Source organism: Monodelphis domestica, chromosome 1, assembly GCF_027887165.1.
Source record: "Monodelphis domestica isolate mMonDom1 chromosome 1, mMonDom1.pri, whole genome shotgun sequence".
NCBI classification, from domain to species: Eukaryota; Metazoa; Chordata; class Mammalia; order Didelphimorphia; family Didelphidae; genus Monodelphis; species Monodelphis domestica.
In genome coordinates this window covers 136,376,859-136,448,947 of record NC_077227.1, presented here as the reverse complement: position 1 = coordinate 136,448,947, position 72,089 = coordinate 136,376,859, and the positions used below count along the sequence as shown (strand labels likewise).

The window sequence follows — 72,089 nt, the reverse complement described above, 5'->3', positions numbered from 1 at the left end:
AATCTTAGTCTTCTCCTGTGGGAATTAAAATGGATAATGAAGCCAGGCTCTGGTAAATTACTAAGCAGGGAGATGGGACTGCATAGCTTATGCCTGCCATGAGGTCTTCAAAATGTATTAAGGTCAATATTTCTATTTTAGCCACAGGAAATGACGAGGTCAAATCTTAGTGGTAACCAACTGTGAAAAGGGATAATACAGTATATAGTTGACTGAGCTTTATATCTTCCAGATGTATAAAGGAAGAACAAAATCCACTATCTGATAGAGGAAAGAAAAGACTGTCAAGGTTTTATCAGGGAATAGAGCCTATTCCCATTTGTAGAATGTATAAGAAAAAGAAACTGAGAGGTTGAAATGGACAATCTATTCATTGGACCACCAGGAGGTCCTAGTGTAACATTTAAAAGAGTTGTTTGCCATAAACTGTGGCAGTTAAAATAGTTGAAGGTCATAAACTGTAGTGAGTAAAATAGAGGAAGATATAAATTGTAGTAGATATAAGAGTGGGTGAGTAAATTGTGACCGCAGAAAATATGTTTTCACTAGAGTGTCTTGTTTAAAATCAAATATAAGGTGGTCGCCAGGGAAATATTCCCAATTAGGAATATACCCAAGTCAACTGGGTTTTATAGAGACTTTAATTAATAATACAACGAGGAATTAAAGAAAAGAGAGAGAGAGAGAGAGAGAGAGAGAGAGAGAGAGAGAGAGAAAGGAAATAAGTATGAAGGGCCTTAAGCCAACATGGCCTAGACCTGAGTCTTAAGAGAGAGAGATCAGTCAGTCAGTCTTTTATCACTCACCACAAGGTCTGTCTAAGCAAGGATTCTAGTGACAGAGTCTCCACAGAGAGAGTTCCAGCCAAAGTCCTCCTCAAAGAGCCTTCCAGCCAGAGACTGTTTCAAAGGGTCTCTCTCAAGAGCCTCCAGAGGGACAGAGTCCCCTCAGAGGAGCTCCAGCGAGACCTCCTTAGAGATTGTCCTCCAAAAGCTTTCCTTCTCAAGAGCCTCTCCTCAAGAGCTTGTCCAAAAGGATTGTCCTCAAGCGATCCTCATAAGAGATCTCCCAAAAGGATCCTCCTTCAAGAGATTCTGCTTTTTCTTATATAGGGGGTTTTCTCCTATGTCATCCTCCCCTAAGTTCTTCCATCTACCAATCACAGTAGACATTTTCCAAGGGACAGACCATTCTGAATTCACTGCTGGGTCGACTAATCCCTTTAGTAATTTTGAATCAGAAAAAACACTGCTGGGTCGACTAATCCCTTTAGTAAGTTTGAACCAGAAAAACTTCTGAATAAGTTTTCACCTCTTTGCTCCTGGCAAGTTTACAAGTTGCCTGACCTTTAATAGGTACTTAGCACCCCATTGTATAAATTCTAAAAATAGGCATGGTTTAAAGAACTTTTTGCCTCATTATAAGTATGGGTTAAAGTACTTTCATTGTTTAGCAAGGAGTTCTCTCCTCCAAAGCAGTCCCAAGTACGGGTGGAGCAGAGGTCCTCCCATATTTGATCTAAGTAGAGTTCTCACTGTCAAAATGGGGAATGTTCCCAGTAGGAAATTGTTCCAATGGGGAATTCCCCAATGTGGAAATTTTTAACATTCACAAGTCTAAGAAATTTCAAGATTTACACTAGCCACACCATTCAAGGTAGAATAGCAGCAACAAGATCCATATTATAGAAGGAACAGAGTAAAGTAAAATTTACCTCCCCAATACAAGAGTTCAGGCAGGAGAGGAACCTGTCCCAGATACAAAGTCCCAGTCTAGGAGTACAAGAAATTTCCAAATACAGTAAATAAATACTATTGGTATTTATATAAATACTATATTATAATAATATAATAAATATAAACAAATACTATAGGTATATAGAATGTCAATGAATAAATCCAAAAAAGCAGAGTAATTCCATAATAAGTAAAGGTTTCAGAGAAAAGAATAGCTCAGAGATCAGTACTCTGAATGGACAAAAGAAATGAAGTACAGGATGATAAATGAAGTTAGAACTTTTGGGAAAAATTAGGAAGAAAATGAATAACCTAAAACAAGAAGTGGAAAACCTTACCCAAGTAGTGGACACCTGAAAACAAGATAGAAGAGAAAGGAAGTTGATGATGCAATATGGCAATAAGCAATACTGGAACAAAGTGAAAAGACTGAATTAGAAATGCATATAAGGGAAAACTAGGTGACTCATTAGATAGAGAGCCAAGCCTGGAGATGGGAGATCATGGGCTAAAATCTCGCCTCACACACTTACTAGTTGTGTGAGCCTGGATAAGTCATTTAACCCTAATTGCATAGACCTTACCACTCTTTTGCTTTGTAACTGATACTTAGTATTGATTCTAAGACAGAAGGTAAGGGTCTAAAAAAGGCACTTCAGTTATCCATTATTAAGAGCAACTAAGCATTCTTCTAGGGGAATAGCCAAAATGGCAGAATAGAGGAAGCACAATAGCCAGATTCTCCCAAAATTCCATCACAAGCAACTTTAAAATAATGCTTCAAATTGAATTCTGGAAGAGTAGAGGCAACAAAAGGTCAAAGTGAGACATTATTCTAGCCCAAGACATCTAAGGAGATCAAAAGGAAAAATGTGTGACATGAAGATTGAAACTGGCACAGTACCCATATAGATGCTACATCAGTAGTGGGACTTGATGGTACTGATAAGAGCAAAAGCAGTTTTAGGAGCTCTTAAGCCAGAGACTTAAGGGAATAAGACAACTAGTCAGAATGGAATTACAGGGGACCACTTTACTAATACTTGGCATAGGATCAGATACTGTTTGGCAACTCTGCTGCCTATACCCTCTTCCAGGTAACAATTTAAGGCTGAAGAGAAACCCTTGTGTTCATGAGGGAGCAAGACCCCTGAGAAAGAGTAAGTATTGCTTACTCTCCCAAGGGATCAGGGACCCTGAGTAGCAATATTGAAAGAGGTCAGACAACACATTTCAATAAATTATCCAGGAAAACTGCCTTGATCTCCTAAAACTAGAGGTTCAAATGAAAATTAAAAGAATAGTGATTATCAATTGCCATGGGAAAGAGATCTCAAAATGAAAATTCCCAGGAATTCTATGGCCAAATTCTAGGAGAAAATACTTCTAGCAGTAAGAAAGGAAGCATATAAATATAGTGGAGTCTAGGTCACACATATTTAGCAGCTACCATGTTAAAGGAGTAGAGGGACTTGGAATATGATATTCCAGAAGGTAAAAGAGCAAGTATTGCAACCAAAAATAATCATCAAACAAAACCAAGTAAATTCCTTTTAAGGAAAAAAATGGATATTTAGTGAAAGAAAACTTTCAAGCATTCCTAATGAAAAGACAAGAGTTGAATAGAAAATCTGAATTTCAAATACAATCCTTAAAAGAAGTTTTAAAGGTAAAAACTAAAGAGAAATCATAAGAGACTCAATAAGGTTAAAATGTTTGTATTTCTATTTGGGAAGAAGATAAATACAACTTTTCAGAACTTTATCATTTTTAGGCAACTAGAAGGGTTCTACAGAGACTGAAGATATAGAAGTGAGTCAATTACATTAGGATGGATGAGAAAGAGGAATACGTTGGGAGAGGGGAAAAAGGAGGGGAAGAATAAGGAAAACTATCTCACAAAAAAAATATTAACAGGGAGGGTGGATAAAGGATAGCAATGGTCAAAGCAAATAAAATGTTGGTAAAGGGACAGGATTTAAAAATGGGAAAATGGGGAACAGAAGAAAATGAAATGGAAGGAATATATGATTAGTAATCATAACTGTGAATGTGAATTGGATGAATTCACCAATAAATTAGAAGCATCTAGCAGAGTGGATTAGGAACCAGAATTCAATAAGAAGCTTTTTATGAGAAAAAAACTTGAAAGAGAGACATACAGATTTAAAGTAATGGAGTGGAGCAGAATCTATTTTTCTTCAGCTGAAGTGAAAAAAGCAGCATAGATTAGGGTTCTGTAAATATATCATCATATCACCTGCAAAGAATGATAGTTTTGTCTTCTTGTTGTCTATTTTTATGCCTTTAATTTATTTTTTTGTATTATTGCTAAAGCTAACATTTTTTTTAAACCCTTACCTTCCGTCTTGGAGTCAATACTGTGTATTGGCTCCAAGGCAGAAGAGTGGTAAGGGCTAGGCAATGGGGGTCAAGTGACTTGCCCAGGGTCACACAGCTGGGAAGTGTCTGAGGCCAGATTTGAACCTAGGACCTCCCTTCTCTAGGGCTAGCTCTCAATCCACTGAGCTACCCAGCTGCCCCCTAAAGCTAACATTTCTAATACAATATTAAATAATAGTGATGATAATGAACCTCCTTGTTTTATTCCTGATCTTATTGTGAAGTTTATCCTTGTTCAAATAATACTTGCTCTTGGTTTTAGATACTAATCATTTTAAGAAAGGTTACATTGATTCATATGCTCTATAGTGTTTTAAATAGGAACAAATACTTGTTTTTTATTGTATTTTGTCAAAAGCTTTTTCTACATCTATTGATATAATCATATGATTTATGTTGTTTTTGTTATTGATGTGGTCAATTATGCTTATAATTTTGATAATATTGAACAAGCCCTGCATAACTGGTATAAATCCCACCCAGTCATAGTACATAATAATTTGTGATATATTTCCATAATATATTTGCTAGTGTTTTATATTTAAAATTTTGCCTTGATATTAATTAAGAAAATTGATCTCGTTTTATTTCTATGTTTTTGCTCTCCTTGGTTTTGCTATCGACACTATATCTGTGTCATGAAAGGAATTTCTTAGGATTCCTTCTTTACCTATTTTTTTCAGAAGGTTTTTAAAGTATTAAGAGTTATTGTTACTTAAGTATAAATTTGTTAGAATTCACTTGTAAATTCTTCTAGTCCTGGGTATTTTTTTCTAAAGTAACTCATTTATGGCTTGTTCAATTTTCATTTCTGATAGGTCTATTTAGGTATTTCCCTCTGTTATTTGGGAAGTTTATATTTTTGTAAATATTCATCTATGCCACTTAAAATGTCAGTTTTAAAGGCATATATAATTGTTTTCATCTTCATTGGTGGTGCACTCACCCTTTTCATTTTTGGTAGTAGTAATTTGGTTTTCTTGTTTTAGTGTTTTTTAGTGATTCTCACTCTGAACATAATCTAATATAATACTTCAGATGTTGTCTGAATGATGACCTGTCCTGTACATCATGCCTTTTATTGATGTAGTCTTGACTTGTATTTTTTCTTTTGGAAGCTGCTAAATGGTATAATTACTAGTTTTGGACCCAAAACCAGAAATACTTGAATTAAAATTTAACTTTAGAGAATGAGTAACTATGTAAATCTGGGTAAATAATTAAATTTCTGAATGGCTCAGTTTTCTCATTTGTAAATATTTATTTGTAAATTTGTAAATTTACATTTGTAAATAATTTGTAATTTGTAAATTTGTAAAAAAAAATTTGTAAATAATAACATCAGATTCACAGGGTTACTGTAAGAATATAGTGCTATAAAAATGCTAGTAATGATAATGATCATACCATATAATGTTTCTGGTTCATATTGAGCTTGTAGTCAACTAAATTATTTAGATGTTTTTTTAACCTAATAAACAGCTTAATTTATTTAAAGAGCTTTTTTCATCCATTTTTATATCATCAATTGGTTTTCTAACCCAAGTGCAATATTTTATACTTATTGAAAACATTTTATACATTTTACTTAATTAATCAATTATAAATTCTTTTTTCACTTTTATAAGAGTAATTAGTTATTTCAATATGAAGTGTTTTGGAATGATGAGTCCATAGCTTCTGGGTACATTGAAAAGATATAATATAAAATACATTGAAGAGAATTATTTATTATTTGTAGGTAAAAGCCAACAAGCTGATTTGCCTATTGCCTTACAGTGATAGTTTGTTTTTGACTGGACATAATTGCTTATTTTAAAATTAGATTTATGTGATGTCTGTCCTCCAAAGAACCCAAGACTTCCTAATTTCTTACTTTGATCTGTTAGGTTGCCCTACTTAGAATTCTACATCAAAAATCTGATGATGCCTCCTAATCAAAATATAATGAATCACATTCAGATATATTATTCAAGGATTCTAATCATGCCTCAGCCACAGCAATTCATGAACACCATCTTCTGAGGCACAGAAGGACCAAAATGTGTACCAGTGGAGGGAATGCCAACATAAATGAATAATTTTATAAATGAAATTAGACTGTTAACATGTTGAAGAAAATATGAATAGTTACTAGTTTTTTTTATTTTATACATTGAGTTGGTTTTTCATCTTTTGTGAGCTTTCAAAGAATATTTTTATACTCATATTTCTTCTGAGAAATTCAAAGTAATTCATAAATGTTTGTAAATCATTCAGTTGCCCAAAAGGTGTGAGGATCCATTTTGAAAAGGTAAGGAAAAATGACAAAGGATAATAAAAGATAGATACTCTTTTGTGATCCATACTAAAGAATCCCTGATTATTTTATTCAGTCTCACATCTTCTCTGAGAGGTGGGTAAGTGATAAGTATTATTTCCATTTTTGTAGAATGGAAAATTATGACACAAGGATAGCAAGTAACCAGATGAAGATGTATGTGAGATACATTTTTAGACTTTGAGAAAACTAAAGAAAACACTTCTGCATGAGATAAGAAGGCTTTCATTATATTGGATATGTTGTCCAGCCCTTTTCATAAGGAAGATATTTGGATATGAAGGATCACAACCCGTAAAGGAAACAAAAACTTACTTAATATCTTAATATCTCTGAAACTTCCTAGTTCTATTTTGGATAATAGATTAAGGAATGAAAGATATTATCACTTGTAACGAACAGCTCTTCTCCCTGGCCTTAAATTAATGAGAATGATTTGCTTATTGAACTAGGCTCCCTACTTGTATCATTTTGTCAATGAAAGAAGAGAAATCCAATATCCAATAACACATGTACTAGATTATTTTATCTTTAAAAAAATTTTTTTGGTGCTTTCAGTAGAGCTGTCATCAATTTTTGATTCATAACTAGAGAGTTGAATAAACATCTATAAAAGATTTAAACATCCTGAAAATTAAGTGAATGCAAGAAATAGTAGAAAAAAATTACTTTCATAGAGTGAAAGCTCCTAAAATGAAGTACTAAAATTATATTCAGAAAATCAGATTATGCTTAATAATGATGCTATCTGTTTTAAAATTGGGGTGTATCCGGTATTGCTATCTTTAATATCAAAGGAACTAGATCTGTGTTTACATGGCACAAAGTAAAGTAAGGAGTGGTCTTTATGTGATTAATTTGACCAATATATGCAATTATGGAGTGAGGTAATGGTAGGTTGGAGACCAATAATGTCTAGTATGGTGCATAACTTGATTGAGTAATTAGATAATTGATAAGTCTCCATTTTTAACTGTGAAGTGTTATGTGCAGGAATGTTATCTTTGGTTCCAGAAATATCCATTGGGTACACCAATGTCACCACTGGCTGAGCTGTCAAAGCAGCTGTCAGGTCTGCTAATTATTTTAATTGGTTGTTAGACAATTACTGACTGGCCTAACACTGATTGACAGCTAAGTCAGCCAGTAAAAGGAAAGAGACTGTAGAAACCCTTCAGGATGATGGACATCTCTTCCTCCTTATAATAGTCACTAATGTAATTCAATTAGAAGATACTGAAAAGGAATAGGGTGATAAACATATACAATGCTCTTCCAGAATAAAAATAGACACTGCATCTTCATACTGCTACTTCTAAGCAACTGAGGGGTTGAGGACCAATTTTCAGCTGGACACTTGAGTGTCTCTAAATAAGGTCATGCCCATCAACCATGTTTGTCCTCTACTGGTTTGTTGGAACTAGCTGGTACTGGCCCAGAAGAGTCTCTTATTAACTTTTCCAAACAAACAGTTACGCTATGGAAATCAGCAAATGCTCCAAATCACGTTCAATTCCTTGCTGTGTTGGTTGTATAGACTTTTAAAAGTGATAGGAAATGTGCTAATAATGCGACTACATTTAAATGTGTGTCATGAGTACATTTTCCCCCTGAAGACTGTTGTTAAACACTAGCACTCTCCTGGATTATCATCCAAGACCATTCTGTGCTCTTTCCTCTTCTTCCTATATACTATCTTTCTTGTTGATATCAGCTCTCTTGAGTTCTATGATTTCTGTGTAGAAAATTTCCTAATCTATATATACACAACCCTAACATCTCTTCTGAGCTCTAGAATGAATTTAACAAGAGCCTTTATTGGCATCTTGAATTGTAGCCACAGATATTTCAAAATCACTATGACCAAAGAATTCACTCTTTTCCCCCAAAATCTCCCTTCTTCCCAACTTTATCACCACTGTCAAGAGCACCACAATCCTCCTAGACATGTAAGTTTTCATCTTGAGCTGTTATTCTTATTTCCTCAATCACACTGACCCCCGTATCCAATCTGCTGCCAAGACTTAATATTTCTACCTTTACAATCTTTATCACATATATTTTTACTCTACTCATACAGCCTTTTGGTGAAGATACTTTTCACCTCATTCCTAGACTATTACAAAAACCTTTTTGTGGATTTCCCTGCCTGAAGGCTTTCTCTACTTTAATACAACCTCTATGTAATTGCCAAGACATACAAGGAAGACTAGTACCTCTGTGAAGAGGGCTTTCCAAGTTCTTTTTAGGACTGCTTTCCTTCTTTGGTATCCATCTGCTGCCCAGCTCTCATCTGTGGCTCCAAGAAGCTAGCTATAAACACAGTGATGGTGAACCTATTAGAGTCAGAGTTTTGGGTGCTTCCCCCACCCCAGCCCCCAGAATGAGCACCACACCTGCCCCCTTGAGTCCCAGGTGCACCCTGCCCCCTTTACTTCATTCAGGTGAAGGAGGAACACTTCTCATTGAGCTACTAAGTGGAGGGGTGAATGAAATTAGGAATGTCCTCAGCAAGAATAGAGAGGGGGAGGAGAGTGGCCCAAGCATTCCACTCCCCTCCAGCTCTGCCACCTGTGAGTTGCCCACCTTATTCCTTGCATGATCCCATTGCGGCTGCTGGGCAAAAAGGTGGATGAAGTGAAAAAATGTCATCAGCTTCAGTGGAGAGGGGGAAAGTAGCAGCTATGCTTAAATCTCTCTACCTTTCTATTAATGAACTTTTAGGTAGGGGAGGCTGGCTGTGTGTCCACAGAGAGTGCTCTGTGTGCCATGTTTGGCACCTGTGCCATAGGTTCACCATCATTGCTAAAGGATGTTCAGCAGTTTAACCCCAGAGAACAGTCTTGGAAGGTGATCTAAGCTAGGCTGAGGGTTACTGACAGTCCTCAAACCCACCCATGGTTTAGCAGATTGTCTACCCAGACATAAGCAGACTTCTTCTGGTGTAAGAGGCAAAGTAGAACAATTTGTTCCAATGGTCATGAAGGGGCTAAAAAAAAGGTGCCCTAAAGATGACTGTTGATTAGGGAATGGCTGACCAAATTGTGGTATATGATGGTGATGGAATACTATTGTGCTATAAGGAATGATGAGCAGGAAGATTTCAGAAAGATCTATATGAATGTATGGAGAAATGAGCAGAACCAGGACCAGGAGAACATTATACACAGTAAAATGATCAACTGGGAAAGACTTAGTCTTAACAATACAATGTTCCAGGACAATTCTGAGATACTTATGACAAAGAATTTTATCCACCTCTAGAGAAAAAACAAACTGTTAGAGGGGGAATGTAAATAAACACATGCAAGTTTTCACGTTAGTTTATTTGGATTTTTGTTTGGGGGGTTTGATTTTATATGATTATTCTCTTACAAAAATGATCAATGTGGAAATATGTTTTACATGATAATACATATATAACCCAGATCAAATTGCTTACCAGTTCTGGGAGAAGGTAAAGAAGAGTAGGAAGGAGACAATTTGGATCATATAACTTTGGGAAACTTTTGTGGAAATTTGTTATTACATTTGGTAAAATAAAATATCTTTATGATTTAAAAACAATTTTAAAGGTTCCCTAAAAACTGTTTGCTTGAAGCTGTTGACTTCATCTAACCCTAGCTTGCTTACTCAGCAGGTGGGGATCCTACCTTGAGGTCAAAACACAAAATAACTACAAAAATATTTGCAAAGGTTATCCCATTCATCAATGGTACATAGAATGTGCATACACTAATAAACACAAAATCCAGTAGATCTGAAAGATAAACAATTCTTATTTCAAGAGAACTCAATAAGTATCCATCCAAATGACAGCCCTGAGTGAAACAAGGCTGGAAAATGAAGGCCAAAATACTGAAGTTGGAGCTTAATGCATGTTTTCTGGAGTGGTCAATGAGATGAGGAGTGCCAAAGCTCACATAAGTTGATGATCAAATCTCATCTAGCCAATAAGTTGGCCTCCCCAAAGGAGTGAACAATAATCTCATGACAATGAAATTGCCACTTGCATTTTTATGAAGATGAGACCCTCATCAACAATGTTCCAAAAGAAGACAAGCTTATAATTCCGAATTACTTTAATGCCACCGTGGGCACTAACTATCAGACATGGAAGGAAGTCCTTGGGAGGAATGGAATGAAACAGCAACCAAAGTGGTCAATTACTCCTCAAGACTTGAGCATCTCAAAAACCTTCTTAGCACCAACATAGTCTTCTATTTACCTAAATTCAAATAACTTTGTGGATGCACCTCAAAGCAAACACTGTCATTTAATAAATTGCCATTGTAAGGAGAAGAGACAGCTAGGATGTGAGCACTGGTGATATCTGGTACAGGGTACTGTATAGATCATAGACCTATTCTTTCCAAGCTAAAAATTTACATTCGACTCAAGCAGAGGCTCTAAGGCAAGAAGATTACCAAAAGACAATATCAATAGATTTGTGTTTCTTAATGTCAGAAGAGTTTGTTGCTGAGTTGCAGGAAAAGTTGAGCTAACATATATTTGGCAATAGTGGAATGAAGAACTTTCAGAGATTTGGTGTACATCACTGCATTTCAGCATCTAGGCCAAAATACTTGCAAACATCAAGTTTAGTTTGATGAAAATGATGGAGAAATTCAGAAGCTACCAAATGAAAAAGCAAAAACTCCCAGGGTTTACCATCATGATCATTCATCCATCTCTAAAAAGGTAACTTTTTACTCCATCAAAAGTAAAGTAGAAGTTTAGAGAGATGTAGGATTCTTGGTTCAGTAAGAAGGAATAAAAAAATCAGTTTTACACTGACAGTAACAACCCAAAGTGCTTCTATGATGCCCTGAGGGCTATTTATGGGCCAAAGATATACGTTGCATATCAACTACTCATAACTGATGGAGCCACACTGATCAGTGATAAGGACATGATTCTGGTGGGAAGGACCAAACACTTCCATAGTGTTCTTAACAGACTGTTATCAGGCAATGCTAAAGTCACTGACCATATGCCTCAGGTTTAAGTTAATCCCTCTCTATATGTATTTCTAACTGAAGAAGAGAGTTTGGATATCCTTAGGTGCCTTTCCTGTGCCTGGTGCCAATTCTATTATTGCAGAGATTTATAAGGCAGGGAGTCCACTGCTCATTCAAAAGCCAATGGAAGTCTCCTGGCTTAAATAGCAAGAAAAGGTTATGCTTCAAGGCTTCCAAGGTTCATATCTATAAAGGAAAAGGAAATAGGTTATCCTGTAATAATCACAGGGGGGTCTCACTCAACCATTTTGAGGAAGCTTCTTGTCAGAGTTTTCCTTAATAGGAGAATAGTGAGAACTTCACTTGGAAGATGATCACCTTTCCAAAAGCAAGTGTGGCTTTGTAAGGGGCCAAGAAATGATCACCATAGAATTTGCTGCCTGATAACTCCAGGAGAAATTCTAGGAGCAAAATAGAATATGTTACACAACACTCATGAATCTGACTTTGGTACAGTCAGTCATGAGGGTGTGTGGAAGATCATGACAAAGTTTGATTGCTGGGAGTTCATCAGTATTGTACACCAGCACTATGATGGCATGCTGGTACAGATTCTCGATAATGAATGATGTCTCCAGTTTTCCCAGTCACCAACGAAGTTAAGCAGGGCTATCTGCTTGCTCCAATGCATTTAGCATGATGCTTTCAAAAATGTTGCCAGTCATCTTCAATGAGGTTGAAAATGGGATCAAGGTCAGCAACCACACTGATGGTAAATTGTTTAACTTGAAAAGACTAAAAGCCAAGAATAAAGTAGATGGAGAATTGATGCATGAATTTCTATTCACATATCATTGTGCAGTCTCTGAGACTGTGCATGGATCAATTCTCTGCCACTTATACTAATTGTGTCCTGACAATTAACATCAAGAAAACAGAGATTCTCCATTAGTTGGCAACATACTATTCACACATGAAGCCACTAATTACAGTAAGTGGAGAAATTTTGAATGCTGGGGATAAGTTCACTTTCCTTGGTAATATACAAGTATCCCTTGCACATAGTTGGGGTTACAGATGCAACATTCCTGCAATCTGGAAAATATCTCTTTGTATCAGGGAAGAAGTCTAATTTTTTCCCTTTTCTTTTATGGATTATTTACATTATCTTACTGTAAAATTTGAGTTAAGAATTTGATGATAGGCTTTATGGTTTCTAAACTATTGGGGGTCATCTGCTGGCTTTCAAGTATTAACTGCAGCTTCCACAGAACTCCCCCATAATTACCATTTAATTTATTATGCTGATCCACAATATATCTAAAATATGATGTGGAAAGGATACTTGTACTATCCAGTAATGTATACTTTGATAAGAAGATAGAATTGCCAGAGCTAGCTCAGTGTTTAGAAGTGTACAGATCAAAATTAATATTCAAAACTCCAAGTATTATTTAATACTATTTATTAAAACCAAATTAGAGCAAGAGGCATGTGACATAAGAGAAAGAAAAGGCTGCTCCCTTCCTCCACACCAGTCTAAGCCAGAGACCAAGAGAGCATGTGCAGGCAGAAATGATGTAATAATGTACATCCAGGAAAGGGACAAGGGAATTGTGGGGATTGTAGTCCCCGGTGTTCAAGATTCCAATCAATGCAACCCCTCTGTGATCCTTTGGGAGACCACTCTCCCCAATGGATCATGAAAACATAATTAACTTATAAATTGAACTAGAGATATATACAAATAGTACAGTTTTTAAAGGGAAATTACAATAATTTGGTGATTAGAGGAAAATAACAAGAAAAAGGAACAAAACCAATAATAGGTGCATTGAAAAAAGTCAATTGGGGGCAGTGCTCTTGGCATAAGAGTGTGCTTTCAAAACAAAAGTATTTCAAACCCCCCAAAGTTCAAATTTGCCATATCTCAACATTCACTCTGGATCTTCTGGTGCAGCAGGTAGTCTCTGCAGGCAACTTCACAGCGCCTTCTAGATTGAAGGAAGTAGTCTCTTATTCTAAATTAGGCTCAAATTCAAGTCAAAGTTCATAACAATAACATAGTCCTCCCTGAGGAAAATAATAATACACTCCCCCCTAAGTAGGATAGAGAGACACATGGTCAAGTCATAAGACATATGAATCAAGTATCAAAAACATCAAAGAAGTCAAAGAAATTTTTTAAATGACCTCTGAGTGAAATATAAAATATAAAAAGAAAACCTAAAAAAATTCTGAGAAGAAAGAAAAAGAAAAAGAGGAAAAAAAAGAAAAAGAAAAAATTCACAAATCATAATGGGTTCTTGTAGCGAACCATGTCCCAAAAGTGTACAACAGCAATCATTCACTAACCCAGTTTAGCAGTCTGGACTATGGTAAGTTGTCACATCATGAAAGAAAATGGAAAAAGAGACTAGATCTCAAGGCAAATGGGAAATAGAATTCCCTGGTTCAACCCTTTTCTTCACCTTTTTGGGATAATGGAGCTAGAACAATTGATATTATATGCTTGATATAGAGTGTGATACAAGGAAGTCCTACATTTAACACATGTTAAATAGCCACAACCTCAAGTCTCACACATAATCAAGTCATTGTGCTTTTTGTGCAGAATGTCATCAATCCCTGCAGGATTGGATTGGTTTCTTTTATTTCTTTGTGACTATTTGGCACTTTGCAGGTCAAGTTCTATGCTCCTTTGTGGTCAGTTTCTCCTTGATTAGACATAGTCATCAAGCAGAAGTCTCAGAATATTTAAATAACTAGTGGCAGATTGCCATAGTCCAAAGCCTTTTGTGTATGCTATTATATGTTAGGTAAATGGACATCTTAGTTATTCTATTACAAAAGTAAAACAATTAAAAAAAAACTTTTTTCAATACAAGTAACATGTGTTTCAAAGGCAAAAGAAAATGAGAAAAGAATAGAGAAATCAAATAATGTATGACACATGTAGTAAGAAAACAAAATATTAAAATGTGTATATTTCATAATACAGAGATAAAGTATAGATACTAGTTTTCAAAAAAAATAAGATTCATTTCCTCTTTGATTTACCATGATCCACAGTATGAGTTTAAATACAGTAGATAAAAAATGTGAGTGCAAATGAGGTAGCTAAAGCAATACATTCAAGGAAAAAAAATTAGTAAAGGCACAAAATGTTACAAAAGGCACATCAGATCAATATAGGTCACTAATACAGATTTTCTTCTTTGAAGTAGTATATATGTTGCCCTACAAGGCAATTTGTGCAAATACAAGGATCAAACAAATAAAGTGCAACAAAATAGTAAAAATCCAGCAATAAATAAGTCTTATCACATTCAATGGTGAAATACAATCAGTACAAGCAATTATTCAGGATCAACAGAATCATGGAGTTCTCACAATTTTATTTGTAATTGTCTGATACATGTAGCAATGGTTGTCCCTCTCCTAACAATGAGGTATAGGCAGGGGTAAATGGTTGTACTTGAATAGGTGGATGTCCAAATAGCATCTCAAATGGTGAGATGTTCAATCACCTCTGGGTCTTCTTCTGAGATAAAATAAGGCCAGAGATAGAATTTCAGGCCATTTTTAATGAGTCTCTGTGTACAATTTGCCAATCATGGTTTTAAGTTCTTTATTCATTTGCTCAACTTGGCTAGCTATGGAGATGATATGGTGTGTGAAATTTAGGAGTCATCCCCAAACATGAATAAATTTGAGATAAGACCGAATCAGTAAAATTTGTTCCTTTATCTAAATTAATACATTCTGGCAGGTCAAAATGAGGAATAATTTCTTCCAAAAGGATTTTAGCAACAAAAACCACTGTGGCATGAGCAGTAGGAAATGCTTCAGGCCACCTGTCAGTTGATCAACTATAACCAGACAAAATTTATACTGTCCAGCTTTTGGAATAAAGATAAAGTCAATTTGCAGATGCTAAAATGGTGTATAAGCAAGAGAACATCCACCAAAGGCTTTCCCTTGAAAGGTATGCTGATTAATGGCCTGACAGGTAGGACAAGCTGTACATACTCTGGAAGTTTATAGTTATTTCAGGTGCTGTCCATACTCTTTTAACAAAGTCTACAATGTCTTGGGTGCCAAAATGACCATGTTTATGAATGGAGTGACAAATCTGGTTATAGAAAACTCTAGGGAGTAGAGGTTTGCCATCTGATAATACCCATACTCCATTTATCTATTTCTCTTTAAATTTCTACTTCCATTTTTCCACTTCCTTGTCATTATAAGAAATGGATAGATCCAAATTATCAGTAATTGTCAATAGGCATAATTTATTCAGGGCCTTCTAAGGCTGCTGGTTTGGATGTGATATCTGCTTGGCTATTTCCCCTGGAGACACGGTCAGTGCCACCTGTGTGTGCAGAGCAGTGAATAACCACTATATCTTTGGGGAGCTAGATGGCAGAAAGAAGTTCAGTAAGAAGGTCTTCATTGGCAATTCATTTTCCAGCTGATGTTAAGAATCACCTGTGAAGCCATATAATGCCAACGGTATGACATATGCCAAAGGCATAGCAAGACTTTGTGTAAATTGTGACTCTTTTATCCTTTGCAATGATATAGACATGTTTCAAATCTGTGAGTTCAGCAGCCTGTGCACTTACATTTGAGGGTTGTGACAAGGAAATCACTTTAAAAGACTGATATATATTAATTTAAGGTCGCCAAGGAATTCAGCTATGTAATTCCTTAATGAAAACTCAAGTCAGCAGTCAACCTTTTATAGAGTTTAATTACAAACAGGAGGAAGAAAGGAATTAGAGATAGAGAGAGAGAGGGAGAGAGAAAGGGGAGAGAAGGGAATAGGGCTTAAATATCCCTTCTGTTTAGGCTGGGCCAAAAGGCCCAAGCCCTTAGATAGCTGAGGCAAAGAAAGGAGATCAGTCCCTATTACTCACGTGACCAAAATGAAGAAACAGTCTCAGGGGCCTCCACCTCCAGCTTCCTTCAGAGCCAACTCTCAAAGCACCAACTCTCAGACCAAAAACTCTCCAACCAACCCCCCTCAGTCCTCAGACCCCTCTATCTTTAAGGAAACCATCCAAGTTCCCTCCCCTCAGTTCTCACATCTACCAATCACTGTCCATGTCTTCCCTGTTCCAATGGTGGCTCTAGCTTAACCCAGGAACACCCAGAGGTCTGTGGCTTTGCACATGTCTGTTGAAGGTCATATTCTCAATAATTAAATCTTGATCCTTTGCTGCAGCCCTTCCTAAATCCTGTTAGGACTGAGTGGGGTGGAAATTGTATTTTCCAAGACCTGGTTCTGTCATTCCAAGTATCTCTATTGTATCAATTCTAAAATCAATCATGACTCAAAGAAATTCCTGTTCTATGCTTAAGCATAGGTCAGAGCCCTTTCCATTGTTCAGCAAAAGGTTTCTGTCCTAAAGTAATCTTAAGAAGGGAGGAGGAGGAACCTCCCATGCCAATGGGGTTCACATTCCAATAGAGTTCCCACTATCAATAGGGAATTTTTCAAGTATGAAATTTCCCAATGGTGAAATTTCCAACATTTATAAGTCTAAGAAATTTTAAGGTTTACAGGGTAAGGAAGCTGACCACAGGGTATCAAATTTGGTAACTACTATAGCTCCGGTATAGTGCACACCAACCCTCATAAATGAAGAACCATGTGTAAATAATACTAAATCTGAATTATCCAGAGGGGTGTCTAGTAAATGATTACAAGGTTTATCAACAATGGACACTAAAGATGTACAATTGTGTAAAAGTTCTCTGGAAGTTGGCAAATCGGGGAGCAAGTTTGCAGAATTAATAAATACACAGCATTTTAATGTGATATGTTCATTGTTCAATAGGGTTACCTCATACATAGTAATCCTTTGATCAGTAAATGACTGTGTCCTATGTCTTAATAACAATGCATTGGCGTCATTTGGGCATATTATGGTCAGAGGGCATCCCAATACCAAATTGGCAGATTTAGTTACCAATAAGACTGTGGTAGTCACTCCTCTAAGGCATGGTTCTGCTCCAGTAGTTACTGTATCAAGCTGGGTTAAATAATGGGCTACCAGGCATTGAGCAGGAACCAAAAGTTGAGTTATAATACCTGAAGCTATCCCTTTCTGCTTATGAACATATAAGGTAAATGGTTTATCATAACTTGGGATGCCTAGAATAGGGGCAGACAAGATGGCTTGTTTTAAATTTGAAAGAGCTTTCAAGTGTTCTGTTTCCAATTTAAGTGGTTCAGGGACTGAGTTTTCTGTGAGTGCTAAAAGGGGCTTAGTGATTTCCCCACAGCAAGGGGTCTACTGCCAACAAAATCCTGTTGCTCCAATAATTTCCCTCAATTACTTTTTAGTGGTAGGAGAACTTAACTTTTCGATATTTTCAATATGCTTGGCAGTAATTAAATGATACCGAACAGTTAGAATGAAGCCTAAATATTGTACTTTGGAGAGACACCACTGAACTTTGTCTTTGGAGACCTTGTGGCCTCTCTTATGTAGCTCTAAAGGAAGGTGCTTGCCATCCTCTTGGCATGCTTCAGCATTTGGTTAAACCAAGAGGAAATCATCCATATACTGAATTAAACAGTTGTATTTAAATTTTATCGTCATCTTTATCTGTTGTCAAGAATTGTGTGAACAAGGTGGGACTGACCACAAACCCTTGGGGCAAATGAGCCCAGGTCCTCTTGGAGCCCTTCCAGGTGAAAGCAAAGACATGCCTGAAGTTCTCATGTATATGTATAGAAAAGAAAGCTGAGCACAATTCTACTACTGTAAAATATATAGCTGTGCTAGGAATAGAAGAAATAATAGTACTTATGTTTGAAACTACAGGGTATTTCTTTATAATGTGATTGTTTACAGCTCTCAGATCCTGGACAAATTGATAGAGATACTTGCCATTGGGCCCCACTTTTGATTTTTTACAGGCAGGATGGGCGTATTGTATTCACATTTACAGGGAATCATGATGCCTTGGTCAATTCGGGAATTTATTACTGGCACAATGCCATCAATTGCCTCCTTTGAAAGAGGATACTGAGGAATGGAAGGAGGTGAGCTAGATTTTGTTTGAATTTGCACAGGGACATCTGATTTAAGTAGACCAACATTAGTAGATGATGTTGGCCCTGAGAGACTCAGGTATGTCATTTGGGATCTCAAAAATAGGAGTCTCCTTCATTTCATGAGCATCTGAAAGAAGTACAGGCAGTAAAGTTAAGGATTTTTCAGGCAGTTCCAGTGTTATAGAGACATCTGGAGAATAAATTATTGTGGCCCTAAGCTTGCATAAAAGATCTCTCCCCAGGAAATTTATGGAGGAGCCATGCATTAAGAAGAAAGAGTATACCACCTTTAGGGATCCTATGGATATTATTCTACGGGAAACCTTAGGAACCTTTAGGGTGTCCTTGATACCCCCACAACATTTCTTGAGCCAATGGAACTGCAATCTGTGTCAGGTGTATTCTTCAATACAGACCGGTAAGCTCCATTGTCCAAAAGAGAATCATAATAGGTGTTCTCAATCTTTAATGTTACATAGGGCTCATCAGTATGGGGGGACAGTGGATTGGGACAATGGGAAGTAAAATGTCAGGGCATGGAAAATAAAAGGTTGTATCCTCTTATTCCTACGCCCCACTCCCCCATACACCTTAATAATCTTTGGGTAGTACCTTGGGCTTCCCCGAGGGGCAGTAGTACCCTGTGTGGTTAGGGGATGAGGTCCACTTAAAATACACTTCTGTAGGGTCATTTGGTATAAGTTTTCAGGTGCCTGATATATGTCCCTAGAATTATTATTATCAGTCCTTAAAATTATAATTCCTGAAATTACCATTGTAATTATTGTTCCTATAATGGTTTCTTTGAGAATTTCCCTAGTGCTTATTATTTCTTATTGTCTGGAGTAAATTCCTGTAATTCATCATTATGTGGCCCTTCCTCAGACAGAAGTGGCAGGTAAGGGACTGATAGGTTCTTGGAGAGAGGCTAGCGCCATTGGTTGAGCATCATGCCCTTTGTCTTGGTTATCAAACTTATCCTTTAAAGATTTGATTTCTTTTTTCAAGGTGTCTATGACATTATTAGCCTCTTCCTGTTGTCCTTTTGGGCCTTTAAAGACATAAGTAGCAGTTTTCCTCAACTCCTCAAGGTCCATCTGAGGCTGCCGTGGGCAATTAGTCTTAAAATAATCGCAGAGCACCCTGCAAGAGTTGTTGACAAAATGTTTCTTTATTTGCTTAATATCTTTGTTTTTAGAAATATCAAGGTCTAGGTACCAACCCCTAAACTCAATGAGCTTATCCATGAATTGTGAAGATGTCTCATCATCGAATTATCTAAGGCTTTCAAATTTTGACCATACTTACTTTTCCTTGGAGCATTCTCGCATGGCTGTTATAACAGCCTCCAGACAACACTTTAATTACAACTGGTCCTCGGAACTGTTATAATCCCATTCAGGATCCTGAGCTTGTCAGTGTGCTGCACCATGCCCCTAGACCTTGTTAACATGAGAGGTGATCTTATTTTTCTCACATTCTTGGAAAAGCATTGAGCAAATAATCAACATCCTTATAGGATGGGTCATATTGATAAAAAAAAATATCAGCCATCTTCTTGGTCATGACCAGAGGTTCACATTCAAAATGAGGGATTTTATATTCCAGTTCTCTAATTTCTTGAGGAGTGAAAGGTCTATGGTGTCTTAGGGTCACCACATCCCCATTGCATCCTATTTCAGGCACTTCCCTTAAGAGGAAAAGAAATTCATAGGAATCATTTGATGACTGTTGTCCCTTAGAAGTTGACTGTGGGGATACTGAGGCAACATAAGTAGGAACAGGTATTGTAACAGGAAAATATTTCTGTGGGGCTAGGGCTAGTCGTGCAGTGGGAGAAGGGACAGGAGAGGATGGGGAACTAGAAGAAGGATCAGGGGAAGTAAGATCACCCAGGAGTTGCAGAGCATGAAAGAGATGATGCAAAGTACGAGAGAGAAGGGTTTATACCTGATGTATACGAGAGGAGTATCTTGTCTCCATTTCTGGAGAAATAGGATTTTCCTCTCTTAGTGGTTCAGGAACAGGCTTGCAAAATTCAGACTTGTTTTGGATGGGATCAGTATTTTTCATTAGATTGTGTAAATAATGTTTGAAATTTTCCAATTGAATTTGCCTGTCGGCCTACAGTTCTGCTTTAATCTCTCTTATAGTAGCATTTTTGTCTTAATATTGAAGATCAGAAAAATAAAATTTCCTAAGAGTACAAGGAGAAGGAGACAATTTGGAATCGTAATTGCCTCTAATTGGGCAAAAAGCAGAAGACTTTCATGCATAGTAGCATTTATGCTGCTTAGCATTTTGTTTTTAAAAAAGAAAAAAATAATGTATATTCATTTATTTTTTAATTATTATTACCATAAGGGGTGGGGTAGAGTAAGGTGAGGGTATTTAGCTTATTTTATTTTATTTTTAAGATTAAATTATTTAAGTAATAATTTTTGCTACCCTCTGGTGGCAGAAAATAGTCAGTGAAGCTAAGCTGGAAAAGAAAAAAAAATAGTGCTCAATATTGACCTCTAGTGGCAAAGAAGCAGCACTACAATAGGGAGGGGTTAAGGGCATGGTTAGGGGTGGGTTTGGGGGTAAGGGGTGTGGTTAGGGACTGCCAGAAACCAAAATGGAGGATATGACTACAAAATTACACAGCATCTGAAAGAGATGGAATAAGGTAGGTTTCATAAAGCAGGTAGTTAGGCTAGGGTGGTTAAAAGAGGTAGGATAGGACATACACAGCTGCCCAGTAAGGTAAAGGACTTCCCTTCCTCTCTGGGCTGGGGTTGTGGGGGACTTATACTTACCAGCAAACAGCACTGAGGTAATACAGTAACAGCGTCAGTAGAGACATCAGAAATCATGGGAGTTGCTTCAGCAGCCCTTTGGGTAGTGAAGAAGGAGTGACCCTGCAAGTTAGCCAGGGTTTTGGCCAAGCTATGGGCAAGAATGGTTGATCAGGCTACTCTCCAGACTATGGGCAGGGAGCAGCTTCTCTGCCAAATTCCCCAAACTAAAGGAGCTGGGCCAGTAGGAAAGGGACTGGCAGGCCAGGGTGGAAAATACTCACAGTTACTGGAGGCAGTAGTTCCTCAGCAGTGAGGGAGGAAATGAGCCTCAGCTGGGCAGCTGGAGTAGGGGTTTGAAAACTCCCAGTAGAAGAGTCCTTAAAAAGTTCTCAGTTCATATCCAAATATCATATCCATAAGTCACCAAATGTAAAAATTTAAATTAATATTCAATACTACAAGTATTATTTTAATACTATTTACTAAAATCAACTTAGTATAAAGGGAAAATGATTCCAGGGAAAGAAAAGGCTGCTCCTTTCCTCCATGCTGGTCTAAGCCAGCGAGAGAGCATGTGTGGGCAGAAATGACATAAGGATGTACATCCAGGAAAGGAAACAGGGAACTGTGGGGATTATAGTCCCCAGTGTTTAAGATTCCAATCAATACAGAAGGTTCCAAAGGAAAATGTAGGAGAATCTGATGCAATAGGTGGTAGGGGCAGGGGAGGTCAGCCAGATCTTCTCTGCATGCATTTTTGCTTCTGGTTACCCCATATGAAAATCAACTCTGTCTGCCTACCTTTCAAGTTGTACTCAGCAGGAGAGTCCCTTCCATATTGCTATTGGTTTTTGACTGCTGTCATTTTGAGGTACTTTTTAAAGATTGGCTTGGAAGGATCCTCAGAGTGGTTTCAGCTTTTCATGCTACTAAGTCTCCATCTTGGCTTCATCCTCCCAAAAGCAAGTGTGGAAGAAAAGGATTAGACAGTCTATCAAACTGAAAGTCCACAGAGCCATTGTGCCAATCCAATTATATACTTGTGAAACATGAACAATATACCAGTTGTCATGCCAGGAAACTCAATCACTTCTATTTGGATTGTCTTAGGAAGATTCTGAAGATCATCTGACAAGATAAGATACTGGACACTGAGATCCTTTCTTTCTTTCTTTTTAAAATTTTTATTTTATTTTATTTTATTTTTTTGGTTACAATACTCTCCTTATTTCCCTCCCTCCCTTCCACCCACCCTTCCTGCACCAGACACACAATTTCATTGGGTATTATTTCTGTCCTTGATCAGAACCTATTTCAATGATGTTGTTTGCACTAGGATGTTCATTTAGCGTCTACATCCCCAACCATATCCCTTCAACCCATGTATTCAAGCAGTTGTTTTTCTTTGGTGTTTTTACTCCCACAGTGTTTCCTCTGGATGTGGATAGTGGTTTTTCTCATAGATTACTCCAAGTTGTTCAGGATCACTGCATTGCCACTAATGAAGTCCATTATATTCGGTTGTACCACAGTGTATCAGTCTCTGTGTACAATGTTCTCCTGGTTCTGCTACTCTCACTCTGCATCAATTCCTGGAGGTTGTTCTGATCCCCATGGAATTCCTCCACTTTATTATTCCTTTGAGCACAATAGTATTCCATCAACAACATATACCACAATTTGTTCAGCCATTCCCCAATTGAAGGGCATCCCCTCATTTTCCAATTTTTTGTCACCACAAAGAGCATGGCTATGAATATTTTTGTACATGTCTTTTTCCTTATTATCTCTTTGGGGGACTAACCCAGGAGTGCTATGGCTGGATCAAAGGGCAGTCTTTTATCACCCTTTGGGCCTAGTTCCAAATTGCCCTCCAGAATAGTTGGAACAATTCACAAATCCACCAGCAATGTATTAATGTCCCAATTTTGCCATGCCACCTCCAGCATTCATTATTTTCCTTTGCTGTCATGTTAGCCAATCTGCTAGATGTGAGGTGATTCCTCAGAGTTGTTTTGATTTGCATTTCTCTGATTACAAGAGATTTAGAAGACTTTTTCATGTGCTTATTAATATTTTGATTTCTTTAACTGAAAATTGCTTATTCATGGCCCATGCCCATTTATCAATTGGAAATGGCTTGATTTTTTGTACAATTGGTTTAGTTCTTTATAAATTTGAGTAATTAGACCTGTCAGAGGTTTTTGTAATGAATATTGTTTCCCAATTTGTTGCTTCCCTTCTAGTTTTGGATGCATTGATTTTGTTTCTACAAAAACTTTTTAATTTGATGTAATCAAAATTATTGATTTTACATTTTGTGATTTTTTTTCTAGCTCTTGCTTCATTTAAAAGTCTTTCCTTTCCCAAAGATCTGACTAGTACACTATTCTGAGTTCACCTAATTTGCTTATAGTTTCCTTCTTTATATTCAGGTCATTCACCCATTCTGAGTTTATCTTGGTGTACGGTGTGAGATGTTGATCCAAACCTACTTTCTCCCAAACTCTCTTCCCAGAAGTTTTTATCAAATAGTGGTTTTTGGTCCCCCAAACTGGGATCTTTGGCCTTATCATAGACAGTCTAGCTGAAATCATTTACTCCAACTCTATTCCACTGGTCCTCCTTTCTGTCTCTTAGCCAGTACCAAATTGTTTTGATGACCACTACTTTATAGTATAGTTTAAGATCTGGGACTAAAAGTTCTCCTTCCTTTGCATTTTTTTTTCATGATTTCCCTGGATATCCTTGATCTTTTGTTCTTTCAAATGAACTTTGTTATGATTTTTTCTAATTCAGTAAAAAAGTTTTTTTGTGCTCAATGGTTATGGCACTAAATAAGTAAGTTAATTTGGGCAGAATTGTTATTTTTATTATGTTAGCTTGTCCTTCCCATGAGCAATCAATGTTTCTCCAGTTGTTTAGATCTAGTTTTCATTGTGTGGAGAGTGTTTTGCAGTTATGTTCATATAGTTCCTGTGTTTGTCTCAGCAGATAGATTCCTAAATATTTTATATTGTCTAAGGTAATTTTAACTGGAATTTCTCTTTCTAATTCTTGCTGCTAAAATGGGTTGGAGATATATAGAAATGCTATTGACTCATGCAGGTTTATTTTGTATGCTGTGACTTTGCTAAAGTTGTTGATTATTTCGACTAGCTTTTTGGTTGATACTCTAGGCTTCTTTAAGTAGACCGTAATATCATCCGCAAAGAGTGATAGCTTGGTCTCCTCATTGCCAATTTTAATACCTTCAATTTTTTTTCTTCACTAATTGCTACTGCTAGTGTTTCTAGTACAATGTTAAATAATAGAAGTGATAATGGGCATCCTTGTTTCACTCCTGATCTTATTGGGAAGGCTTCTAGTTTATCCCCATTGCAGATGATGTTTGCTGATGGTTTTAGATATATACTGTTTATTATTTTTAGGAAAGACCCTTCTATCCCTATACTTTCTAGTGTTTTCAATAGGAATGCGTGTTGTATTTTATCAAAGGCTTTTTCTGCATCTATTGAGATAATCATGTGATTTTTGTCAGTTTGCTTGTTAATATGGTCAATTATGTGAATGGTTTTTTTGATATTGAACCATCCTTACATTCCTTGTATGAATCCTACCTGGTCATAGTGAATAACCCTTGTGATGACTTGCTGGAGTCTTTTTGCTAGTATCCTATTTAAGATTTTTGCATCTATATTCATTAGGGAGATTAGTCTATAGTTTTCTTTCTCTGTTTTTGACCTGCTTAGTTTTGAGATCACTACCATATTTGTGTCGTAAAATGAATTTGGTAGAATTCCTTCTTTGCTTATTCTGTCAAATAGTTTGCATAATATTGGGGTTAGTTTTTCTTTGAATGTTTGATAGAATTCATTTGTGAATCCATCTGGACCTGGGGATTTTTTCTTAGGAAATTCTTTGATGGATTGTTTAATTTCTTTTTCTTATATGGGGTTGTTTAGGTAATCTATTTCTTCCTCTATTAGTCTAGGCAATTTATATTTTTGTAGTTATTCATCCATATTACCTAGATTGCCATATTTGTTGCTATATAATTGGGCATAACAGTTTTTAATGATTGCCTTAATTTCCTCTTCATTAGAGGTAAGGTTTCCCTTTTCATCTTGGATACTGTCAATTTGGTTTTCTTCTTTCCTTTTTTAAATTAGACTGACTAGTACTTTGTCTATTTTATTTGTTTTTTTTCAAAGTACCGGCTTCTAGTCTTACTTATTAAATCAATAGTTCTTTGAGTTTCAAATTTATTAATTTTTCCTTTGATTTTTAGGACCTCTAATTTAGTCTTCATCTGAGGATTTTTAATTTGTTCACTTTGTAGTTTTTTTTTAATTTGTATGCCCAATTCATTGACCTCTACCCTCCCTAATTTGTTAATATATGAACTCAAGAATATAAATTCCCCCCTGAGTACTGCTTTGGCTGCATCCCATAGATCTTGAAAAGATGTCTCATCATTGTCATTTTTTTCAATGAAATTATTGTTTCTATGATATGTTCTTTGACTAACCGGTTTTGGAGAATCATATTGTTTAATTTCCAATTCATTTTTTATTTATCTCTCCATGTGCCCTTACTAATTATTATTTTCATTGCATTGTGATCTGAGAAAGTTGCATTTATCATTTCTGTTCTTTTGCACTTGTTTGCAATGTCTTTATGCCCTAAAACATGGTCAATTTTTGTGAATGTACCATGTGCTCCTGAAAAGGTGTATTCCTTTTTGTCCCTATTTTTTTTGCTTCACATATCTACTAACTCTAAATTTTCTAAGATTTCATTCACTCCTCTTAACCTCTTTCTTATTTATTTTATTGTTTGATTTATGTAATTCGGATAGAGGAAGGTTCAGGTCTCCCACTAGTATAGTTTTTCTATCTTTTTCATCCTTGATCTCCACTAGTTTCTTCTTTAGAAATTTGGATGCTATGCCATTTGGTGCATACATGTTGAGTACTGATATTTCCTCATTGACTATACTGCCTTTTATCAGGATGTAATTACCTTCCCTATCTCTTTTAACTAGAATTATTTTTACTTTGGCTTTGTCACATATCATGATTGTGACTCCTGCCTTCTTTTTATCAGTTGATGCCCAATAGATTTGGCTCCATCCTCTTACTTTCACCCTATGTGTATCTACATTCCTCATGTGTGTTTCTTGTAGACAGTTTATGGTAGGGTTTTGTATTCTAATTCACTCTGCTATTCGCTTGCGTTTTATGGGTGAGTTCATTCCATTCACATTCAGAGTTATGATTACCAGCTGTGTATTTCCCAGCATTTTGATTTCTACTCCTAGTCCTGCCTTTTCTTCTTTCACTATTTCCTTCTACACCAATGTTTGTTTTTAATCAGTACCCCTGGTTCCCTCCCTTATTTTACTTCCCTTTCTACCCCCTCCCTTCTCCCTTCTTATTCTCCCCCCTTATTTTCTTTGCAGTCTTGTTTAAACTACCCCCCCACCCTCTCCCTCCCTTATACTGCTTCCCTCCCCACCAGTCTGTTTGTTATCTTTCTACTCCCCTATAGGGCACTAATCTATTCTCTGCCCAAATGGATTGGATTGTTCTTACCTCTTTGGGTCAATTTCAATGCATGTAAGAGTTGAGTATTTCATCTCCAACCTCTTTACCCTTCCAGTGTATTGATGTTCTCTCCCCTCCTGCCATGAGCATCTTTCTGACATATAAATTTACCCCCTTTTGTTTCTTTTCCCATTTTCTTTAGTATTAACCTCTTTTTTTAGCTCTAGTTGTATATATATATATATATATATATATATATATATATATATATATATACACATATATATATACACACATGTATATGTATTTATGCATATATATATATTTATGTCTTGTTATTTCATCTATACAGTTTGTCACTGTTCCCTCTAAGTGTAATTCTTCTAGCTGCCCAGGTTATAAAAACAGTTTTTAAGAGTTACCAGTGACCTCTTTTCTTATAGGAATACATATCATTTTAACATATTGAGTCTCTTAAAAAAAGGGTTTTTTGGTTGGTTTTTTTGGTTGTTCTTTTGTTTTGTTTTTATTTTTTAATTAACTTTTGATGGTTCTCCTGAGTTCTATGCTTGGACATCAAATTTTCTGTTCAGGTCTAGTCTTTACTTCACAAATTCTTGGAATTCTTTTATTTTGTTGAATATCCATACTTTCCCCTATATAGTCAGTTTTTCTTGGTAGTTGATTCTTGGTTGTAGACCTAGTTCCCTTGCTTTCCAGAATATCATGTTCCATGCCTTTTGGTCCTTCAGTGTAGATGCAGCCAGATCCTGTGTTATCCTCACTGTCATTCAATGGTATCTGAATGACTTCTTCTTTGCAGCTTGTAATATTTTTTCCTTGGTCTGATAGTTCTTGAATTTTGCTATGACATTCCTGGGTGTTGTCAGTTGGGGATTAAGTACAGGAGGTGATCTTGGATTCTTTCAATCTCCAGTTTTCCCTCTTGTTCTTGAATATTGGGGCAGTTTTCTTGAATAATTTCCTGTAGGATGATGTCCAGGCTTTTTCTTTTGTCATGGTCTTCTGGTAGACCAATGAATCTTAAACTTAAATAGTCTCTCCTCAAACTATTTTCTAAATCTTCTGTTTTGTGAATGAGATGCTTCATATTTTCCTCAATTTTTTCATTCTTTGGTTTTGTTTTATAGTGTCCTGCTGCCTTGTGAGGTCTCTTAATTCTAGTTTGATTCTTAAAGACTGGATTTCATCCCTGGCTTTTTGGTCATCCTTCTCCCTCTGGTCTAATTTTCTTTGGAGGTCATCTTTCATCCTCTTTGCCTCATCTCTCATCTCTTTTGCCTCATCTTTCATCTTCTTTTCCTCATCTTTCATATCCTTTGCCTTATTTTCAAGCTGGTTGGTTTTGGCTTTCAAGACACTATTTTCTGTTTCCAGATGACTTATCTTAGCTTTCAAGTTCTTTTCCCAATTGTCTTCAGCCTCTCTTAATTGTGTTTGGAATTTCATTTTGAGTTCTTCCAAAGCCTGTATCTAATTTGCTGGGATTTCTGATTTATTTTTGCTAATCCCTCCCCCTCTGTTACATTTGCTCTTTGGTCGTTGCCTGTACAGATGCTGTGTATTATAATTTCTTTCTTCTTTTTCTGTTGTTTGCTCATATTTATCCCTGCTTTGCTCCCTGTATTTGTCTGTGCTCTTTATCCTCTCTTTTTTTTGGTTTTGGGGGTTTCTGTCAGTCTCCCCTCTTGGAACTTTGATAGAAAATCTCTCCCTGCAGTCTGTGGATGAGGGGTGTTGGAGTTTGAGCTTCCCTGTCCTCTGTAGAGTTTTGATTGGATTAAAGTCCAGCAGTTTGTGATGAGGGGTATTGGAATTTGGGCTTCCCTGACCTCTGAAGACTTTTGATGGGATGAAGTTCAGCTTGGTTGGGCTGGATGTGCTCTGAGGCCAAAACTTCTTGGAAGGTGAAGCAATATGGAGGGTCTCAGCTGCTGTGACCAGGCTGCCTGCTCTTTGCTCCCTCTCCAGCTCCTTCCCCACAGTCTGTGTTCCATACTCTGAGCCTGGCCCAGCTCTGCCCACAAAGTACTCCGTCCAGACCAGTGCCTTTTTGCCCGCCCAGAGGTTCCCACTGCCGCTAGGGGCTTAGCGCTCTGAGTGGATGGGTGGGGGTGTTCCTGGAACCTTCCTTCTGCCTTCCCCTTAAACCCGAGTGTTCTCAGATTCCGGATTTTGGGGGGCATACCTTTTGGATTGAGTCCAGCAGGAGGGTTCCTTTGCTCTGTCCTGTTGTTAGGTTTGGTTTTGAGTCCCCTAGAAGCATTCAGTTTGTGATCGGTAAGGAAGGGTTTTCAGAGGTCTGAACTTCTGCTGCTTCTAAGCTGCCATCTTAACTCTACCCCTCCTTAATATCTCACTGAGATCCTTTCTTGAGCCAAATCAAACATTCAAATTATTGAAGAGTGAAGCCCAATGGGCTGACCATTCTATTAAAATTCCAAACACATGCTTGCGTTAAAGACTATTTTACAGAGAAATCACATGAGGCAAGTGCTCATAAGGACAGAAGTGTGTCTTATCAGCCATAGTCAGGTACATTGTGAATTGACCCAATGTAGAGATATCATTTTTGTCTTCTTCAAGTAAGAAGGGCAACAACTAATCAATCAGACAATCATTTCAATTGCCAAAGTACTTTTTGCTGAAGTTCTGGTTTATGTTAACCTCATAGTCAATAAAATATATTGGTTCCTTATTATTTCCTGGATGAAATATTAAAATCCTTTAGCATTGAAAGCCCTTTCTGGATTTCCAGGATTTTACATTTTACTTCCTTCCAGTAACAATGATGTTCTTGTTGTTTCTTACACACAACTTTCTATCTCTTAACTCTGTCTATTTGCTCTAGCTGTCCCTCATTCCTAGAATGCTCTCCCTTCTGCCTTCTGGCTTCCTGGGTTACTTTTAAGATTCAGCTCAGAACCCATTCTCATTTTCTGCAAAATTATAGATTTATAGTCCACCTTGAATCTCTGTGGCCCCAACTGCTTTTGCTTTAAAATTAACTCAATTAACAATGAATACCTCTTATCTGACCATAGTTGTTTGAATGTGTTCTCCTTCATTAATATTGGAATCCTTAGGGGAAATGATAAATTTTGCAGGGAATATGTAAAAATTTGAATACTAATACAATATTGAACAATTTGAACAATAATACACTGTTTGTGGAGCTGTGATATGTGTTATGCAACCAATCTGGAGACCAATATGGAACCATGCCCCAAGGGGTTATAAAACTGTGCAAATCCTTTATCCCAGCAATGCTACTACTAGTATCCCAGAGATATTAAAGATAGAGTGGAAAGACTTGTACAAAAAGCTTTATAGCAGTTCTTTTTGTGGTGTTAAAGAACTCGAAACTGAAGATATGTCCATCAATTGGAGAACAATTGAACAAGTTGTTTTAGATGCTTGAAATGGAAAACTATCATTCTAAGAGAAATTACAAACAAGAGAAGGACCAAATACTTGGAAAGATTTCTATGAAATGATTCCAAGTGAAATGAGCAAAATCAGGAGAACATTGTAGAGAGTAAAAATTATACTGTGCAACTTTAAGTGTAATAGTTATCTTCCTGTTGTAAAGACTGTGGAGTAGAAACACCCAGAACCTGCCAACCACCCTATAAACAACCACAGAAGAACAAAAACATCTCAAAATGAACCCTGGAAAGGCATAACCAACAGAAGAAGGGATGAAGCAGGGTTCTTGCCCAGAACAAAAGGAGAGACAGCAAGGAGGACTTATTTCACTAGGGTATGAGAAAAGATTACCAAAAGAGCCTCTGCAGAACTCAGATGTGATACAGTAAAAGTGGCAGAAGTAAAAGCACAGGTGATTTGGTCTAGCTTCTGCAAGGGAAGAGCAGAAATCAACACAATAGAGAATAGGCAGAAGTGGGAGAAAAGCGTCCTTGCATAGACCAGCAGGATCAGAGGCCTGACTGACCCAGCATGGGCAGCAGTGGGAGGAAAGCAGTCCAACAAGATCCAAACTCAGCAGGGTTAAGCAGAACCCATCTCAAACCAGCTAAATTTAACAGCTACAAATCTCCACACAACAGGCCAAGGAGGCCCCATTTGGAGACTGCTCTGTCTAAAACAAAGACATCAGAGTTAAGGAAAGAAAGATAGAAAAACACATAATAAAAGAAGAAAAATTAGAAAAGAAAATGATAGAAATAAGTGAAAGTTTTAAAAAAAACTTACTAAAGAAAACAGTTCACTAGAAAAGGATTTTATAGCAAGTGTCTCTGACAAAGGATTCATTTTTGAAATATATAGAGAACTGAATCACATTCATAAGAATACATTTAAAGCATTGATCAATTGACAAACGGTCAAAGAATATGAACCAGGAATTCTTAGATGAAGATATTAAAACTATCTTTAGTCATATGAAAAAATGCTCATTAGACATATACAAACTGAGGTATCACTTCATACAAACGGACTGGTTAACATGACAAAAAAAGAAAGAAAATGATAAGTATTGTAGGGGATGTGGGAAAATTAGGACACTAAAACACTGATGGTGGAGGTGTGAACTGATAAAAAAAAACTCTCTGGAGGTGACATAGAATCATACCCAAATGGCCCTCAAACTATGCATACCTTTTGACCCAGCAATACAACTACTAAGTTTGTATCCCAAAAAGGTTATAAATAGGGGGGAAATGTACCTTTACAAAAATATTTATAGCATCTGCTTTTGTAGTGCCAAAGAACTAGAAACTGAAGGGATATCCATCAATTGGGAGATGGCTTAACAAATGGAATATACTTTAAATGGAATACTATTGTGCCATAAGGAATGACAAACGAGATGAGCACAAAAAGAAAACCTGGAAAGATTTATATGAAGTGATGCAAAGTGAAGTGAACAGAACCAAGAGAACATTGTACACAGTGACACCAATAATGTATGATGATCAACTGTGAATGTTTTGACTATTATTAACTAGGCAAGGACACAGGACAACTCGAGGAACTCACAATGAAAAAAGGATATCTATTGCCTTAGAAAGAACAAATGGACTTTGCATATTGAAACATACTATTTTTCACTTTATTGCCTCCACAAATTTTTCTTTATTATAATTTTCAAGTTTACTTTAACTTTGGTTGAACCAGTAGATTCTGTTCTAGGACATGTGTCTCCATTTTTAAAATGTACTTTTTATAGATTCTGGCTTTTAATGCACTCTGCTATCTTCTTCCTTTTTATGAGTGTTTTTTTTTTCTGTTCATATTCACAGTAATGATTATTGTGTTTCCCTCCATCTTATTTTCCCCAGTTATCCTTCTTTTCCTCTCCTTTCATCTTTTCCACATTCATAAATATTTTTGTTTCTGACTACCACCTCTCCAAGTTCATCCTCCTTTTTCTCCATCCCTGCCATTTCTGATGCCTTTGTATTTCCTTTACAGTTAAGATGAGTTTCTATAGCTAACGTCATGCAGATGCCATTCCTTCTTTGAGCAATTCCAATGAGAGTAAGGTTCAAGCATTTCCTGCCACCCACACATTTCCCTCTATGCTGATTGATTCTTACATGTCTTCACATGTAAGATAATTTACTCCCATTTTTCTCTCCTTTTTTTCTTTTCCCAGTGTTTTCCTGTTTCTTATTCCGTGACCTTTTTTACTTTGTTTTTTGTTTTGGGGTTTTTTTTGATATGCCATCCCAACATATTTAACTTATTCCCTGCTCTCTGTCTATATATGTTCCTATTCACTGTCCTAATAGTGATAAAATTCTTAAGTGTCTTCCATACCTTAACTGTCCTAAGTAATTTAGATACCTTAGGTACTTCAAGTATGATAGATATCTTAAGTATCTTAGTTATCACCGTATGTAATAATGCAACCAGTATAACCCACTATTTCCTTTGATTATCTCAAATACATCAAGTACTTTAAGTATCTCTTGTATCATAGACATCTCAAGTATACTAATTACAAATGTGATTTGTTTAACCTCACTGAGTTCCCTTGAGTTTTTCTTTCCTTTTTCCTTTTTTGTGTTTCTCTTGAGTGTCAAATTCAGTTGTTGAATTTTCTTTTCAACTCTGTTCATTTTGTCAAGAATTCTCAGAAATTCTCTATTTCATTAAATATGCATGACTTCTCCTGGAGTGCTATGCTCAGTTTCACTGAGTAAATAATTTTTGGTTGTAGTCCTAGATCCTTTGTCTTGTGAAATATCATATTCTATGCCTTTCAGGCCTTAATGTTCAAACTGCTAGCACCTGTGTAATATTGACCTTGGCTCTGAGACATACGGATATGTTTTCTGGCTCTTGGAGTATTTACTCCTGGGTCTTGGAGTTCTGGAATTTGGCTAGAATAGTCTTGGGATTATTAATTTGGTAATTCTTTTAAGATGTTGATTGATAGGTAATTTCAGTTTCTATTTTCCCTTCTTCAAAAGCATTAGGGAAGTTCTCCTGATAATTTCTTACAATATGGCATTTAGGTTCTTTTTTTTAATCATGGATTTCTGGCAGTCCAATGATACTTAGTTTATCTCTCCTGGAGCTACCACATCAGCTGTTTTTCCAATGAGAGATTTCTAATTTTTTTTTCTTTTTTTTGAATTTGTTTTATTGTTTCCTGATGTCTTCTGGAGTCATTAGCTTTCATTTGTCCAATTTTAACTTGGGGGGAGCCATTTTCTCTTTTGAGGCTTTGTATTTTCTTTTTAGAATTATTTTCCTTTTGATTTTGTATTTTTTTTCCATGATCTATCTTTTTCAATGAGTCTCTGCTCTAAGTTAGTGAGTTTTTCTATCATTTTCTTTTTTTTTTTTAATTTTTTTCGTCTAAATTGTCTATTGTTTTTTGATCCTCTTTGAGAGCTTTTTGAGGAGTTCCTTTTGGTTAGACATCTTTTCACATTTTCCTTTGAGGCTTTCCATGTTTTCAGTTTTGTATTGTTATCCTTTTTTTCCTAAGCTTGTATTTTAGTCATCTCTGTTGTTGAAATAGTTTTCCAGTGTCAGTCTTTTTCTCTGTCTTTTGTTCATTTTGGAGTGCCTTTTACCTAACTTTGCCTTTATGTTGAAGCTTAGCTACATTCTTGGGGTAAAGGGAATACTGCCCTGAGCCTGTACTATGGTCTATCCCAGTGCCTAGTGATGATTCCATTACTTCTTGGGTCTTGAAATGAGTATTCCAGAGATAGCCTGGTTGGCCTGTACTGGGTCATGTTGGGTTCCACCCTTTCCTGTCTAGAATCTTGTTGTGCTAACTATCTTCCACTGCTGTCTTCTGCTAAGTCTTGACTATGCTGGGTCATATTTCTCCCACTGCTGCCTCTATCATATCACATTGGTTTCTATTCTCTACTAATTGAGGCAGGACTGGAACTGGCTATACACTTTACCCTGCCCCTTGCACTGTATCACACCTGAATTCCACCCTGTATGCCAGATGATATTCTCCCGTCCCAGTCCAGTGATGTGGGCTCTCCTTGCTGTCCCTTACTGCTGTTCTGGGTAGAGCACTGCTTCACTCTGTCTTCTGTTTGTTCCACTGCTCCAGGATTCTTTTTGAGGCATTTTTTGTTTTATCATGGTTGTCTAAAGAATGGTTGGCTAACTCTGAGCATTTCTTAATCTGCTATCTTAGCTAACCACAATTCTTCTCAAAAGGCCCATGATAAAAAATGCCATCCACTTCTAGGGTGAGAACTGATGAACCCCGGGTGAGGATTGAAACATACTTTTTATTACTTTCTTTGTTTCCTAGTTGTGTGTATTTTCTTTTACAATATGGCTAACTTGAAAATGTTTTGCATGACTTCATATGCAGAATCAATAATATTGACTATCTTATCAAGGGAAGGAGAGGGGAGAGAGGCAAAGACAGAACTTTCAACTCAAAAGTTTTTTTTAATGGAAAACTAAAATTTTTACATGTAATTGGAAGATATTGGATTAAATAAAATATATTTTAAGAATGTGTACACCTCAAAATCAAGGACCATGTTTTTACCTTTCTTTGTATCCACAAAAAGTAGACCACTGCCTAGCACATAATGAACACTTAGTAAATCTTTATTGTTTTTGTTACTGATGCTACTTATAAAATCTTGGGAAATTCACTTTCCTTCCCTAGGTCTCTAAGTTCTCTTCTAGATGTAAAATTATAATTCTATGACTCCAAAAAAAGGATGTTATAGAAAAGTATCTCTATTTGGAAAAGTGTTGTGTTAGATCATCCAAAATCCCTGGTCAATACAGAATTCCACCAACTGTGATTTTTTTTGAGAAAAAACATTTAAATAATTTTTTATTACATTCCACTCTTATAGATTATAGTTGTTACTATCAATGCCTATTGTATTTTAACTTGAGGTTTTTGTTATTTTTGTTTTATATACATCTGTTTTATATACAGCGTACAAACTATTTTGGTTTCTTTTTTTCTGAGTCAATTCATGGATGTCTTTCCATTTTTCTTGAAATTCTATATATTCATCATTTTTATGACACAAAAATAATCCAATACATTAACATAATACAATTTGTTCAACTATTCTTTGATTGGTTGACACAGAATTTACTTTTAGCTTGTTTTGTTATTACAAGTAACTTCACAAATAGCCAGTAACCTCAATACATAAAAACAGCAAGACCATAGAGATCAATATGTACAGTTTGGCAACTTTTGATTCCAAATTGCTTTAAAGAATATGTTTATCTTCCCATGACCCTTCTATTATTGAATATTTCCACTTTTGGCAATTTGATGGTTGTGAGCAATTATTCCAAGTAGTTTTATTTATATTTCTAATTATTAGTGATTTAAGATATTTTTTCCAAATGGTTTTTGATAATATCTCTTCCTCCTTCTGAAAACAATATTTGTTTTCAATTCATATTCAAGCTATATTCAATTCATCTCATTCTTTTTCCAACTGGTACCTCAGAATCAATATCCTAGCCACAAAAGTTTAATAGGTAAGATTTTTCCTTATCTTGTCTAGAACTATACTTTCACATCACTCTTTGTGTATTTCTAAACTATACTTTTCCCATCCCTATTTTCTTGCTCCTCTTTACATACTATCTTCTTCAATTAGAATATAAAGTATTTGTGGGCAGACATTGTCTTACTTACCAAATTTTAACCTCAGTGCTTGGCACAATTCCTGGCAGATTATGTTTAATAAATGCTTTATCTCTACTCATGCATGCATATTTTGACTACTTGTCAATTGTTGAGATTTTAATTCCAGATAGATTTTGATTTTTAGACTTTTATCAAAGATGTTTAATTTACTTTTATCCAGTCTGTATCTTTGAAACATCTTTTATTTACATTATTGTTTTTGCAAAAGTTTTAAGTGGATTGGGGTGAAGGGCACTTTTAAAATAATCTCTATGTCATGGATGGTTATGGATTTATTTACCAAACAATTAGATTTAAATCAGTTATCTATTTTAAGTTACAATACAATATAAATTAAAATGCTGATCTAAATTTATTTTCCACCAAATTGCTCTTTAATTTTTCTAGTAGTTATTGCTTATTGATTTAAAAAAAAATCCTTCCCCATATTTAGTTTTCTAAGGCTTTTTAAATACTCAAATAGCATATACCTTTGCCCCTAGGTCTTGTTTATTTAATCTATTCTGTTGATTTTGCTTCCTATTTTTTAAATGGAGAACCAGTTAATTTTGAATTTTTTTTTTGGCAGAAGAAATTAAGGTCTGGCGATGCATAATATCCTTTTCCCCCCATTATTTCCTTTGCTATTGCTGACCTTTATTTCTTCAAAATGAATTGTTTTTATCATTTGTAAAATTCTATATAATTTCTCACTCAGGAAGAATTGACATAACATTTAATCTGTAGATTAATTTGGTGAGGTCACAAATTTTTCTATGTTTTCATGATTCATCATTAACCACTGAATATTTTAACTTTTCCTTATTTCTGAGAAAACTGTTTTATATTTGCATTTATATAATCTTTGTGTAATAATGTTATCTCTAAAATATTTTGCACTTTGTTATAAATGTACATATATTTCTCTTTCAACCTAAGCATGTAGGCAGGTAAGTGGCTATAGCATTGGATTTATCGTTAAGACCTGAACGCAAAGTTGATCTCAGAAAATTAGCTGTATGGCTCTGGGGAAATCATTTAACCTTTATCTGACTAAAGTTCTCCAGCAGTAAAATGAGGATAATAATAGTATCCACCCTCTAGGGTTGTTGTGAGGAACAAATGAGATAGTAGGCACATAATAAATGCTTATTTTCTTTCTCTTTTTCTTGCTTTCTTTTTTGTTTGCAATTATATGTGTGTGTATGTACCCAAACATCACAAATAAGCAATTTGAGAACAATGCCATACATGCCTTTTTCATCATAAATAAAAATGTTCAACAGTATAAAAAAACCTTTAAAAACTTAAATAAGTAATGTTATTCAGAGGTGGGAGTAACAACAATAGTATAAGACCAAAAATAGATTACTAGGGTACTGTACTAGCAATTTCCTTCTAAATTGCCATCAAACCATTAATGACTCTCTGGATCTCACCATTAGAACAGTTCCATAGCCTCCTAAATACAAGTAAGTGATCATGTAACTCTATAGATCACAAGTTTACTTTGGGTCACATTTTCCCAAAGCTATGATTGACTCTAGGTACATGGTATCACTCAAAATGGCCCCTAGCTTAATAAGCTCACTTCTAGCACAAAACCTTTAAAGACAAGATAAAATTTCATTAGGACTGGAATAGCCAAACCACAAAGTGGATATAGGAAGGAGTGTTTTGCTAATTGTTAAGGGTAAAATTTAGGGTTGAGACTGACTATATTATTAGTGGTAGCCAGGGATTTAAATTTTAAATCCCAATGAAATTCTCATGTCAGAATGGGATTTTATGGTGGTTTATTTATAATAGAAGGAAGAAATTAAGAAGGGGAGAAAGGGAAAAGGGCAAAGACCTACTCCAGCCTGGCCTGAGCCAAGGGGAATTCAGAGGCCTCTCAGCCAAGAGGCCTTCCCAGAAGATTAAATCTAACTCAGCTTCCAGCTAGGAGGCCTCATCCAAGATGAAGGGCCTCCTTGGAGTCTGGAACCTTCAGAAGGGTCAAGGGAAAGGAGAGTCAGCCTTATCACTCACCATGTGGCCTGGCCTTTCAGGGAAGTCATCTCACCTAGACCCATACTTCAGAGCTCCTCCAAGTCAACTCCCCTGCCAAAATCTGCCAAAGCCAAAGCCCCCCTCACAGGAAGTGATGCAAAAATATAAAGGCAGTTCTTTACATCACTTCCTGTTTCTTCCACATACCAATGGTGGCTTAAACTTGGCTTAGGACAGTCCAGGGGGTCAGTCAGTTGTTTCTGATTTGCCACTTGTTAGCACAGGCAGGTCACAGACTGTCCTCTCCTACAGTTAGTCCTTAAGTGAGGGTGTATGCATTCCTAATTGCTAGAATTCTAAAGACTAAGCAGGGTGGAGTAAATCTAAAATTCACATAATGCAGCAGATGCTAATGCCAGCATTGTGATTGTGCCCTTTCTCTAGCACTAGAGATTTGAGGTAATAGTAAAGGGGATGAAAAGGAAATTTATTTAGTCTTCTTTAAAATCTTGTAAGGCATCAACTTGAGTATGAGCACCAAAAACATCTAAAGCCTGATTTAAGTTTTAATCACTACATTCTATTTCGTGAAATAGTTTTTTGCTTTGAATTTATGTGGCATTTATATAAAAAAGGGAATACCAGATGGGGGGAAGTACCTTTAGAAAGGGGTAATAGATGATTAGCTGTTGATTTTCATTGAGAATTATCCTAAGAATACATTGAACCTGGGTTTACCTTTAAAGGGACCATATTGATGGGAACTCAAGGTAAGATGTACAATCATCCAACCCAGTATTCCCTAGGTTTTTTACAACAACAAAAAAAGAATATACTTTGAAAAATACTTTGCTAATATTTAGGAAAATTATATCTATGGCATCTGAACTATAAAGTCAAATAATCTTGTCAAAAGTCATTGTTGTTGTTCAGTTATGTCTGACTCTTTGTGATTCCATTTGGGATTTTCTTGGCAAGGATACTGGACTTGTTTGCTTTTTCCTGCTCTAACTCATTTTATAACTGAGGAAACTTAAACAAATAGGATTAAGCCACTTTCCCAGGTTTATGCAACTCATAAGAGTTTGAGGTTGTATTTGAACTCAGGTTTTCCTAATTTCAGGCCCATCCTTCTAGCCATGGAGCCACCTACAGAGCTAAATTATTCCTTCCTGGAATAGCCTATTCTCAGTTGATCCATGATGGCTCTCTGTAATCAGTGGTTCCTTTTTATAGATATTTTTAATAATAGATTTTTTTAAATTATTTTTTCAATAACCAAAGACAAGTTCACTAGTTTTGTTTTGTTTTTATAGTCTTCACTTTCTTCCCTTTATGGAAAATTAAGTTAATGTGCCCTTTTCTAATTCCTTGGCATTCCTCTGATCCTTTATGATCTTTCATCTATCACTGATAGTGGTATCTGCCCTGCATGAAGTTTGTAAGGGCTTATTGACTTCAAATCATCGATGACATATAGTAGTGCTCATATAATCTTTTTACTTGTCTTTAGTATCAACCCCCTATTAATCATTTTTTGGTCTGACATTTCAATCCAAAATTTCTATTCCAAAATCCAGATTCTCTTGGCAGAGAAAACTGATGTAAAAGGAGTTAAGCAGCTCCTTCTTCCCTTGGTCATCAGTTATTTGATGCTCTCTGAGCAATGGTCCTGCCCCTTAGTAATTTCTCTTTGTATCCCTAAAAAAAGCTAAGACTATGCTTTTAGTGTTGTCATCCTTATCTTTTCTCACAATCATGAGATCACTCTTTAGTGTACCAACAAAAAATTTTTCAGGACCACGTAACACTTTCTTAGACATTGTCCATTACCTATCCTTACTTCCATTTTGTCTGGAACTTTGAAAAATTGGATTTAGTTTTTTAATTACAGTACCTATATATCCAGAGCAGTCTGTTTGGCCATTCCCCTATTTACTCCTCAGTGGATTTGTTTCTCTTTGTTTTTTCAGAATTTAATTCTTTAGTTTGTTGTACCTCTCCTGAGATGACTTCACCTTTAGAATTTTTGCCCATTGGCTTCTACATTTTTTGTATGAAATCTTTGAAGTATGCTCTCCCATTATTTTTGTCTTTGCTCTAATTTTCTTTCATGAAATCTAACAAAGATGTTAACTTTCACCTGAGGTTCTTAGCATTTCTAATTCAGAGACTAACATTGAGAATTGTTGGTCAGAATTTGATTCATAATATCGATAAATAGAAATTAGTAAGACATAGTTTTATATATACCTATCTTTTTGTCAAATGATGCCTTTTCTAGTGGGAGAGGAGTTAACTGGGCATTTTAATGTAATAAACAAATAAATAAGTCCTTTAACTTTTGAGGAATGAAATAATCATAAATACAAGCCAAAGCATCCTAAGGGAATTCCAGTGGAAGTACAAATAATTGAAGTCTACTATATAATGCTTTTGTGTAAGATTTGTAATCATTACTAAAACTCAATTTTTTTTAAAAAAAATTGATACTTTTTCTTTTTCTGTTGATAGTCCCTACAAATGTGCTTCAACTTCTACCAGCTCTAGTTAATTATTTCCTCATATGAGAATATTTATCATAACCAGTGTTCATTTCTCGTTGCCTCTTACTGTCTCTTTTGCAATAAATTATGCCCCATTCTGGATCTACTTTTCAGTCATGAGTCTCATCTCATCTTTTAGAGGTCTTGGGATGGGGGCGAGGAGACAAATTTGCTTCCCTTATACTCTAGTTTAGCCTATTGTTATCTATATGTTGTTTCCTGTTTCATACCAGAAAGACATGGAAATCTTTAAGTTTTATTGCTGACTCCATTCTTGGATTTTGTCTCCTGTGAATTTATGACCTTATCTCTGCTGCAAATTTTCTTCCTACATAGTTGCTATTGTTTGTAATATCTAGCTTTTTAAAAAAAATAATATAGTAAGTTTTTTCTCTTTCTTTATCTTTTCAATTTATAGTTAAATTTACCAGATTCCAAAGAAATATATTCTTTCCAGATATTAAGTGTACTATATCCATGCAGTCCTATAATTGAATTTCAGTCTTCCTTACTCTTTGTGCCTTCCCTTTGAGACTATCTCTAATTTATTCTGTATATGTATTGGTTGTACATAGTTGTTTGCACAATTTATTCCACATTAGACTTAGATTTTTTTTAGAGCAGGTGTTATTTATCATCATCATCAACACTTTTCTTTATATCCCCAGTCCTTGCCCAGGAGTTGGCACAAAGAAGGTAAATAGACAATACTCAACAACAACAACAACAAAAAGGTTAAACACTGGGGATACAAATAAGAAAAAAAATAATCAAGACCTTCACTCAAGTAGCTTACAACCTCAGGAAGGAATACAATACACAAAAGGAAATCGAAAAGGAGTATGGGGATGGTCCTCCAGAGTTAAAGGTACTTAATGACTGTTTATTTGTTCTCTAACAAAATTCCTCAACCAATGACTCACTTTCCAACCTGCCTTTATCTTCTCAAGTCCTTGTCGTTGTTCAGCATCAATGACAAAAATAACAACTCTTTCTAAAGTCTCCAATCTCTCATCCAAGACTTCATAATCTTTGGTAATGCTTCCTTCTGGTAACATGTGTGTGTGTGTGTATGTGTGACCTATGAATCACCAGAGTACTGTGAGGATTGGATTTGGCTTTCTCCTGATTGTAACAATTAAGGTACTTAGCTCTTCTTTGACTGTGAAGTTATACCAGGGGCTATTCATACTCTATTGACAGAGTCCACGATGCCCTGGGTACCAAAGTGGCCATTATTATGAACAGATTGGCAAATTTGGTGATAGATTAAAATTTAGGGGAGGTTTAGGCAAGATAGAAATTAGTTTCTCTCTGCAAGGAGTATTATATTTTTATGAGGTTTATTAAAGGTGAAGGATTAAAGAAAATACAGAATAAGAAAGCACATGTCTAGGCCAGAGAGGCCTAGACAAGATAACCTCACATCATGAAAGAGATGCGTCTGCTCCAAAATGGAAGTCCAAAAGATCCCAAGCCTATTCACAACCAGGTTTAAATACCCCATCTCGCTCTCACCCAGGTGAGAATTCAGTGAGATTAGAGGGCATTCTGGGGAAATGGAGCAAGGATTTCTGGGGATTAAAGTCCTGGATTCGAGTCTATTTTTATAATTCTCCCCCTTCATTCTGAAGTTGAGGGATTCTGTTTAATGTCCTTCAATTTAGAATTGAGACAATGTCATAGAAGGATCTAATTAGTAAAGGAGATGATCTAGTCCTGTATGCACAAAACAATCCCAAGTGGTCAGTTTTTTCAAATCAAATAGAAACAAAAGGAAAATGAGTGTGTTCAGTGTTCAGTCAGTGGGTGTTCCATCTTCAAAGCATGTGCAGTGTGTTCTGATGCTGACAGCCCACATGGAAGAGGTTGGTAATCCTGCTTTCAGAAATGTTATGCCAAATTCAGAATGAACTTGGTGAGGCAAATGCTATATAAAAATTGTTTTATGTTTAAGCCCACTCCACTTGGGAATTAATTTGATATAAGGAAGCATGTGCCCCCAGATGATGGAGGAAATACTTGCAACTACAATTCTTTTTATGTATTTGTAGTAAATATCTCTTTATAAAAGCTAATTTAACATATATATATTTAATATATATATACATATATATATAAATTATATAAAAGTTAATTTTAATGAGCACTAATTACTGATGATTAATACTGGGAAGAACATATAGAGATTATAACACCCCCTTAGCATTAGAGAATAACCCTAGCCATTCAGAGGTGCTCCTAGAACCTCAAAGAGGCTGTATGTCCTTGCTCTGAGGATCCAATTCATTAGTGTGAGTGGGCTTTGAGAGGATGTCCAGAACACTATAAAAGTAACAAAGTGAATCCCAAGTATCTACTAATGAATCATATTAAAGCTTAACATTCTGTTAAAATGTACTAATAATAGTCAGGTCTAGTTGAATCAAGTCAGACAATAAACAGACAAAATACAATTTCCCCAAAGTCATGTTTTAGACCAAGAAATTCAGTGAACTAGTTAAAATAAATTTCATACAACCACACATCCCACAATATTAAACTGCAAAATAAATCAAGACCATAAATAATCACTTCTAATCTTGGCTATATTTCTTTTTAATTGAACCAGCTGTATAACCTTGAGCAGAAAATTCATCCATTCTGGATGCCAGGGTTTTGTTTCTTTTTTCCTATTAAAATGAGCAAGTTCTACCCAATTTCGCTCTAAAGTTTGGTCTTCAAGATCTAGATCTTGTCCCCTTCATTTTCCAGATTAGAAAACATGCTCAGGGGACTTGCCCAACGTTATAGTGCTAGTTAGTTAGTGGCACAGTTGGTACCATAGCACAGTTCTATTGATTTGTTCTCTTTTACTTTGTTTCCCTCACTCATATGAATCAATGAATTAAGAATGAATTTCCCAAGTGGCATCACATCAAGTCTTTTTAACTGCATATGTCTGATGTGGAAGAATCTCTCCCAAAATTTCTGTCTTCTGTTTTCTAGGTCAGTTATTTTACTTGCCACTAGTCATACAAAGGCAACTTTTTTTTTCTCCAACTGCATCGTTGACAGGCATCCTGTATACCAGAACATGACCAAAGCCTTAGCAATTCAACCAGGAGGTGCAATGTAACTTTAGAATAAGACTGAAGGTAAAATTCTTGTGATCATGATATCTAGCTATGCGTTTGCATTATCATTTCATAAGGCAAAACAGAAGGTGACATAAGCCCACTGCCATCCCTTAGTTTTTGACGGAACATATTCATCAAAAAAGCATGCAGTCCCCTGAGCTTGCAGCCATATGCTACGGGAAAATGTCACCAGTTAAAGATGTATTCATTTGCTGTTTTGAAAACTCTGTTTGATATTCATGCATTCCAAGTGTTTTGACCTAGATTTCTGTAGAGGCATTAGATCCAGTACTGCGCAGGAAGCTAGACAGCTGTTGCTTGTGTAGTCAAAGGAAGAATCTAAAGTAAAAAAAAAAAGGAATAAAAAAAATGAAAACATTTATTAATGGGTGCCAACATTTTGCACAGCCAATATGTTTAATACTAGATTAACTAATATAAGCATATGGGGATGCATTTGTTGCAAAGCTTTAAAGAAAAGAACAAAGAAAAAAGTTGGAAGTATCTAAAGTTCATGGGGAATAGAATTTGCACTTTCTCCTATAAATGAAAGCTTGGTGAAATGGCAACATACTTTAATTATAAGCAAGTGGCTAATGTCATAGCATTTGGTTTTTTTCAGGGGAGATATGTGATGTTCCACTCTCTGCACACATCTTGGCTAACACCAAAGCATATAGATGATGGCAAATCTTTGTGGACACCAAACTCACCTTACAATCTCAGCTATTCATTTGAATATTATCTAGTTTGTTTATTCAGTTCTGAATTGTCATACTTGTTATAAGTATCATCATTATTGTTGTTCACAATTTATAATATAAAAATCAGTGATCTTTTCTTTCCAAATTTGGCCAAATTATATTACAAAAAAAGAGTTGGAAAGGGCCTCTTAGTCCAACCCATTCTTTTTATAGTTGATGAAATTGAATTCCTACAAGATGGAATAACCTGACTAAGTCATTTTGTATAATGTTGGAGCAAAAATACATACTAACAGGACGAGAAGCAATCAGAATCGGAAAGAAGGCAATAATCAAAAAATAAATTACTAAAGTTCATACAAGTGCTTTAATGTTTGTAAATTTTTTTATGCAAGTCATCTCAAAGAATCATCACAACTCTGTGATCTTTTATCCATCAGTAATATTATACCCAATAAGCAATGTTCTTCATGATTGTTTTTTCTTACAGGTGTGTAACTATCCTCATTTTGTAGATGATAAAGCTGAAGCTGAAAGAGTTTAAGTAGGATTCAAGATCAAGTGTTTGCAGACACCATGCCCAATTATCTTTCTAGTATAGCATACTAACTCTCAACATTGCTGGCTCTGAGTGGGGGTTCACGACATAACCATACCTTAGTTATTGGTTCTGACATTAACTGATTGTGTAACCTTGGAAAAGTCATGACTCTCTCTTCTTATCTGTTAAATGAGCAATTTGTACAACATACTTGCATAAGGAAGAAAACTAGCTCTTAAGCTTAATATGAATGTGTTGGAGAGCCACAACCTCATGAAAATAAGACAAGAAATCGAGATGATGGATAAGTAGAGGTAAATTTAAAGGGAAAAGATGTTATCAGATCCTTAATAATTCTAAGAATGGAAATTTGTCTTTTTCCCAATTGATTCTTCATGAATCTAGGAAGACCAACACTGATTAATAATTGATTATATCATTAAAGGGATCAGTTTTAAGTACTTAATGGAGGTCTCAAGACAACTGATTACTTACTCTAGTATTAGAGATGAAACCTCTGGCTAGAAAATATAGATATCTGAAACTGTCCTCAAACTTTTAAAGGTTTAAAATAAACTGAAACAGAGTGAAATGAGAAGAGCCAGGAGAACAATTTATACTATCACAACATAAAAACAATTTTAAAAGACAATTTAAGAATATTGATCAACACAATGACCACATGATTCCAAAGGAATGATGATGAAGAATGCTACTTAGAACTTGACAGTGAAGTGATGGACTAAATATGAAAAATAGCAAACACATTTTGGGACATGGAGCAATGAAGAAATTTTGCTTGATTATACATATTTATTAAGAAGTTTTTTTCTTTTTCTTTTAGTGGATTTAGAAGGTATAGAAAATGTTTGTTAATTGAAAAAATAAATTATGGATCTCTCTTTTTGGTTCATACAAAACTCAGAAATTACTTTTAACTCCCTGATACTCTTTAAAAGAAAAAAAAAGATGTCTTTAAATATAATTAAAAGTACTTCCTTGTTTGTTTAGTTTTTTTGTTAACATTTAACATAGGATAAAGGATAATTCCTGCACCTTGTATAGAGGCAAGTAAAAATACTTTTTGAATTGATACAATTATATAACTATATACTATTTCCTAATGGACAAGTCATAAAAAGGAACTAATGCATTAACCTAGAAATTAAAAGAAATAATGATTATAATGATGTTGCTGCTCCTGCTAAATGGAATATATATAGAATTATAATAATAAATAATATTTATATAATACTTTAAGCTTTGCACATTTTATTCCTTTCATTCTTCCCAACCCTGTGAAATAATGTGCTATTGTTATCCCCATTTTATAGATTAAAAAAAGTGAGACTAAAAGAAGATTAAGTTTCTTGTCCATGGTCCCATAGATGGCTAGTTGGTTATTTGTTGTCCTTCATATCTGAAAAGAACCAAAATGACATTAATGGGTGACATGCTCATAAATTAGATTGAACTAGGGCAAAATTGCACAAAGTTATTTGCCCCACTCTCTCTTTCAGAGACATTAAAATCCAGTGACAAGTCTAGTCAAGATGACTAGTGATGGTTCAGGATGTATTTGGCCATATATCGAGAAAGTATCAGAGTCAGCATTTGAACTTTAGGCTTCTTGACTCCAAGTTCAGTACTCTATCCACTATGCTGCCTGGAGTTCAAATTTCATTTCTGACACTTACTGGCTGTGTGACCTTGGGGAAATCCCAACCTTAGGACTTTAGATCATAAATCTAGCCTTAGAAGGGACCTCAGACACTGTTTAGTCCAGCCCTCTCATTTTATACATGAGAAAACAGAAGCCCAGGGAGGTTAAGCTATTTGCCCAAGGTTGCATGGTAAGTATACATCAGAGGGAGGATTTGAATACAGGTTTCTTTGATTTTGATCAGTTTCTTTCCATGGTACTACATTGCTACCTTGGGACTCAGTTTTCTCATCTATAAAACCAAGGCATTGGAGTAGAGGGCCTCTGAAGTCCATTCCAGCTTGAGATATCTAATCATATAATTCTACAAGAAGTTTTAAAAATCTTAGATCTAGTTTAGCATGTTGAAAAAATAGAAAATTTGCTAAAATGCACATTGATTTAAACTATGGAAAAACATCTTTGGATTGCTAAGGTAATAGAAACTGCCAATAGGAATCCATTACTGAGTCAAAAAGGTTGGAAACCTTTTCAGCAAGAGGAAACCCCACCTCTGACAAGTACCTAAATGATTGCTAGGAAAATATTTATCGGATAGTTTTCCTATTGTATATAAGTATTACAATATGCATTTGTTGACTAACTATATCTAGAATATATGAACCTCAGTTTATAGCAGGATCTTTGTATAATAAGGTGGCAAGTACAGTGAATATGGTTGTGAAGATCCAATCTTCAAATCAACACTAATTCTTTCATGAAAATGAAGTGAGACTTTTCATGCTTCTTGAAATGTCTTGGAGAGCTATGAAAAAAGCAAATAGTGTCTGTTAACAACATCCTAGGTCACAATATAACCCCCATCCAAAATAAACAAAGTCCAAACTTAAAGAGGAAGTTGCAATAAATGTTAAATGTGCTACTGATAGACTCACATAGGATTTTGATTCTTTTGTAGCTTAAATCTTACTCTACTTACCATACTTAAAGTAGGGACAATACATAGCAATTTTTAGCATAACTATGCAGACAATCTGCATGAGCTGCCAGAACATCGGTTTGATTCTAAGGATAACAGAATACCAAATATTTTTATTTCAGTAGCATTAGTTGGATTACTTTCTTGATGTAGTTATGGAAGCAAACCAAATCCTAAAAATATGAAGAGAAACCAAGGATTTATACTTCCTAATATGGAACTCTAGTAGGAACAGTCTGAATTCCAATCGAATCTAAGCTTTTTGAGGGCAGAGGCAATTTCTTTTATTCTTTTTTTGTCTCTATTTCCAAGGCCTCATATAGTCCCTTCCTTGCATATAGCAGGTATTTAATAAATGCTTTTAATTAAGTTTAATTATTTTGTGCTTGAGAATTTTAAGAACAAATGGTTGTTTTCATCATTTGCTTGGGGCCTGGAAACAGAACTTGTAGAGAATATTTTTTCTACTTATTTTGCCACTCTAAACAACCAAATAAAAATTAATAAGAAAATATGAATTTTTAAAATTTAGTCCAACTTTCTCATTTTACAGGTGAAGAAACTGAGGCCCAAAGAAGTTATTCGTCCAGCATCACACAGTATATGTATCAGAGGTAGGATTTGACTTCAATCACTGTTCTCTCCACTATATGACAGTGAAATGTTAGGTCTCAGTTTCCTCAGCTGTAAAACCAAAGTATTGGACTATTGGACTAGATGTCCTCTGAAGTCCGTTCTATTACCTAAACTCTAATATCATATGGCCCAATCCATCCAAGTTTAAAATTAATTCACTTAGCTGTAGAGCAGCCAGTTGAACAGATGGAATTTAGAGGATGCAGAGTGAAATCTATTCCTTTTTACAACTTGGCTTAAGTCACTCATATTACTAGTATGAAATTTACTAAATTAGTAAAGTTTATATTTATATTTATATTTTATTTTTTAATTTTATTTAGTCAATTTAGAATATTTTTCCTTGGTTACAAGGGTCTTGTTCTTTCCCACCCCTCCCCCAGCCCCTCCCATAGCTGATGCGCAATTCTACTGGGTTTTACATGTGTCCTTGATCAAAACCTATTTCCATATTGTTATGTTTGCACTAGGGTGATCATTTAAAGTCTATATCCCCAATCATATCCCCATCAACCCATGTGATCAAGCAGTTGTTTTTCCTCTGTTTCTGTTCCAACAGTTTTCCCTCTGAATATGGATAGTGTTCTTTCTCATAAATCCCTCCAAGTTGTTCTTTTGTAAAGCCATATAATAGAATTCCCTTCTCTGCTTCTATCTACCTCATGATGTATTGTGCTTTGGCACTTTGAAGAAGCTGACTATGGGGTCACTAATTATGTGAGTTATGTGCTAAATATTTTTCTTGCATTTACCTCATTCAAAATATTTGGCTATTTAAAAAAAAAAGACATACTAAATAAAGAAGAGGAGAAATACAAGAAAACTGAAAAGGAATTATAATAGTTCAGAGATGGGAGATGGTAACTAAAGTGAGTAAAGTACCAAGATTTAGAAGCAAGGTTTACCTTTTATTCAACTGGATTTTAAATGATATCAGAAAAAATATTTTATATTTCTTCCATAGCTTTCATTATGTCAAGGCCCATTTAGCATATTGTCCATGACTTCCTTTATTTCTTTCTCTGTTTTCAAGTTATCACTTTCATCTTCAACTGAGGTAGGGGAGGCTTGATACAGAATCATCAGAAAGGAACTAATTCAATGAAAGTCACTAGTACTGCTATAGTGGATATATATGTACATACACACACACACACACACACACACACACACACACACACACATATATATATATATATATTCTATAGTTTACCAAATATGCATTGGAATAGCTAATGCAAAGCAAATAAACAAAACTTGTTCTTATTCCTTAATTTGTTTACCTCAGGGGAGTGTCCCACCATCACCATCTATATTCAATCTGAGTCCCAAAGCTCTTTGGTATGAAACTCTCTCTTTATTGGGGAAGATCAATATCCCATTTGCCTATGAGGCTATGTGTGTGTGTGGTATAGGGATGGGACAGAGTTGGCAAGAACAAAAAAGAAAAAAGATAAGGGGTTTTTGAACTTTCTAGCTTTCATAGCAAAGATATATGATTTAGGCCTCTTTTCAGGATGCTGAAGGGAAAGAAAGACTGGGAAGAAGCCAACATGAGGGAAGCTGACAAGCCTCCATCATGTTCTTACCCTAAGTTTGAATTTCTAGAGACTTCAGGAAATTTTTCTGCTGGGTGAGATCTAGGATTCTCTTGGTTGAGCTAAGATATATTTCCAGTGGAAGAAATCTTTCAATATGTTTTGCCTGGATATGCATAATATCTTGATTTGTTTTGCTACCAATTTTGACAAATAAGTTTCTTTGCTATTTGCTATAAGTATTGTGCAAATGTTATTTGGTGGGAAGGGAGTTAAGCTGTGGATATAAAGCTTGGGACTCCCCAAAACATCACCAATCATTTTGACTTTTGTCTTGGCCCTGGACTTCGATGACTCTGGAAGAGAGAGACCAACATCTTTGTGCAACTCTGTCTCACAAATCCAATTTATATACAAGTCAAAAGGCATTACTAAATGATGTCATTTTGGTCCTGTTGGCATTCAAAGGACAATAAGCAACTAACTAGTAACTTAAAGTTAAAGTAGCAAGATTTAAGGAAGTCAAAAGTTATAATTCTAGCCCAATAATCTTTCTCTCTCTGAGAAGAGCAGAGTTGGCAATTCAATGGTTCCAAATTCCTTCTGTCCCTTGGCAGGAATTAGTCTCACCAGTTGAAGAGTTGGGGGAGAAGAAAAGAGAGATGTCTAGTCTTGCTCCCTATGATCCACATTAAAATGCCACATTTCATATAAGACATCAGGAGATATAGAGAACAGCCTGCAGATAATGAGGGGACCCATAGAGAATTTGTGAGGCCATGGAGAACAGTTGAATGAGATAAGAGAACATTTCTGAATTGTATCCTGCAAGCACAGACACAGTATCTATATTAGTTGCACCGAATTTCAGAGCTTAAAGAAGTCTTAGAGTGCAACTAATCTAATTCCCTCATTGTATTGATGAGGAGACTGAAGTACAGAGTATTGAATGATTTATCAAAATCAAACAGATAGTTTGTGCCTAGGCTAAAACTAGAATCAAGATATTATGACCCAGTTTTCTATATACCATACTAAAGGGCATTTATATGCAAAACTAAATAAAAACAAAAATGAGTAAAAATAAGATATGATTTGATAGCTTGATTTTAACTATCTATGTAGTAGACAACCAAAAGCTAGTTTTCTATTTGATTTGAATGTGTTAGATTGCATCTATTTCTTGTTTCCCTTAAATCCACCCTTGATTTTCTTAAGCCAGTGGAAAATGGGCCAGTCTTTTCACAAATGTATCAAAGTATCCATAACTGCTTTGCTATCACCTGGTATTCTGAACTTGGGCAGGAGATATCCATAACTATTCCCTTTGAAAATTCAGTATCTCTAAGATAAAGAGAAATAAATTATACTCTGAGAAACAGAGCATGTTGAGAAAATACTTACATGTCTGTCTGTGTTTCTGTATGAACCTTGAGACATTTGGGTAGATTACATCTTATCAATATCCTTTTTGCAATGAGTCTGCTTTTGGGTATAAGAAATTTGTCTCACTAAAATATCAGCCAAATACAACAGGGACTGTTTAAAGAGGCCGAAAGCATCATCAGCCAAAAGAAATCTGAAAAAGCTGCTTTTCCCAAACAAATTGGCTTCAGTTCTCCTAATACACATGAAAACAGAATGACAAAAAAGGAAGAACTTAGACAAATATTTATACATATGGTTTATAAGGACACCTGGCATAGCAGGTGAATCAGCTGTGGAAGGGGGAGGTTGTCTGTAAATTCTACTGTAGTTAAAAGGAACCTATATTACACTTAAGTTTAATGCAACATTTTATCCAGCCAAAGCATAAACCCAAAAAAAGTTCTCTATTCAATGACACCAGAAGGCCTAGAAAATCAACACTATTTTATCATTAATTCTTTTCTTTATTCCCCTGGAATTTCACAGACAACATTTGGGTAAGATTTCTGATTATTGTACAACTTGTAATAGCATCTGTATCCTTGTGGAAACAAACAAAAAAAAATTGGAATCCACTTAATTATACTTTTAGCCATTTTTTTTTGTGTTTTTGTTTTTAAACAGAAGTTTAGACCACTATAATGTTCAACAAATTGACTATAGTTTTTGGTAAAATATCAAAGCAAAAATAACATAGCTATAAACTCTTATTATTTGTATTAAGATCACAAATATAATGGGCCAGATCTTATATGAAAAGAACAGAATGAAATTTTAAGCTTTGAGTTTATAATCTTTTAAAAATATAACCCAACAATGTAAATATAAGCATATTTTAAAAATCTGAACTGCCTAGTAAAAACCTGAGTATGATCTAATATAGGTGTTTATTTTATGAGTAAGTCTATAGCCTTAGAAGTTACACAAATGCAAAAAGTATGAGTAATAACTAAAATGAAGCAGAGCCCCTAATGAAAAGAGGCAAATTTGACCTCAAAGATATCATTAATACTTGCTGCAAGACTATAGTATGGCTCTTAAAGGGAATAACTTACCCAAAAGAAACAGGATAAGCAAAAGGGGAACTGGGAGGGTGTAGAATACAGGCATGTTAATAAGACCTACTGATTTCAATAACCAGAGGGAGGAACCATGGCCAGGAGCATTTGAGTTGAGACAAATGGAAGAAAGGGGCAGCTAAGAGCTGGGCCCAGAGAATGGAGTTCCTGAGGTCAAATCTAACCTCAGACATTTCTTAGCTCTATGACCCTGGGCAAGTCATTTAACCACCATTGCCCCTGTGGAAAGGTAACAAGACTGACAGTTTGTGGGGAAAGGGCCCAACTGGGAGTGGCAGTTGGGCCTTGTGACTAGCACTTCCTTCTTGCCTTGGGGGACTTGCTTCCCGGTGTTGGAGGAGGAAGGAGTTTGTCAGCCCAGTCTGGTGTGGTGTGCCCCTTTCTTGGTTCAGCCTGAAGATTCAAGTCCAGTCTCTTCTGAAGGTTAGACCTGTTCTTGTTTTCTTTCTGTCTATTGCTAAGATTCTAAAAAAGACAAAACTGGGCTGAGATAGAGTAGACGGGAGTGGGAGAACCCTCCGCCAGCCTCTGGGGCCTGGCCTCAGGTCTGAAGCTGAAAAAAACTCCAATCCCAACTAGTTATTAAACTTTATATTATTTGAATACGCAGTCAGATAAGTGGACTATCTTTTCTGGTCATAGAGGGAGCTGAACTTCAGTTCAGTCATTCAAAGACAAACAGACCTCATTGGACCCCTGCTGTTTCCTCTCAGCAGGGGGCATCTCCCTCCCTTGCCTCACCAAGCTATATACCCTCTCTCCCCTTAACTCCTCCACACCCCATACAAACCTCCCATTATCCCCGTTTTCCAGTCTTCCTATTTCCTTTCCCAATAAATATTACACCCCGCCCTTACTCCTCTTTTGCATTGGAACCAATACATAGTATGGATTCTAAGATGGAAGGGGTTAAAAAAAAAGATCAATGGAAATGTAAACAGAGATATTGTCATTGGATAGGCCATAAAGACCATCTGGAAGTAAAGAGTTGGGGAAATAGATCATGAGTCTTGTACAGTGGCAAAATAGGGTAAGGATAGGAGATAGCAATATCATCTGGGCATCTTCCAATGCTCTTTCTCTGCTAAAATCAGAAGTAATTATTCCTTTATGTGTCTTAAATAATTAATTCGCTCTCAAAGTTTGGAGGAACCATGGAGAGAAAATTACATTCCTAGTAACTCTCTCCATCAAAAGGGGAATGATGGAAACTTTCAGATAACATGGCCAGTATGTGTTAGAATTTCTGAAAAAGGACAATAAAAAAAGTCAGATACATGCTAGATTCTGGTGAAGAATATATCAAAAGGTTTAGGGGAAAGATATATAGAATTTCATTGACTAAATTTTTGAAGGCAAACTCTGCTCAAGAAAAGAGGAAGGCTTTCAAGAATGAAATTCTAAAGATTCACACTCCAAAAAATCCTCAGTTTTCATGGGAAGAAGGGTGAAGAAGAATTTTCAAGAGTCTGATATGGATGCACAAGGAACTCACCAATCAATTTGCATTTTAAAAAGACAAATATAGAGGATAGAAGCAAAGTGAAATAACAGTAAATAAGAAAAAATGTGCCACAATTCTGTAAGAACAGCTTTATGAGTGCTTGAGGTTGGATTCTGAGGATAGCAAAGTGACCCAAGAAGACATGTTGTATAGGGGAACCTAAGACTACTTTGCTTTCCAGGATGCTTTCTTCCATTTTTTGTTTACTTTTCTGAGCACAAGATAGTAACCAACAATCTTGAAAACGAGTCATTTTTAGACTAGATGACTACCTTGTGCATTGAGAGTTCTGAACTGGAGAGTTGGGTGCCAGACACCTGGTGGAAGATTCTCCTGATAGCACATTCTTAGAAGAGAAAAAGACCTCCACCAGAATCACCCTTTAACTGGAAAATGAAAGAAGGTCATGCATAGCAGATGAGCTGGGCCTTCCCAATTCTCCATGAAAACTGTTTTTCATTGTTGAGGTCACTTGAGTCCAAGGTAAAAACATGAAATTTTAGTTCAGCAGTTCTATACAGGATCTTTACTTATAGTAGGGAATTTGGTGCTAATAAGGCAAAAAGCTACTCAAAATGATTTATGTGGCCTATATTTCTTCACATTCTTTAGGCCCACTATCCATTTTGTACATTCAAAATACTGTTACTCATTTTTGGTGAAACCTTAGACATCACCCATATCCAATCTTTGGTTTAGACATTTTTTTTGAAATCTTACTCTAATGTAGGAAAAGTTATGGAGGGGGGAGAAACCCTGTGTACCCTGACCTTTTAGACATTAAAACCCCTTTGTGGGATCAATGAATTAGAAATCTGCATTCATCTTGGATCTGTATGTTTTGAACAATTCACAGCAATTAGCACAGAGTCTCTTTCCTAACCATTGTGTTTTCTGGAGAGATGACTGTTTCTAATTGGTTGGGCTATTTTCATTTCTAGAAGAAACCTGTACAGGATCTGACAGAAACCAGCCACTTTCCTAGATAAATGATCTGATAGAGAAGTGAGAGTGATTATATTTAAATAAATTTTTAAAAATTATATTGACATGGATTCCCTATTGATAGTGCATTTCTCCAAATGCTACTATTTATATGACATTGTATTAATTGCATTGAGACTTGGAATATTTCAAAATCTCATCAGTAAAATGCACAGCATGTGAGAAAGCTTGGCTCAATCATTTGCAAAATACACAGTAAATGAGAAGCACATATTCACTAGACTATTTTTCATATCTAAACATGAGTGCATTGAATGAATCCATCAATGTATAGTATTTGTTTCTGCAGGTGAACAATGAGCTTGACACAGAATCATGAACTAGGTGAAAATCAAGTTGCATCATATTTTGGACATGGCATAACACTTTTAAAGTTCTCAGATTGCTCAGTGCAGTGGTGAAGGAAATCTCTCATGGGTGAAGTCATGGATCCAGCAAAGAATAATTTAATTAACCTGAAGACCAACAGAGGCTGACCAAGAAGGTGATAAAAGTCAATAAAGTCAACATCCTAGAAAACAAATCATATTGTCCATCTTTTACTTATCCAAATCACGTAACAGGGGCAAATTGGTGACAGAAACAAATTGAGTCAGCATAGTTAAACTTCATTGACTCAGTTATAAGGCATAATGGGGTACTAAAAATGACAAATGGACACACTGGTGGTAGTAAAAAAGTAGCTTCTAATGTAGACTGTTAGCTATTGGGAGTGTTAGCCATTTTCTTTTTTTTAAACCCTTACCTTCTGTCTTGGAGTCAATACTGTGTATTGACTCCAAGGCAGAAGAGTGGTAAGGGCTAGGCAATGGGGGTCAAGTGACTTGCCCAGGTTCACACAGCTGGGAAGTTCAGATTTGAACCTAGGACTTCCTGTCTCTAGGGCTAGCTCTCAATCCACTAAGCTACCCAGCTGCCCCCCGTTAGCTATTTTCTAAGAGCAATCAGTGAACCTCTAAGAATGAAGGAAATATCTGAATTGTTGGAATTGTTGCAAGTCTTCTTTGGCATGGATTAGCCTGTCCTGAGCATAGAGAAGACGCCCAGAAGAACTGTGTGTATGTCTTTTTTGTGTATGTGTTTTTCCTCCCCTATGTGTCATCTGCTGTGAGACTGTGATGATAAAGACTCCCTGAGACAGTCTAGGCTGAGAATCTAATATGACATCTGTCTAAGATTCTGTTCTAAGACTCAAGCTCAGGGATAGAATAAGGGTTCCAAACATAAATACTTCACTATACTGTATAGTCATGCCTTAAGAAACATCATACATTTAGAATTTTAAGAGGCGTTATATATCATCTAATATATCCCACTTATTTTGTAGGTGGAAACTGAAGTTCAGAGACATTAAATGATTTGCTAAGTTTTATAGCTAGTAAATGGAGGAGTCAGTATTAGAACTTGGGTCATCTGACTCCAAATCTAGAATTCTTCCATTGCACAATGCTCCCACTTGGGGATTTTTTAATTAAAATGACAACTCAAGCAAACAAATAAAAAAATACCCCCTTACCCCAACAACTGAAGCATGTATTGTAGCTGCTCATCAGTGACAAAAAATTCACTATTCAGGATTTAAATGACTAGAATAGATGGTGGGCAGGTTATAGAGGGAGAAGTGAAAACAATAAAGAAATAAAACCAGTAATATATTTATAATTCTGAGACATTAAAAGGGAAGGGAGAGGGGAGTCCTCCAGTGATTTTGGCATGACTTTAGTGGATCCCTATTCATGGAAAATCATGAAAAAGAGTAACACTGAATGAAATGACATGAAAGTCTCTCACCAGTGAAAGGAGAATCCATACTAGTTGAATCATATGCCTGCCAAAATACAGAAAGTTAAAAGTGATAGATCAAGTGATCTAAAGTAGAACATGAAGGAAATGAAAGTAAATGAACCGCAAATCCTAGAAAACAAACTATACTCTTTCTTCTTTATTCAATTGATTATATTTACATGTACCTATTTCTTTATTTTAAATAAAAATTTTACCCCTTAAGTACCACTGTTTTGAAAGCAATCCCAAATTTCTGAATTTTTAAAAGAGAATCTTAATGAGCTACATTAAAAGAAAAAGCAAGCCAAATTTTCTTCCCTTCTTTTGAAGAGATCTGAAGCTAGAAATAAAAGAAACTAACTTGGTAAACTAAATTGAAACTGGAATTTTAATTTCAGCAAGCTCTGACACAGTATTTTTAGATATAATGCCAGAGAGGACCTGAGAAGCCATTTAGGCCCATTTCTTTATTTTATACTGGTGGAAACTTACCTCTGCCCAGGTTCTTATATATAATGTCAGAAATAGGATTGAAATCCAGGTCTTTGGAAACCATAGTGTTCCTTCTATTTAAACTGCCTTCTCTAGAATAACTTAGGAAGCTTAACCTTTGAGGAAATTTTATGCATAATAGTTTCCAATTTTTAAAGAATTAAATATCAAATGATATTTAGGCACATAAAAACCAATATTTAAAATTAGATATTAAATTATGTACAATTTAATTATAATACAATTAGAAATTAAACCATGTGACTTGCCATAGGTTCCTTAGAGGCTGTGAACATCAGTTTCTTTATTTGCAAAATAAAGGGAATAAATTAGATGATCTTCAATGTCCCTTCTACCATTAATATTCTACGCTTTAATATTAATTATACAGTTATTCATGTGTATGCATTAAAAAATATCTGTTTTGCTTGTAACTTTCTGGTACCTAGAGTAGTAACATATAAGTTCATATAAGTTCTCAATTTCTAAAAGTTCTATGGTAATATTTTCATTTATTTTCAAATCATTCCATCCCCACACACAGCCTTAGTGGTTTGTACTGAAACAGCTATCCTTTATCACTCTGAGGATCCTCTTTCTTTCTAATTGAAAGCCTGCATTTTCTAAAAGTGTGGCTCTGAGTCAGGATGCCATTGTTGGAGATAGGACAGATTTGTTTTCCCCACCTGCAAATGTTAATTCACTGGAGCCTATTTTTATGCCATTGACATTCTCATATACTTCTCATTCTTCAGTCTAAAGTTCTGCAGTTGGAGGGACTAACTATTTTATTCAATAACCATGGCTGAAAATAATGCCTTCAAGTATACCTTCTGGCTGTCTTTGATGTGCTACAGTCTATGTGGAAAGGTTTGTTTGATTTTTCTTTTTTCTTCTTTAGAATTCCAAGAAACTAAATATTTATTCTCACTCTAATAATTTATGCAATGTGGATTTCTGTGTAAATTACAGAACCTAAAAGGTCAACTAAGCTCCAAAATAATATTTTTGTAGTGTGCTGAAAAAATTAATTAGAAACACCCCTTTTAATTTGTGAAATTGAAAATTGATACCCTGCTTTGTTTTGTATTATTTCTTAACTATTGTTTGAGAATGTGTCTAATCTCTGTAATCAATACTTAGAATAAGACCTAGACTAACTTGTGCCTCAGTGGTAGAACTTGTAAGAGTTTAACTTTCCACATTATAAGATGTTTGCCCATCTAGAGACTTTCTAGAGGATGTTAGTCAACTCTGTGTGTTTCCCATTGCTATGGATTTTGGAAATTGCTCCTCTGATTCAAGTCAAGCAAAGTCCATCCCTCATCTTTGTTAGACAAATCATAGTCCTATTTTGGTATAATTTGTTTCCTTTTAAACAGTAAAAAGGAACTTCTCTGGTTGTTGGATAGGTTTTTGGCTACTAAGGAACTACTGACCTCATTTATTGACAATAGCTAGCTTTGCTAATAAACTAATTGTGCTTGGGAATTTGGGCCTCAGTTTCTCTTTATCACAGATTTTTATTGAGAAAAGCTGATTTTGAAGTTTTGGGGGGATCATCTATCTTTTAAAATAAAAGCCTTTTATGTCAAAGAAAGTTTGTTATTGAAATTTAATTGGGATATCACTTATAAGATTATAGGTTCTGTTTTTCTGGACAATAGATGATGATGACAAAATTATGGGCTCTGGACAAGAGAAAAATATATCTTAAAAAAGTGAAAAGAATTCATTTCCAAGGGAATTGACGACTCCATCAAGAGTTTTAAAGAGAAATTGAATGGGGAAGGATAAAATAGTCTAGAAAAAAATGTATATAACTCAATATTCATAACAAGTACAAAGAAGAACAAAGGAGAGGCATGAGAATTTTAAGAAGTATATGGGAAGGAAAGGGCTAGAAAAAATACACATAACTTCAGATTTCAACATACTAATATATAAGGTATAAGTAATAAAGTGAGGGTTAATTTTAAAATGGTAAAGTATATATGTTGACTTCAATACTATATTAAAATTTGATAGAATGGGATCCCTTCTTAAAAGTATAACCACAAAATTATCTTGGACTTTTGGAGCACCACTGCATTTTCAAAGCTTATTTTTCTTTCATATGCTTTAGATAGCCTGAGTATAAGATGCAATGTCATCTATTATAAATGTTGTTCTTCCAAAAAAAAAGTAATAAATGGAATTACTATTCTGTACTTAATTATTCCAATAAAAAGGTCATATGAAAGTAAAAGACACTTTACAAAAAGGGAGTACATGTTACTTCAGAGTTTTCATTACATTAAATATATCACTCATTTATTATATTAATAAATCAGTTATTAATTATTGTTAATAAATTTAAAATAAACTAAGATATGTATTCTATAAAACATTATGCTAAAATATAAAATAAAATAATTAAGAACTTAGTATAATGTTATGTACATAATGGGGAAAACTTTTAATTTTTTTTAGATAAGATTAAGTAATATGGCTTTAAGATACATTTGGACAAAAATCATAACTATTATTTTTGAGGTAATGTTTAAATTTGAAAAACTTAGTTCATTTTCCACACAAATGTACATAATTTGTTTCTCTACTTGCATCACTGGTCACAACTTAAAATATTTCAGATAAGTAGAGTATCCTAAATATTAGATAGAGATCATAGATATGTGAGAACAAAGTGAGAGAGAGAACATTTACGAAGCACTCATGTGCCAAGCATTGTGCTACACAAGAATATGAATCCAAAAGAATAAGGCAGACCCTACTCTCAAAGAGCATGCATTTTAATATGTGAAGACAAAACATTAAAAGGATTTGGAAAGCAAAGTAAAGGAAAGAGGGAAATAAGGTACCAAAAGGAGGAGAGGAAACAAGAGAGAGTAATTTGAGCTGGGAATGAATCCAGGGTGGCTGGGACTTCTCAGGATATGAAGATGGGTTTGGGACTCACCAAGCAGGAGAGGAGGCCAACTGTCATCTTGAGTTGGCAGAGGTTGGTGTAGTTACTTACCCATAAGGTTGTAGCTCTGACCTACTCTACTCACAAGGGCAGTACCTTTTTCAGTCCCTCCTGATTGTTGTAATATTAGAGACGTGTGTATGTTCAGTCCTGTTCGATATTTTGTGACCCTCATATGGGTTTTCCTTGGCAAAGATACTGAAGAGATTTGCCAAAGCTTTATATAGCTCATTTAACAGATGAGGAAACGGAGGCAAACAGGGTGAAGTGACTTGCCCAGCATCAACCAGTTAGTATCTGAGATCAGATTTGAATTCAGGAAGATGAGTGTTCCTGACTCCAAGCTCTGTGCTCTATCCACTGTGTCATCTAGGTTCCCCAATATGAAGAGTGCTATTAGTAATATTAATACTAATAGTATTATATTATTGTAATAGCTCCTTGATCAGTTCACTTGCTTCTAGGTTTCCCTCTCACCAAATAATCTTTTACACATGTGCTTAGTTATTTTTCCTAAAACAAGGGAATGATTATGACCTATCTACTAAAAAATCTTCAGGTATTCCCTAATCCTAATGTAAAATACAAATCTTCAGCTTGCTTTTTAATCTTCTCCACAATCAAGTCTCCAAATTAGTTCCTGTTCTTGCATTCTATATTTCATACAAATTGGCATCGCAGCTGTACCCTGTACACATCATCTCACATTCCTTTCCTTTTAAATAAGCTGCTTCTACTTCTCAATTTTGGAATGCACTTTCTCCTCACCTCTCCTTTTTTGAATTCTAATCTTCCTTTAGGAGCCACCTCCAATAGTAAAGCTTTCCTGACTCTTCTAGATGTTAAGCTTCTTTCAACTTTTTTAAATATCTTTGCCTTCACTCACACACAGACAGATTGCCACTTTTTTTTTCTTTTGGTCTTTGGATTTACAGAGGTTAATGAAGTGTCTTGAACATAAGTAAGTGCAAAGTAAATGTTTGTTGATTTGAATTTAAACATTTTAATAGAAAAAAATACTGTACGTTTCTTCTTGGGGCAGCTAGGTGACACAGTGGAGAGAATGCAAGGCCTGGAGTCAGGGATACATCTCTTTCTGAGTTCAAGTTTGACCTCAGACACTTAGCTGTGTGTTCCTGAACAAGTCACTTAACTGTTTGCCTCCATTTCCTCATCTGCAAAATGTACTGGAGAAGGAAATGCCAAACTACTACAATATCTTTGCAAAGAAAACCCCAAATGGGATCACAAAGAGTTCAATATGACTGAAAAATGACTCAACAACAACAAAATATTTCTCCTTAAAGGAAATACTGTAAAGTTGCATAAAAATTGGGAAAACCACATACTTCAAGTTTTTTTTGGGGGGGGGGTCAATGTGTTACGGTTATTTTTTAAAATCCCAATAACTTGTCAAAAAATAAAAAAGAAACAAAATTCATTGAAAACAGAAACTATGTCTTAATTAAGCTTTCTAGCATCTCAGATGTCTAGTATGCTGTTCTACATATAGTAGGCACATAAATAATTGGTGAGGCTATAAAAAATTTATCAGATATATTTACTCTGTTCTTAATCCTTATAGACTCATTAGACCTCTCTAGAATAATGTTAAGGTTTTCCAGTTTGGTCATCTTGACTTCTCAGAGCAGGGCTGATAATAAACATTATAAAGTTGGGGAAGCTAATCTGAATCTTTTTTACTTCTAACTTATTGGGTCCAATGAATGAAATCTCCAAAATTTTCAGTTCTACTTTTTGCTGGTATGACACACATTGCTGAGGTCTATCCAGTTAAAGTAGAATTTAATTAAATTTTTTTAAAAAATCAATTCAATGGGTGTCCATTAATCTTCTAGATTGTGCAAAAGTGCTATGGGAAAATACAGAATTTAGAAAATAGAAAAATGTGTTATAGAGAAATTAAGTAATCACATTCTTCAGGGGGGAAATTTTGCTTGATTTGTCTCATTTGAACAATCAATTCATCCTCAATTGACCAATGAGGTCTATTCTATTTTGTCTTTGTACAGCTAGCTTATAATATCTTTAGAAAGACCCTATTTTTATAAGTGTGAGTTATTATTAATAATGACAATGTAGAGAATGTTAGGCTTTTGGAAATGGATTGTTCTTGCTATTCTCTTCAAAAGATCAATTTGTTTTTTCACAAGTTCTTAGGTAGCCACTTCAGCAACACTATCTGGAACATCACAAAGTACAAAATAAAATGAAAACCCAATGGTCTTTCTTTTAGGCAATTAAAATTAATACAGTTCCATCATTTCTTTTCCTATATAAAGTTTTTAGGGGAAAAAAAAGTATACACCAGATAGCCATTATTCCAAAGTGGAATGGGTGTCTCAAAGATTCTCCTCAGGAGAGTGGCAATCAATGGAAGTGGGTATGACAGCAAAAGATCAATGCCAATCAGCTCCAGTATTTTATCAGGCAAATATTCCTAAGGTCATTGATACTTTAGACTAGCTCCCAAAGGAAGGTTAGGAGTGATAGGGGGAGGGGGGGGAAGGACCAAGTTTAACGTGAATCTCAGATTAAATTTTCCATTTTCAGAATATAAAGAATGACAGATTTTGCAAGCAACAGGTTTCAAGCCAACTTCGGTGCTCTTCCAGAAATCTCCATTTAATGACCTCAAAAAATATACAACCATTGGGAAACGAGGGCTAGGAAAGGATATGAAGGTTAGGGAGGAAGGCAGAAGGGATAAATCTGGTTCTCTGATGGATTTCACGGGACTAGTAATTACATGGAAAAAAAAAAACTCCAAATGAATGAGATTTGTTTTACTTTCCTGATGACTTGATAAGTGGTTGCAGGATGTGTTCGTTTTTTTTTTTCTTCTTCTTGCTAATTTTTTAAGTGTGTGTATATGTGTGTTTTTCAAACAATAGGGTAGAATAGAAAAGCTACAACCCATTCCCTATAGTCTTCTTGGTCTGCCTCCCTCCAACATGTCTCATTTCCTGGCTTTTTGATGCAGACATCCCTCTTTTGTTTTCCCGGTGCCTGGTCAGCGCGTGTCGGTGCTGTGGCCACCAAACAAATATTTTTTGTCGGCCCCACCTCTCTTCCCTATCCCCTCCCCGGCCCCCCGTATTACCTCTGGCCACTGCTCATGTACAGGCTGCTTCCTGAGGACAGGAGGTCGCTGCCTCACCGCCGCCACCCTCACAGGAAGAGATAGAGGGCCTGCGCTTGGCCAAGAGGAAGCTACGGGAAATCCCTGCAGCTGCCAGATTGTGCTTTCCCTGGTCACCGGCGAAGCGCGTGAGGTGTTTTATAGAGCTGTAATAGGGTTTTCCTGTTGGGAGGGCTGAAATCCCAGAGTGGCTCGAAATTAATGACGAGCCAACTCCCACACACACTCAGGGGAAGTTCTGGGATCAAAAGATAAGGCCCTTTCAACTCCATCTGCCCCAAGGTTTTATTGTTTGAACTTCTCGGACACTCAAGTGAAAGTTAAAACAAAGCAGATTCAGAGATCAGCTCAGTCAATCTCAGCTATTAAAGGCCCTCTCCACCCAAGCCGCCCACCTTCCCTCCCATCCCCTGGCCTTCCTTACCTGGAAGCCGCAGCATCTCCATCAGCAGACATCACAATGGTCACTCTCCACCACACCCAGGACTCCCACCCGCTTTTACAGGAAAGGTGGAGAAGTGATCCACCCCCTGGCTGCTTAAACAAACCCATTCATTCTCCATGATACTTAAACGGGGCATTGTTACGGAGATTAAGCACCAAGCTATCATTAAAGAGAGGAATCTAAGGTTCTCGGCTGGCTGGAGGATGATGTGTAGAATAGAAGAGACCTGGAGATAAGGCCATCAAGATAGAATCTGAGCCATTTCACTTACATTCCTTTTACCTTGATTAGCATTTCTGTTTGGAAAAGTAAGGGGGAAGGGCAGCATCCGACTTACCATAATCTTTGAATAAATGAAAAAGATAAGAAATGTACATATCCTATTAAATTTCCAGGTTGGTTTAATTTAAGACTGTTTTTAGACTATTATTCTTTTAGCATTAGCCAATGGAAATGTATCTGAAGGAAAAAAGGTATTATAAATTATAGAATTAATAAGAATGCTATAATTCCTTCATTTTCCAACTTGGTAGAAACGCTTTGACTTGTCTATTTCCTTTACCTCTTAAATGAGTTGTATTATTTTTCTCAAGGTCTCTTCCCAGATCTAAATTTATTATCCTATGATCTCTATGATTCTCTCCTGAATGATCACATCTATTGGGGGGAAAAAGGATGGGGATCCACCTTTGGAGACAGACAATATATCAAGAAAGGAAGCAGTTACCAAAGAGTCCCTTACCTTTTGTATGTGAATTAGTTGGATGATAGAAATTCACAGTAGCTAGTAGAGTACAGTAGATTATTGTCTGGCAGCCAAATAATTGTATAGAGATGCATTTTAATCATTATGACCTGTAGGGAACAAGACTGACCCAATTCATCTACAACCCAGTTCACTGATTTTGCCTTATCTAAACAAGACTTTTAAATAGCCTTGAAGAACTTCCCCACTACAGAGAAATATAATAAATTAAATTCAACAAATACTTATTAAATATGCCCAAATCCATGCCCAAATCATTGTTTTCCTTCATTTTAAAAACAAAGGCTGATGGGACACAGGTCCAACTCTCGAGAAATACGTGATATAATAATTGTAACGATTTATAATAGTTTCATCAAGAATAGATTATAACAGAAAAACACTTTGTTACTTAATTTGAAAATTTTACTAAGTTGATAGAATAAGGAAATTTTGTAGCTTTCTAGCTTTTAGTGAAACAATTGAAAAAAGTTTTTCATGATACTTTATTCATTTAGAAAAAAATGAAACCATGTATCAGCTACATATTAGTATAATTTAGTGCATTCAAAATGCATTGAATGAACAATTTTTAATGATTTAGTGGCAAATTAGAAATAGGTCTCTAGTGGAATGCCCCAGAGATCTATGTTCTTTAACAATTGGTCAATAACTTGAGAAAAAGCAAAACTGCATACTTATCAAATTTGCATAGATTAGCTACCCCACTAGATGACGGAGTATAAAAAGACCTTGATAAATTAGAACACTGAGTCAAATCTAAAATGGCAGAATGTAATTGGAATAAAAGGCCTTACACTAGGATGCCAAATCAACTTTAATTCAGAATGAGTGAGTAGAGGCTGATTAGGGAGTAATTTTTCTTCCAAAGATAGGTAGGTAAATTGGAGGAATACTAAGTGTCAGCAGTGTGATGTGGAAGCCAAAAAAGTTAGGGATATTTTAGGCTACATTGACAAGTATATCATCCAGGACTAGGGAGGTAATAATCTAATATATTCTGCCCTACTAATTTGTCATCATTACTACTGCTACTGCTGCTGCTACTACTACTATTGTTAGCATCATTATCATTAAGAAAAATAATCCCTTGAAAAACCAATCCTTTGTTCATGTTTTGGGGGCAGGGGTAGATTAGCATCAGCTAGAATGGTTTAGAAGGGCTGCCAGGAATATTGAACTATTGTATAATTTGACTCCAGTGATATTATTGACTGATTTAGCATCTTAGTAAAGGTGAAATAAGAAATAGTCGAGATAGCAAAGGGGCATGGGCTAATCCTGTTTGAATCTTTATAATAAATATATTAATATGAAGAAAATCTGAGAGAGGGGCAATCCCTTCATGTTCTGGTATTATAAGAAGGCAAAATACATCAGAACAAATAAAACAAACAAACAAAAAAATCCCTTGTTGGCTGGAAATTCTTCAATGCAGATGGTGGTGACTATTAAAGCAGGCAAACTATGAAACACTCTGAAGATATAAATGTTTTTATTATATATTGTAGAAATACTCCTAAAACTAATATGTCTGTTTTCCATGAGCCACTGTATTGGGCAGATGCACTAGATACAAAATAAGCCTGTTTGCAGAAAAGAGACAACCCTAGAGGTAGCCAGAAGTTTTCTTCTTTATCCAATCAAGGAGATGCTTAAATCTGAAGGGGGGTGGGGGAGGAGGGAAGAACTAAAGAATTTAAAGACACTGAAAAGCTAAACTTAATTCAAAGTCTAGAAATTCTATTTAGCAATGAAATATTTGATAAAAAAAAAATGCCAGTGTAATGAGAAATTTTGAAAAGCTGAAAGACCTACTTAAAAACTGAAAAATGACTAAACATAAATAACAACAAAAACAACAAAATTATTTGAGAGCAGCTGGATAGGTCAGTGGATTCAGAGGCAAGTAGTCCTGGTTTTGAATTTGATCTCAGATACTTCCTAGCTATATGACCCTGGGCAAGTCACTTAATTCCCATTGCTTAACCCTTAAGACTCTTCTGTCTTGGAACCAATACACAGTATTGATTCTAAAATGGAAAATAAAGATAAAAAAAAAGGATTTGGAGGTAGAATGCATGAATCCAATACAGAGGCTAACTACAGTACCAGTAATCTAAAACAGAATCAATCAATCAATCAATATTTGAGCGCCTACTATATGTCAGGCAGTGTGCTAAATGCTGCTGATACAAAAAGAAGCAAAAGTCAGTCTTATTCTTCAATGAGTTTAAGATGTCTGAAATGAATTTGGAGATGCAAGATTATGTCAGCTGAAAACCTGGGACAGGATAGGTAGATTTGAAAATCATCAACATAGAGAAGGTAATTAAATCCATGGGAGATAATGAGAATACCAAGCGAAGTAATATAGAGGGAGAAGAGAAAAGGGACCTGGCAGAATCCCAAGAAATATCTGGAAGAAGATTCTGCAAGGGAGCAAAGGAATGGTCATTTAGATAAGATGGAAACCAGGAGAGAGTAATGTCCCAAAAACATAGAGAGAAGACAGAATCAAGGAAGAAAGAATGATCAGAAGTCCAAGACTGAAGAGAGGTCAGGGAGAATGAGGATGAGAAAAGCCCACTAGATTTGATAACTAAGAAATAATTAGTAACTTTGAAGAGAGCAGTTTCTGTGGAACAATAAGATCAGAAGCTGGATTACCAAAGTAAGAGGAGAGAAAGTGTAGGGACCTGTTGTAAAAGGCCTTTATGAGGATTTTAACTACAAAGGGCAGAAAAAAAAAATATTGATGTTAGCAGGTATGGAAAGATTGGGTAAAGGTTGTTATGTTATGTTTTGTTTTGTTTTCAGGATAAAGGCCAGATGGGAATGTTTGTAGGGACTATGAAATGAGCCTGTAGACAGAAATTGAAAGTAAGTGGAAGAGTGGGAAATGCAGAGAGCAATCTTTTGGAGGAAACAGGATAGAATGAGATCACTTGAACAAGTAGAGGGGTTATTCTTGGTAAGGAGTAAAGTCACTTCATCATGTGAGACAGGTGAAGGAGGAGAAAGTGGCTGAAGGCACATGAGTGATAGATGAGGAAGTGAGGAAAAGGAAGAGTTCATGGCAAATGGCCTCTATTTTTTCTGCAAAATATGAGGAAAGGTTCTTGGTTTAACCATGGAACCATGGGAAGTTTGAGGAGAGAAAAAAAAATTGTGAAAGAGCTACTGTGGAGAGTAGTTTAATGAACTGATAAAGGATGTATATAGTAGGATTGCCTAGCTCTTAGGAAGGACCATTTGAGGTTGGGTAATATAAATTTGTAGTTCATCAAATCAGAACCATGTGTGATTTTCTCCATTGCCATTCAACAGAAAAGGTGACAAATGCTAGAATACTCAAGGGCTGAGTCTTGGCTGGGCATAATCAGTGATATAATAAATTCAATAGACATGACTAGATAAGGGAATTTCACAATTTTTAAACATAGATTTGGTAGGTACATTCAAGAGTAATGGTAAGATAAGGGGTATGACTATCTTTGTGTATAGTTGAGGAGTTGTATAGGTGGGAAAAGAGTAGGTTGAGGAACTGAGTGGTTAGGGTATTTGTGGGATGATTAATATATATGTTAAAATTTGCTAGAATGATGAAAGAAAAATAACTCATGAAGGATTATATTGAGTATAACCATCATAAACAAACAGTTCCTCTCATAATCAATAGTGTTTAAAAACACTTCAGGACCTCTATATTGCAATATATTCTGTGGTTGTTGCCATGGAAAGTGACAAGTGGTATAACCCAGTGTAATTGCTCATTGGCTCCAGGAATGGGGGAGGAAGGAGGGGAAGGGAAAGAACATGAATCATGTAACCGTGGAAAAATAGTCTAAATTAATTTTTTTTTAAAAGGAAAGTAACATGGGAAAAAAAGGCAGAGATGTATAAGAATCCTGCTAAGGATAGGCATCAATACCATCATGGATTAAATGGCTTGAGACAACCATGAAAGGTAAAAGATCTGTGGATATTGGGAGATTATATCCATAGCAAGATAACACTCAAAGTCAAAAAGAAATACAAGGAATAGAATCCAGAAGACATTAACACCAATCAACAACTTAAAGAGAAAGCCAAAAGTTTAAATTGATATCAGGAGTCAAAGCAGTAAAAAGAACAAAATAAATAATTTAGCATCATCCAAAAATTTAAAAAAATATAGAAATCTAACAAAAGAACTTAGAGAAGAGGGAATCCTAATGAAGGATATGGAAAATTTCTGTTTGTCTATATATCTATGGAATTCCAATTCAACAAAAACACAAGCTGGATCAAATGCAAAATAAAAAGCTCATGTAGTATTAATTTAACAAATAGCAGAATAGTTATGTTAAATAGAGACTAAGATTTTGGGGTCCCACAAAATAGGAAAGTAGCAGGTTTAGAGAAGATCCATAATTATTAATGTAAATGCTTCACAAGTAGTGCACAAAATACTCCCAAAGTCCCAACACTACCCCTACTAAAACTTCCTTCCTAATGTAAGTTTGATTCCATGTTTCTTAATGTAAGGAATCATATCTATTTCCAAAGATTATGATACAATGTACCTTTTTAACATAAGCCAATTATATTTATATTCTTTTAAAATAACATTTACCACTTGTATTGCATTACTCTCACCTACCAAAAAGCTCAATACTATAAACATTTGTAAGCAAAGCAAAAAATAGCATAACCAAAAGTTCAAGGTATATAAGCTATCAATCATTAAATTTTTGCTCATTGAAAAAACTGCCCCAAAGTGAACCAATATTCATATTGCCATTACTGATTATCACAAATCCTTTTGATCACTTCCATATTTATGGTTTAGTAATGTACTTCAAGTGTAGAAACTAGATCCCACATATAGTGAGAATGCAAGAATATTAGATAACTGCAATGAAGATTCTTTATTTAAAACATGCCACCAACATAATAATGTCAAGAATAAATGACATAAACTGTGGTATCTTCCAGGAAGATGGTTTAAGCTTTCTATTTTTCTCCTTGTCTAGAACCCATTACCTTAACTCCTAAATAGAAAACTAAGATGGTTTCAAGTCAAAGAGGGTTTTGTACTAAAACACAGTAATAATTATTTATGTATCTTGATGACATCAAGTTATATGTCTCTACCAAAAAACACAAGAATTACTCTATCTCATAGAATCATTCTCCAATGATTTAAAAATGTCATTTTAATATGATACAGGCAGTTCTTAAAATATCAATAGGATACTCTTTGAACTTGAATCCAGATGGCAGTCAATAGATAGTTATTATAATATTTAATTATGAATCATAAAGATATTGGTTTTCTCCAATTGAGAATGCTGAGCCAATTATATTGAGCTATTGAAGGGAAAACTGATGTTTTCCTATGTTAAAAGACTGCCTGGCTTCTTGATGTCAAGGCTTAATAAAATGAACATATTTATATCAATTATAACCTGTGTAATATGAGTTGGCTATGTATCTAAAATGTATCTACATAAAAATATCTACAAAAAAAAAGATATTAATGAAAACTGTATCCATCTCCCCAAGGCAGGTATGAAAAGATGAACATTTCTTCCTCAAATCAGGACACATGATAAACAGGTTAAAATTTTGCTAAAATATTTTGGAACACATAAACCTTAAAGAAACAGTAATGACTGAAAACATGTATATGACTGAATTTGACACAGAAATAGAGCATATTGACATAGAGCCAACGAAATGGCTAAAATTCTAGAGTAAAATAAAAATACATTCCATGGGCAGTCACCATATGAATTCCATCAAGACTATATCAATAAAAATATCAAACAAATGACTAGGTTACACTGATTTATTTGTAAAAATGTATAGATTCATGATAGCAATTCAATCAAAATAAATTATAAAAAAAATATTCTTAGAGAGTTCAGATATCAGTTGATGAAAAGTATACAGTGAAATAGTAAAAATTGAAACATCACTACAGGTCCCAAAAATTTTGCAGCAATTAGATACCTAGAAATAAATGATCAGGAGACTAGAATAGTCATTTAAAAAGGAACAAATGAGAAAACCTCATAGTACAAATTAAAACCTCACAATATTCTTGAGGATTCAAAAATAAACTATAATAAAATTAAAACATCAGTAACATTTTATCCCTATTTAATAGTCCTCAGAGCATTGAATATAAGCAAATAATGGCAGAATAGCAACCTGTCCTTTTTTCCTGTCTGAACTGAATTAAAAAATATATGTGTGTGTGTATACATATATATACATATATATGTATATATACAGATGTGTATATATAAACATCAAGATACTAATACAATAATAAGATATAAAGAAAAAATTAAAATAACTTTTTTTGTACAGTGCTTTAAAGTATTTTATGGTCATTAGCTCATTTGTATCATAATACATAGTGAAATGGATACTTGGGCTTAATCATCAGGGCATTGGATTATTCTATACTTTCTTCTAATTTAGGGTGGGATTCACAAGTATGTTTGAAAGTAACAATTGTAATAATATTGCCCTATTGTCTCTAGTCCTTGGAGAAGTCCAATTCTTTCCTTTAACAGATAAAGAAACAGAGGTTCAGAGAGGATAAGAGTTCTGTCCAAAGTTACACAGATAGTAAGTGAGAGAGGCAGGATTTTAATCCAGCTCCTCTGACTTCATAGCCAATATTCTTTTTATCTGGGAAAAAAAATCTCTTAAAAATGAGCACAATTTAGCGTTCCAAACTTATTATTATATATTACTCCTAATCTACAATACAGCCAAATGTGACTTCTTGTTATTCCTTGCACAAAAACAAAACAAAATTCTTTTTCCTAAATTTGTGCTTGTGGGTATCCCTGTACTGAGAATGCACTTCCTCTTCATCACTGATGTTTAAAATCCTTGTTTTCTTCAAAACTCAATTCAAGGGGGCAGCTGACTAGCTCAGTGGATTGAGAGCCAGACCTAGAGACAAGAGGTCCTAGATTTCAAATCGGTCCTCAAATACTTCACAGCTATGTGACCCTGGGCAAGTCACTTAACCCCCATCGTCCAGTCCTTACCACTCTTCTGCCTTGGAACCAATACACAGTATTGATTCCAAGACAGAAGGTAAAGGTTAAAAAAAAAAAAACCTCAATTCAAGTGCTAACTTCTACAAGAAGCCTTCCCTGATCATTGCAAATGTCATAGCCACCCCATCAAATAACCACGCATTGTTTTGCATATAATTGTATATACCTACATATATCCCTCAACAGAATATATGTTTCTTGAAGAGAGGGATTCTCTTGTTTCTGTATCCCTAGTACTGTGAACCTTAAAAATTCCCAGACCCTACTTCATAAGATTGGATTAAGACCATTCCCCATTTGGGAACTCTACTTAGATCAGGAATGTGAGAACTCTACTTCACCTACTTAAGTCTGCCCTAGGGGAAGATAAAGTTGTAAACTCTTTTCTGAACAATGAAAAGTACTTAAACCCATACTTATAATAAGGCAAAAAGTTCTTAAGATAAGTACCTATAAAGGTCAAGCAACTTGTGAATTTACAAGGAACAAAGAGCTGAGAAACTTACTCAGAGCTTTCCTGGTGTGAATTACTCAAAAATTTACACCTTCTTAGGTGTGGACTAAGAATGGTCTGTCTTTTGAAAAACGTCTACTGTGATTGGTAGATGGAAGAACTTAGGGGAGGTGACATAGGAGAAAATTCCCTATATAAGGAGATGACAGACTCTTAAAAATAATACAGTTTCTAAGGAGGCTG

The 72,089-nt window shown here is 35.5% G+C and overlaps 1 long non-coding RNA gene across 1 annotated transcript; it reads right to left on the bottom strand.

Annotated features, from left to right (window-relative positions):
* Nucleotides 1-43,077: 43,077 nt before the first annotated feature.
* On the bottom strand, nt 43,078-48,425 carry LOC103100260 (uncharacterized). The gene is made up of 2 exons (XR_460531.2): nt 47,199-48,425; nt 43,078-43,965 (listed from the first exon to the last, which is right to left on the bottom strand). It is a non-coding gene; the product is annotated as an uncharacterized LOC103100260 (long non-coding RNA).
* Nucleotides 48,426-72,089: the final 23,664 nt, after the last annotated feature.